Genomic DNA, 60948 nt, shown 5'->3' on the forward strand with positions numbered 1-60948 from the left:
ACGTGTAAAACAGTACCCCCTGTGTACAGGTTTTATGGTGTTTTGGGAAGTTACAGGGTCAAATATAGCACATTACATTTGAAATTGAAATTCGCCAGATTGGTTACGTTGCCTTTGAGACTGTATAGTAGCCCAGGAAATAAATTTACACCCATAATAGCATGCCATTTGCAATAGTAGACGACCCAAGGTATTGCAAATGGGGTATGTCCAGTCTTTTTTAGTAGCCATTTGGTCACAAACACTGGCCAAAGTTAGCGTTAGTATTTGTTTGTGTGTGAAAAATTAAAAAACGCCAATTTTGGCCAGTGTTTGTGACTAAGTGGCTACTAAAAAAGACTGGACATACCCCATTTGCAATACCTTGGGTTGTCTACTATTGCAAATAGTATGCCATCATAGGGGTAATTTTCATTCTTGTGCTACCATGGGGTCAAAAAGGCAACGTAAGCAATCTGGCGAATTTTAATGTGAAAAAAATGAAACACAAGCCTTATATTTGACGCTGTCATTTTTGAAAACATCATAAAACCTGTACATGAGGGGTACTGTTGTACTCGGGAGACTTCGCTGAACACAAATATTTGTGTTTCAAAACAGTAAAAAGTATTGCAGCAATAATATCGTCCGTGTAAGTGCTGTTTGTGCGTGAAAAATGCAAAAAATGTCACTTTTACTGGCGATATCATCATTGTAATACATTTTACTGTTTTGAAACACTAATATTTGTGTTCAGCGAAGTCTCCCGAGTAAAACAGTACCCCCCATGTACAGGTTTTATGGTGTCTTGGAAAGTTATAGAGTTAAATATAGTGCTAGCAGATTAAATTCCCTATACTTTCGGCATGGGTTGTCAGGCAGGTCCGGCTAATTGTAATTAATTAGGATACCTAATTATGTAAAATTATTACATAAATATATGTGTAGAATTAATATATGTATATATATATGTACATATGTGTATATATACGTATATATATATATAATTTTTTTTAAATATTTTTATTTATATATAGGTATATATATAGTGATATATACGTATATATTATTGCTTTCTACGTGTATTTTGATATAAAAATATATATATTAATATCACAATACAGTTAGAACGAAATAAAACACATCTATATATTTTTTAATATTTTATTTTTAATTATTTTTTTAATTTTATTTTTTTACGTATTTACATATTTTTTTTTATATTATAAATAAATATATATATAACAATAATTATATATATATTTAATCAGTATCAGTCTACGTGTAATTTGATATTAATATATATATATAATTATATATATATTAATAGTAAAATACACCTAGACAGTGTATGTGTGTGTGTGTGTATATGTGTATATATATACTTAGATCATATATATATAATATATAATCCAAAAATAAGAAACATTTATATACAAGTGGTATATATAAAAACTGTATAAATATATATAAAGGATAAGAATTCTTTATAAAAAATTTGTATAGATATGTATATAGAATAAAAAGTTTAAAAAAAAAATTTTATATTAAAAATTATAAAAAAATGGCACAATTCGAAGTCGGCATTTAAACCAAATGGGGCCAGAGTGTTTAGATTAAAAATCCATTTAGTCTCAATTTTTCCCAATTTTTTGATTTCATCCTCCTCTCGCCAGTTTAACTCTATCTGCTGGATTGCAAAAAATTCTAGAAATTGGGGGTTACTCTCATGCTTTTCTTTAAAATCTGCCAAGACACTATGCTTATCAAATCCCTTTTTAATGTTTCGTACATGTTCGTTTTCTCTGACCTGTAAAGGTCTTTTAGTTCTCCCATCATACATGAGATTGCAGGGACATTTTAGTATATAAATAACTCGTTTTGAAAAGCATGTTAGCATATCCTTTATTTTATATTCCTTTTTATTCTTTGGGTCTTGAAATTTTATCAAGTGTCTCCTACATTTGGTACTTCTATGGTGAATAGTAGAAAGAAAAAAAAAATTTTTTTTTACTTTTACTTGACTTTTATCTTTTACTTATCTACAAAAGCTAATGAAAAAAACTGCTAAATAGATTCAAAATTGTGTCCTGAGTTTAAAAACACCCAGAGTTTACGTGCTTTTTTGCTTTTTTTTTTTTTTCAAGTTATAGGGCTATAAGTACAAATAGGAAATTGCTGTTTCAAAATATATATTTTAAAAATTTATCAATAGTGACATTGTAACACTGTTGTCTGTCATAAATCTCTGAATCACACCTCACATGTACATTTTTTTTAAAGTAGACAACCCAGGGTATTTAATATGGGTTATGCCCAGTCTTTTTTAGTAGCCACTTAGTCACAAACACTGGCCAAAGTTAGCATTTATATTTGTTTGTGTGTTAAAAATGTAAAAAACAATTATGAACGCTAACTTTGGCCAGTGTTTTTGACTAAGTGGCTGCTAAAATAGACTGAACATACCCCATTTGCAATACCTTGGGTTGTCTTCTTTTGCAAATGGTATGCCATCATGGGGGTAATTCTCATTCCTGGGCTACCATACGCTCTGAAAGGCAACATAACCAACCTGGCAATTTTCAATAAAAAATTTTTTTGACCCTTATCTTTGACCCTTTCAAAAATACTATAAAACCTGAACATGGGGCGTACTGTTATACTCAGGAGACTTTGCTGAACACAAATATTGGTGTTTCAAAACCGTAAAACGTATCACAACAATTATATCATCAGGGAAAGTGATGTTTGACAATATCATCGCTGTGATATGTTTTACTGTTTTGAAACACTAATATTTGTGTTCAGCGAAGTCTCCCTAGTAAAGCAGTCCCCCTCATGTACAGGTTTTAGAGTGTCATAGAAAGTTACAGGGTTAAACACAGTGCTAGCAAATTAAATTCTCTGGACTTTCGGCCTGGGTTGTCAGGCAGGTCCCACATATTGCAATCAATAAAACTACTTAATTATGTAAAATTATTACATAAATACGCACGTAGAATTTAAATATATATACATATTTATATATTTTAAGTCTACGTGTAAATTTATGAAATTATTTATGTAAGTTTGTATATGGATATATATATATATATTTCGTATTGTTTTGATTTATATATACATAGATGTATATATAATTTCATTCTAAGTGTATTTTAATATAAATATATATATATATATATATTAATATCAAAATACAGTTTGAATAAAATGTCATATATATATTTCTTTTTTTTACAATTTTTAATTATTTTTATGTTTTTTAATTAATTTTTATTTACTTATTATTCATATTTTATAATAATTTATATATATAATATATATAGGTATTATATATATATTTGTGTGTGATTTAATTTGGAGTGTAAAAATATGCTTAGTATGACATTATATATATATATATATATATATAAGATATATAGACATATATTATATGGATATAAATTATATTTTTATTCATTAACAATTTTTTTTTTTCATTTACACATGGTAGGGAGACTGCCTGCCAGCCTGTTCTTAGTGCCCTGAATTCACCTTCCACTAACTTTATCATTGGTAGCAATATGGGCCAGGACAGCTGGGTCATCCTCATCCCCTCCCAATAATCCATCCATTCAGTCAGCAATATGCCTCACCCGAGCACCCAGGAGACAGCAAACTGTCTGGTTATATCATTTGAATTTTTCTAATTACATTTAATGCCCCCTGACTGTGGTTACCTTGTGGCAGGGAGGGGAGACATCGTGACAATTCCTGTTAGTCTATTGAATGTAGTGCCTCAAGACTCAAGCCCCCTTCCCCCCCGTCTAAACCCTGGTTTCTCCCCTCCCCTTATTTTTCCCCTGATTACTTTTTTTGTCAATCTCTTTTTTATTGAGGCATAAAGTTATATAGGGTACAGAATAGAAAAAAGGGAGACGATAAAGTGTTGTACATCACAGGTATAATACAGTGCAATTCCCATCATCCCTGAGTATCACATAACCTCATTTTATATTATGGTTGTATAATCATGAAAATAACAGGCTGTTAAACATTATAGTTAGATCATAACTTGCTAGCGTGAGTAGCCTATGAAAAGTAAAACTTGAATATGGTTTAACATGCTATCCTAACCACAGGTTGAGTTATGTTATGCTGCGTGTGCCGTAGTGTGGGTTGGCCAGTTCAGACTATTATAAACACACTCATGAGAAATAGTTACGGGCGTGAGATAGTAGAGTTGCTAGACCAACATGGGCAATATAGAAATGAAGACTAAAGTAAAGATAAGAAACAAATAGTAAACTAACATGGGAGGTAGACAGCATGAAATCACGGTCATATAACTGGTTGGTACCCTGGATACACTGGGTCTGGAGAGAGTTCGTGTGTGGTGTTTAGCCTATGCCACTTAGAGTCCAATTATAGTGAGGGCGCCTGAGAGCAGTCTCGGTTTCCCTCATCTGCTCACTCCGTGCGCGTTTCTGCGGCATGTGTGTCTCTGCTCCCCGGGTTGCAGCGTTCCCTCTGGGCTTCCTGGGTGTCCGTCGCTCAGGCGCCATGTTTCTTCGGCCCGAGGCCTTAGCAGGGGCTCGTGCCACATGTCCATTGACCCCATCAACAGGGTTTCCCCTGATTACTTGACCACTGTGGGAAAACACCATACCCAAAGTTTTTAACCAAGGTTCATAATATTAAATAATATGCATAGATCTGGGGTAATTATAATCTAGTTCTTGAGCTGTTGTGTTGATTATTATTTGTGATATAATTTGCTGAAAATGTTATTTATCTACAACATTTACTGCAATTTTTTGTTTTCTTAATTCACTCATGTACAAAAGATTTGATATGCTTCTTTTTTAATGTTTGCATTTTAAAAACAAGAAAAATAACTACTGTATGGAGAAATAATAACCAACCAAGATGGAATAGGGGAACCGGGACTTACCATCACTGCAGGTAAGTCCTTATCTCAGTAGTAGCAATGAGAATTTAAAGACTGTCTGCACTGAATCTCTCGGGGACTATATCTTCCTCCTACATAAGTGCTTCTAACTAATAAAATCGTAACCTGACCGCAGGAAGAACTGTGTATACAAATAACACATAATTAAATGTATTATAACATTCCAGAATAACATTTTTGGAAAGCATGTAATAATAGCTAACAAAATAGTGTATTTAACTTACAAATAGGAAAAATAGAAAATGATGATTCCACTAAATTGTACGCAATAAAAATTTCCAATAGCCATCTGCAATATCTCTGTGAAGTTTGGAAAACGTAAGACTCCGATGGTAGTAATAATCTGACGGTAGTATTTTTGTGTGATATCATCCTGTGCTTACGACTCTTCTTCATATCCTTCCTTATGGACCCACAAGCAGTAACCAATTGAAGAATAGTGTTAGTTTACAGTTTAGTTTTACAGTTGGTATGATTGGACAGTGCCTCTCTCGTGCAGGGCTTAGCACAGGAGAGCTAAGAGAAGTTGCTGAAAAAGGGCAATTGGGAACCATAACCACTGCAGAGATATGTAGTGGTTATGGTGTTCAGATTTTGGATCCATATGTTTAGTCACCTCTCATATCCTTGCTTCCATTTTTGTGTCCAGCTTAGCTACATAGCCAAAATATTGGCAGAGTCTCATTGTTGACTTGGTTCTGACAAGTAATGCTGTTATGGTAGGGGCATACTTTACATTCAGCACTCCACTGCATGATTCTCACGCCATTCTCATGAATTTTCACAGCATTTTTTTCCTAACATTTCTTCACAAGCCGTTTTTTTCTTTTCTTGCTGTGCATGTGTAGCAGGTCCCCTATGCTCCTCTATGAACAGTATTGGATCGGACCATTGCTAAAAGTTTCTATTCCTAATGCTATAGTGTTCTTTTACATTTTTTTCGGTTCTTTTTCCACTCCTTCCTTAATCCTTTATAAACCTCATTTTTTAACCCTCCTTTCTTCCTTCCATCTATACTTCCCATTTCTTATTTGATTTGTAGAATCATTATTATACCCCCTTAATTCCTAATTTGCATTCCAAAACGTCAACCTTATTTCCATTTTCCATTTATATTCTTTCCCAAACTGCAGATGTGACCTGCCAGTCCAAGTCTATTATCTCTTCCTCCTTCTCATGCTAGTAACTTTATCTTTCCCAAACCCAACCTTACTTCATCCCAATCATTGCATAACTTGGTACCTCCTCTAGGTAAAGTGTTGTGTAGTCATATATTCCACATTCATGAATATTCTGAAATATGTCCCTCTGGAATTTATTCAAACACCAAGTTGTAGTGAATTAATAAGCAAATTTCAAAATTTTAGCTAAAGCAGCCAAGTTATTACTATAGTAACAATGGGTATTTTCTGCAGATCAACACTTTTTGCAGTTCCGTTTACAATTCACTACAATTCCATATTTAGTGAATGCATCCACTGTTAAAAAAAACAAAAAAAAAAACCTGCGATAATTCACTGTTAAATCATTTGATGATAGCATGAGTGATGTGATGCAAACATGCCTACTTTGCCTATTTACAAATCTGGCCCTACTGACCTACCTACAACATTTAACATTAAAGTGGCACAGTCACCGCCCGAAAGCACTATTGTTTGCTTTCTTATTTTTATTTTTATTTTTAAATTCTTTATTTTTGAAGTGCATGAAGGTATAACAAGAGGGCTCGTCACGCCCCAACAGCAGTGACAAGTATATAATCAGACATTCGTTAACAGTTGGTCAGCATGAGAAAAGATCAGCACAAAATTTTTTTTTGGAACATGAACAGATTTAGCGGTCCTGTCTAAGCGATCTATGTATAACATGTTTGTAGGCAGGAATTTTACCAAAAAGGCTTGAAAATTACTGAATTAAAAGGTTAGTAGAGTAATAGAATAATAACAATTCAAACAGGCGTATAGTTAAGCAGGTTAGGTTCACAGAGTGCTATGATGCTCAGTAAGTTATTTGGAGGCTATTGGAGCTGCACTATGCGCGCATGTTGTATCATGTTTTGTTTTTTAAGCTACCCAGATTTGAGACTAGTCGGTTAAGAGGTATAGGTGAAGCTTGTGTCTAAAGACAACATCGCTGTTCTATCTATTTAGCCCACTTTTGGCGTCCGAAAATAATCAATCTGTGTGGTGTAGGCTGAGATTAGTCGTTATAAATAAGTATGTTATGTATGTGCGGTATAGGCTAGGTTAACATTTTTAAAACAAAAGTTACAGTTACAGTTACAGGCGAGAGCAAAGCAAAACAATGCGTGGTAAAGGGAAGCATCCCAAATATATGGTGTGGCACAGGACCATGCTATGACACAATAATAGTATTTGAGGAAAACATTGTACCATCCATATTTGGTGTAGTGGTTGTTTGTCGGGCTAAGTATGTGTGTCAGTGTGTGGATGTAATGATGTATGTTTGTATTCGTTATACGTTTGGCAGGGTTAGTATGGAAAGTATGTGTGTGGTGCCTGTGTGCAGCGAGCTATGTAGGGTGAGTATGCTCCCCGAGTAGGGGTCGACTATGAACTAAACATTGCTCACGGTTGGTACTGGAAAACATGGTGTGTGGCTTGCATTATAGTCCGTGATTCTTCGGGCCTCCGACTTGTGGGGCGTGACAGTCTCTACGGCCCAAACAGGGTAGTTTGCCGCAGGCCTTAGTGCGTATGTGTCCGGGTTGCTTCACCCGATGCCCGTTCTGGTGGTTCTGTCCCTGCGGTTGAGTGGGTGTCCCATCCCGGATCTCTCCCTGGTGGGCCTTGAGGTCTCTCTTCGCTGGTGTCTTCTGTCCGCTTTCAGCCTCTGTGTGTCTCGATCCGCTTCCCAGCTAGCTTGGTGCTTATATGCGTGCCAGGTACTGCTTTGCTGGTTGATGGTCTCTGGGACCGGTGAGTGTGAGGTGGGTCGGGTCCCGCTTAGCGGTTTGAAGTCGTGAGTGTCGTCGTGTGGGGACCCCGGCGCTGTTTCCCGCCTTTGTGAGCCGCGACTCCGTTTTGATCTGGAGGGTGCTCTGAAGGTGCTAGGGGGATTCCAGTGCGTTCCGCGCCGGATAGTCAGGCGGATCCACGCCACCACCTCCCTCATTGCCTGCTTGTAGGGTTGTTTCCGTCGTTTGAGCTTCACCCATAGGTACATACGCATCCTGTTGATAAAGTCCAGCGTAAGCTTGGGCGGTTTAATAAATGTATGCTTGGTCATCGGCTTTGTCCGTGCCGCCATTTTAGTTGGGCCTTGTAGGTCCTGTGTGCTTGGGGGTTTTGCCGCTTGGTCAGGAAAGTAGGTGGGGGTAATCGTCCCCAGCGAGGACCGGGATGACCCCCGCCGGTCCGGGGGGGGGGGGGCAGCAGGGCTGAAGTGGGCTTCTGCTTATGCCTGTGAGTGTGTTGGCCTTTTCTCTCTGGCCTCAAGTCCCGCTCGGGAGTAGGCCGCGAGTTCAGTTTGGGTGTGTCTGCGGCGCTCCGGTGCCGGACTGGTACCGTTGTGTTCACAGTGATGTTCTGCCTCCGTTCCCTGGTACCGCTTGCCGCTTGCATCGTTAGTTTCCTCGATAGTTTCACACTTTTGCCCCTCGTAGCAGGAGCTCTCAAAATGTGCCTCCGGCCATCTTGGCTGTCAGGCCCCGCCCCCCTGCTTTCTTATTTTATATATTCATCTGTATGTTGTGAGACTGACCCATAGAGCTACATATCCATCAGTGGGGATTGTACCGCTGTATGCTGTTTACCAAGAGCTGGTCTATAGCTCTATTAAAGGGACACTATAGGCACCCAGACAACTTCAGCTCATTGAAGTGGTGTGAGTGCAGTGTGCCAGGTCCCTTAATCCTGCAGAGGTAATTATTGCAGTTTTTAATAAACTGCAATAATTGCCTTTCAGGGTTAACTCCACCTCTAGTGGCTGTCTATCAGACAGCAACTAAAGGGACTTCTGGGCTGTTAGGCGACTTAAAAGCGTGTTTTACGCACTATATTATGCACAGACAGCAAGACGGACAGACATACAGCCAAATAAACTCCTTGAAGCCGGTGGTACTTTGGAGGGCAGGCAGAACTGCATTGACTGCTGATTTTTTTTTCCCATTTATTTATTTGTAAAACATTTAGCGCCTTTTAGTCTTGTAGTCTGACGATTTGCTGTCATAAAAACCTGCTCAGTATTGGACATATCCAATCAGATGTGCCACCCCTAAAAGAGATTGTTTAGCCAACATCCTGTCTGAAAAGCCCATAAGTTTTATTGAGCTACATCGTTATTTTATGAAACATCCAGACTGCTTAAAGAGACCGTCTGTATTACCATGTGACGGGAGATGAAAGGACTCAAATTCTTTTAAAAGTTCTAAAGAATTTTACGGATAGACATGACATAATGCTCCAAATGGAAAGGGAGCCCCTAGGCACAGGTCAAAGCCTGAATGGCCCTACACAAGCATTTTAACTGTAAAAAAAAAAAAAAAAACCTCTGATGAAACAAATGAAAATTATGTAATAAGCACCATTATGTTTTCTAGGACAGAAATAGTGCATATATTGATGAGCACCAAGCAAAAAGGGTGCAGTAAATCCGTTGATTAATCAGAGGAATCCTGCAGCATATGAATTCTGTATACTGTAAATTGGTATGAATAAGTAAAATGTGTCTAGGAACACTTACAGGGTTATTCACTAAAACGAGAATTCAAAGTGAATTCAACGTGAATTTAAAATTTAAGGCAAAATTGGCTGAAGCGACAGGATAACTGATTTAGAGATTTTTTTCCAATTCGGCTTAAATTTGAAATTCACTTTGAATTTACTTCAGTGAATAACCGTTAATGGGTCTTGCAACTAGATGAAAACTGTTGAAAAAAATATTTTGTTTTTTTTTCGGAAAAAACACTATCGTAGATTATAGAGTACTGGGTGAAACTGTTATCAGAAAAACTGCTTAGAAATCTAATGCAAAAAAAAAAGATCAACCACAGCTTTTAGGAAAGTTAACATCTCATATATTTTATTTATCGTCACGATAACGGCAGCCAATGAGCCTTTAACAATGTTAAAGCATTTTACCATAACTGGAAGGATTAAAAAGGGCCCTGTACCTTGTGTTTAACACTCGAGTTTCGACACTCGCAGTCCTACTGAGAAGGTGTTATTGACACTTTAACGGCACCATCAAAAATGTAGCAAATTAGTAAAACATCTCAAAGCACTCGAAAAGACTTTTCAAACAAGTAACAATACTTAAATATATTTCTAAGTGTTACCGCACAAGCAGAACAAACAGCACACCTCTCCTGACGTGTTGACATGTACAAGCAACGTTAACTAACAATTTCTCATTAATCTATTACACCGGTTAAAGAACTGCAAATAAAATATAACATGGCAAAATCGATAGCATAGTAGATATGCATGTTTAAAAATACACGAAAAGACTGTTTGAACATCTTAAAGAAACACACACTGCAACACAACATCAAAGCACTTGGTAGTTTAAAATGTACAATCTTTGGTGTTTTTAAAAGCCAACAAAAGTGCCATTTATTTTAGTCGTTAACTTCGCCAAAACAGTCAGTCAATTTTACACGTGAAGTTTGGTAAAAAAAAAAAAGGCACTGGAGAGTGTTATTGATGGAAGTGTAGTAGATTGGATTGAAAAGAAAGGGTAGTATTATAGGACAATAACTGATTCACGCTGTGAGGTTGTGGGAGTTGAAAAGAGAAAACGTTTGAAATTGGTACAAGGCAAAAAAAAAATTAAATATGAGCGAAATTAGTGAGAATGAAAAAAGGGAGGGAGCGAAGGAGGGAGGAAATGAGACATGTAGGGGTTTAGAGACAGAAGAACCTATGACATTGTGAGCAGGAAATTGAATAAATTGAGACAGAACAGGGAGGCATATTCAGTCATAAAAGGAGGCAGCCCAAAATGATGAAAGAGGCAGGCTGACAGCATGAGAAGGACGGGGCCAGGCATCACTTATAGAAACAAAATGAATGAACGGGAGAGAATTTGTACAATTTAATAGGAAGAGACAGCAGACAAGAGGAGGGTGAAGCGACAAAGGTTATTAACCCCTTGAGGCAATATCTCCTTTTTATTACACGTCATCTTTCATGAAGGGGTTATAAAATGAGTAGAAATGAGACAGTGTCAGAAAGACCAGGTTTATTTCATAAAAAGTAATATAATATCTGAATTATTTTTCTAATTTTACTTTTTGGCCTCAGTAGTGGCAAATCACTAGCTATTTTTCCAAGAATTACTAGTTTACTGAATAACCCTGCAAATTAGTTATAGTGGTGCAATTTAGGTCTAAACGTCAACAATGCAGTTTTGTCTGTAAAATAAATAAATTCTACTACTACTAAACAATAGAGAGAGGTGATGATCCACTGAAAATAGAAATGCATCTTTGGAAAGGAGTGAGCCATGTGTTAGGCAAGTTTTACAGTCCAGCTGTTTTGAAATACTTTCTCAATGAGGCTCAGCCACTAGAACAGATGGATAAGCATAATAGGAAGTGCAGTCCATATCAGATATAGCCAAAGGTTATCCATCTCTGGCTTAGAGGGATACAAAATGCAATGGTAGAAGGATACTCCTATAAAAAGACAGCTGTAACATGGTAATGGGAGTGTGAGTTAGAAGAGACAGCTGCAAGAAACAATATCTGTGCCAGGAAGAGAGGGGCAGAGACAGCCCAGGAGGGGGAGCTGTCTTTTTAAGAGGCGGAGAGAGGGAGGATCTGGGAGAGACGGACAGAGACAAAGGAGAGAGAGACGGGCAGGAAGGGAAAGAGACAGTACCTTGTTGGAGAGAGTTTTCCACGTGGGAAGAGAGTCAGCACGACAAGTCAAGTTATGAAAGAGACATTGGTCTGAACAAGAGTGCTCCATGACAAAAGGACAACTGAAGAGACAGCAAGAAAGGGACTGCTTACACAGCCTAATTACTACTAATAATTAGACAGTCGTGTAGAAGAAGAGACAGTCGCCCCTCTCCGCGTTATGGACTGGTCAGGGAGTCACACTAAATAGAGAACTGTCTCTTTTTCCAGCCCCACGTGGCTGTTTTTTTTTTTTTGGTTTTTTTTTTTTTACTTCTTTTCTGTCTCTGTCTCCATCCCATTGTAGTGTTTGTGACTGGCAGTTTCTTGGCAATTCAGGTCATCTCCCCCTTTTCACTTCATCCCTGCCCCTGGCTGTCTCTTGACCTTTTAAGAGACACTCTCTGGCTGTCTCTTGCTTGAAAATTAGCAGTCTCTTTGTAGACTTCCCTTGTTGCCTCATGGCAGCTCTCAGTAGCCCAGGCTCCAGCCCCCACACCACTTCCCCCAAGGTGTACTTTCAGTCTCCCAGCGAGAGTGCTGAACAGCCAGAGAGACGGCATCAGGGCAAAGTGACTGTCAAGTATGACCGCAAAGAGCTCAGGAAGAGACTGCGCCTGGAGGAGTGGATCCTGGACCAGCTGGTGGCCTTGTATGACTGCCAGGTGAGAGCAATTACTGACCATGTCTGCCTGGCTAGGGCAATTTGCTGCTCTCTGACTGTCCTTGGGCTGACCTGAGAGTAGTGGGAGTTGTAGTCCAAGGACAAGTTTCTATTCCATTGCTAACTAGGCTGGCTCAGTTTCATGGGAATATGATCCAAGACAGCTGGGGGTATTAAAGGTTAACTAGCAATCTATCCCTTTTTTCAGTGTTCCATTCCCAGTTCTGTGATCAGAACAAAGAATAAATTAGCCAGAGGCAATTAGTAGCTTCCATTTAATAGCATTATGAACAATGCCACATTATCCCTTTTAACAATGGATGGAATTAGCAGGATCCCTGCCAGAACGCTGTGTTAGATACACACATGGGATCATTCCTGCTGTGTTCTACCCCTGCTTGGGGCAACTAGATAGCGACTTTTCATGCCAGGGCACTGCCATGTGGCAGATAGGCTGCCTTCCTGCCCCCAACCCTCCACTGCTGGGCTGATGGCAGGAGGGATGGGCAGGGTCACAATGTGCTGATGCCATCCTGAGTCACGGGAACAGCTGAGGACACCTGTCATCACCATGTGTTAGAACAACTTCACAGGGGGGATGGGTGGGACAGATCTATATAATTATTTTAATACTTTTCATACATTTGTTGTTTTGATTGTGTGCCCATATCTGGATATATGTTTGTGCATTTCATTTTTAGTATGTCATAACATAACAAACAAAAGGAATAGATTTAGGTTAAGACACACTATATGTGTACAAATTTATAATCGACGTATCAAAGGAAAAATTTGTTTTTGTCATCCCTGGTTTAGATTTTCTTTCGGATCTAATGATTTATATCAGAAAGTGTTTTCCAAAAAAGAACGTGTGTGTGTGCGCAATGTTTTAGTGGAAATTACACAATCCTTCAAAATTATGTTAAATGTTTTGAGATTTTTGTGTTTTCATTTCAGTTCAATTTAACCTTGTATTTATGTATTGGCAAAAGTTTCGGACCCCCCAGGACAGAAAATAAATATGGAAGGCAATCTGTTTACAGTCAAATAACAAATAGTTTTTTGCCATTTATTCAGTGACTGGTTAGAGCAATCCAACACATTTTATGCAATCCCATGGACCGCACAGAATAAAGTGTGTTGCAATATATAAAAAACACATCTGTTGAAATCACTATGAATGCCTCTGCTACTAAATTTGTTTAAACTGTGGGGTATTTTCCCTAGTCACGGAGTTGTGGAGATCTCACAAGGAAATGGCTAATTTTAGGCCGGAATTGTCAAAGTTGGAAACATATTTTTTTCCAAATGTATTTGTTTTCAAGCCCCGCTATTTCTGTCTGAAATTTGCAATCCTTTGTCAATTCTTTACAGGTTCTGGTTTAGTGAATAAACCACTTTGTGTTTATACATCGCATGCATTGATTGTGGTCACTTATTCTGTTTCACATCCGTCTTCTCATGTAGTTGGTCAAATATCCCTCTCTCACATCCTCTTTTCGAGAAGGACATCCCTCAAACTTCCTTTAAAACACATTGATCCGGCGTTTCCACATTGGGCATATTTGGTTAATGTGTGAAGTGTGGCTCAAGGTACCAAGAATTCACACTTGACTCCTTGGAAGTGAGACTGGCCCTCTCTCTCGCTGATAAATAAAACATGGTGTTTTAAAAAAAAAGCCCACAGATAACCTCAGACTTGGCCTTAACCTGGAGACTACTGTGGTTATGTATTACGAATTTACCTTCCCTTGTTTAGTTTCTTTTTTACTTGTGGTATATATAATCATGTGTTTGTTAATATGTGCATAAATGGTATTTTTTACAGCACAGATAATGCCTTTTACTGGACGGCAGATAATTGTTGTTTAACCCTTTAAATACTGGAAAAGTTTTGCAATTTTCCTTCATTGGAGGGCAGACCAGTTCTTTGCGTTTTTTTTTGTTTGTTTGTTTGTTTGTTTGTTTTTTACGTTAAACTGTCACTAATGAGCTTTATTTATTGGCCAACTAAAAAATGTAAGTATGAGTTGAGCTATTTATTTCAAATTGCTCTGTTTAATTTTACAAGACAAGCCTAACTGTCATTTCCATTGAGTCTTTTGAGCTACACCCGATCGCGCAGAGCTGGCACCTTGACTTGAGCATCAGCTGATGTCTCTAAGCCAGTGAGCGCTTCACATGGCAGGAGGTATGGAAAGGCCCCTGGGAGACCCCAAGTGAGAAGCCAAACCATTCCTAAATGGTTTGACTACTTATATTAAAGTGGGTTCCAAGACACTCTGGGCACCTTAACTACTGCATTAATGACTCCAGTAAACGCTTCAAACAATGTTGTTTGCTCAGCTGCATGTCAGAGATCCGGTATCTCTCAGGAAGCTTCAGATATTGGTTCCCACATCGTTCTAGTGAGCCATAATCTGCAACATGTGTATTGGAGAGCGGCTATAAGGAGTTACCGGAATACAGTGGTTATCTGCCTGCACGATCGCTTATCAACCAATCAGATTATGGAGAAGAGGGCTGCCACAGGACTATCGTGCTGCGTTTGTGGATTCTTTACCCCTAGCGTCAGGGCAAGTCACGCCCAGGCAAACCTTGAAAGTGACCTCAACGTCAGAGTTATGTGGTTGGCCTTAAGTTATAATTTGCAAACCATGTAACTCTCATGTTCTTTACCAGCTCCATCTAAAATAAATGACACCCTTTATGGCTCAAATTCCACATCATCTCTGCCAAGAGTCTTGTATAAAAATTGTTTTATTTTTTTTAAACTCTGTTGCAAAGCTGTTTCATAATACATATGTACCACCACCACCACTTGTGAAAACTCTTTTGTGTATCTTCTCGAATGATTATTTCCTAGTTTAGTAGATCATCGTCAGCTTGAAGGCCAGATTTAGAAAAAACGTATCCATGCCCACTGTATTGATAGATATGTGGAATACAGTGGCGTCTAATATACACCCGAAGAATCTGTGATCGTATAGAAGGAGTTTTAACCATCAAAAACATTATGTGCAAAATTTTAAAACCTGCCATTGGTTTCCATTACAATGTATTACTTGTCTAGAATATAGCCACCAGTAATCCTTATTCTGTTTAATTGGTTATGTCAAAATAGTGGCTTAATCTGATGGGTTTTGTGATCTCTAGTGTAGTCGTAATTCCCTTCAGAACCGTTATGTGAGTTTGTATCAGGGTCTGTTTTGCGTTGATTAGTGTACGTACACGCCATTGTATACTGACACTGCATACTTATTGTACATATTTTTTATACATTTTTTTTGTCTACACTATATTACTATTTTATTTTATTTATTTTTTTTTCTCATCTTCATATTTCACTTTGCATTTTGTTTTGTATATTCAGGCTTGGGTAGTGTGTGTATGAATGTGTATAGATCTATATATGTTTTTTCTTTTTGTATGACCGTATGATAGCTTAATAATGTTATGGAAAATATGTGAACTAATGTGTCACATGACACAAGTGCATCTAAAATGCTTGACACTCTTATGACCTTGCGGTTGCTTTGACAAGCCAAGGCATTTGGTAGTGTTGTATATACACCAGTGTTAATTGGCTAATAGCCTTGAAGATCAGTTAAATACGTATACTGCCTGGAGAATAGAGCTAGGCAAATATGTTCTAATATGTCACAGGATACACGCCTCATTGCCTCATTCGTTTTTTTAACTTTTATTATGACAAATTGCACTTTTTCAAAACAAACAAAAACTTTTTTTTTTTTTAAATCCATGTCCGTTGAATTAAGCATGGTCCTTCTTGATGACTTCCTGTCAGCTGATATATATATATATATATATATATATATATATATATATATATATATATATATATATATATATATATATATATATATATATATATATATATATATATATAAAAATTATGGTAGAATTTTCAGTTCAAACTTTGAGTCCTGTTCAAGTAACTAATTATCAATTAGTTACTTGAACTAAGTATCAAGTAACTAATTATCTCGCAATTCAACAGTGATTGTTCATTGGTAGCCATAAACCTCTCGGGATCTAGTTTTTTGGAAAGGCCACTTCTATAAACATAGACCTCAGGTGTACTTTTTAATGTATACATGTAAAGGTGGTAAATGTGATCACTGTATGTAACAAGTATATCTGTTTGTACAGGAGGAGGAAATTCCTGAACTGGAAATAGATGTGGATGAATTACTGGACATGGAGACTGATCAGGAGAGAGGAGAGCGGGTTAAGGTGAGTACAAGTCCGGGACCTATCCTGAGAAGGAGGGTGATGGACTATTGTTTTGGAGAAGTTGGGTGTAGTCTAAACCTTTGTTGTTGACTTATTTATTTTAATTTTCTTTTCTAGGAACTGCTGACTGACTGTTACAAACCAACAGAGGTGAGTGTCTGTCTTGACTTTTTGCAGAGCGCTCACAGTAGGAACATGGTCTATAACGGGACCAATAGATTTGGCCAAATAATTGCTACTCCAAGCTCGGCAAATCTAGACATACACGGATTATACAAGCTGTGTTCCTCCAGGATTTGGGGATGGCTCTGGTGTCTGACTATAGATGGTCAATGGGGATATGCAGAACATGTATTTAAATACTTTGCTGGAATTGCCCTACCATAATGCTTTATACAGACCAAAAAGCTAATTTAATTTTTTTATGTGCAAATTTTGTGATCGATAACAAGTTAAAGGTTCCTGTTGCTTCTGCTATCTATAGAAACAGACAAAACACCTAAACTGCCATGCAGGGGCTTTGTGGTAAGCTTTGCAGGTATTGGAGCATCCTGACTGTCTGTCTGTCTGTATCACTTCCGGTGAGCTCATTGCAGAGGATGCAAAGCTGGGGAATCTACAGCAAGTGCACAGACATTTACTATATGAATGTGTGTAATATATATATTATACTCTGTATATAGAGTTTAGATACTTTATGGTTGGATGATTAATAATGCACCATTGTGACAAGTGAGCCAGAGGACTGTGTGGTAGGATGTGGTGAAATGCTGCAGTTGTATCAATGATAGATTGTGGTGTGCTGATCAGCACGCAGGTCTGTTAGGATGGTTCTAATAGTATGTAGACTGTCTGTAGTACATGAGGCTGTGGTAGGATGCGGTGTAATAACCAGGCACTATATAGAATCTGCACAGGGTACTTTGGGTAGATTAGGTATGATTTAGGATAACGGAGCTATGTACTGGATCCTTATATGTGACTATGGAGGGCTAGCATGTGATATAACACTGCTGTATACCTTTTGTGTAGTAGGATGGAGATTAATGACTGGGCAATATATAGATTTGGTACAGGGCACTGTGGTAGAATGGCGTATAATGACATGGCTGTGTATAGAATTGGTACAGGACACTGGCAGGATGCGGTATGACTGGGCAATATATATAGAATTGGTATAGTACACTTGCAAGATGCGGTATAATGACTGGGCAATATATAGATTTTGTACAGGACACTGGTATAATGGGGTATAATGACTGGACTATATATAGAATTGGTACATAGGTAATGTGGTGGGGTATAATGACAGCAAAATATAGAATTGGTACAGGACACTGGCAGGATGGGGTTTGACAGGGCAGTATATAGAAGTGATGAAGGTCTCTGTGGTAGGATGGGGTGTAGTGACCGGACAGTAAAAATAATTGGTACAGGACACACTGACAGGATGGGATGTAATATATTGGCTGTATATAGAATTAAAGAAAAAATATATATTCCTGCTTTTTTAAATAGATCCAGCAGTCATTGAATGTTGTATTCTATATCTGCTCACTTGTTATACATAAACATTAAATGGACACTATAGTCACCAGAACAGCTACAGCTTATTGCTTTTGTTCTGGTGAGTAGAATCATTACCTTCAGGCTTTTTGCAGTAAACACTGTTTGTTTTTGTTTTTTTTAGAGAAAAGGCAGTGTTTACATTACCACCTAGTGATAACTTTACTGGCCATTCCTCAGATGACTACTAGAGGTGCTTCCTGGGGCAATCCTGAGTAGTGTGCATCACAACATTCACTGTCTCCACCGTCTGCATGCAGACATTGAACTTTCCTCATAGAGATGCATTGCTTCAATTAATCTCTGAGGAGATGCTGACTGGCCAGGGCTGTGTTTTACTTGTGCTGGCTCTGCCCCTGATCAGCCTCCTTGACAGTCTCAGCCAATTCTATGAGGAAGCATTGTGATTGGCTCAGACGACCACTTCTGATGATGTCAGAGGCAGACAGGGGCTGATCCAGCAGCTGCAGACTTGAATACAGTAAGATGTTGCTATATTTAGGGAGGTCTTAACACTATAGGGTCAGGAATACATGTATGTGTTCCTTAAAGGGTTACTCCAAGCATCATAATCAGTACAGTGGTTCTGAATCAAGGAGTACTTTAACCTTTTTTCCCGGTAATGGGTCAAAAATTTTGCAGTGCTGTGCACACACTGTTCTCCTGTTGCCAGGGTTGACATCTAGGTTCTGCAAGGCAGCTGTCTCCGCTTCCATCAGCAGATTACATAGGATAGATGTAGTATGCTCTGCTCAGAGGTGCCTTAACCCCTTAAGGACACATGACATGTGTGACATGTCATGATTCCCTTTTATTCCAGAAGTTTGGTCCTTAAGGGGTTAATCTGGGTTCCTGGTGTACAAAGCACCCGGCTCCTTAGTATCCCATAGCGGCCACCAAGGCCACAATTTTACCAGAATCTGTAAATTTGGATCTGTGTCTCTCTGTATCTGTAATTTTGAGTCTGTATGCTTCTATATCTGTAATTTTGATCTAAATATGGCGTGTGTGTGTGTGTGTGTGTGTGTGTGTTTTTATTTAGTTGTTTTAGGGTGGACTCCTTTTATTTATTTTTTGGTCCAGTTAACATCGCAAATTTAATTGGTACTGTGACAGAGCCCAGTATTCATGCAGGAGAAAGTTGCTCTTCAGTGATTTATAACCCTCCCCAAACACTAGACGACACATAGTGCTTGATACAAGAACAACATTTAATAATAGAACATAATTTTTTTTTTTTTAAATTCCGCATTTTTAAATTCTGCCTGAAGGTAACTCGGGACAAAGTAATAAAAATATATTCTTTATATAAATGTATAGATTATTATAACTTTTATAATAAAAAGTAAAAATGCTCCTACAAATTTACGCCCTGCCTCACCCTTTTACACACAGCGTATCCTTGCGCACACACAAGGCATCCACTCTCCAATTATAATAATATTAATAATCGATGATACAATATTACCTAGACACACACTCTACAGCCCTAGACACACAGATTGCACCACAAACACAACACAGACTTACTTGTAAATCCACACTACACCATAAACAGCTCCCCACAATCCCACAAGTCTCTTCCAAACGCATTCACAATACCCTTACATGCCCTGTCCCTGCTTTGTCATGTGGTATCCCACTTATGGAGTCACAAGAGAAGTCACCAACAATCATCAGGTTAATTACAGGGGAATGCTATGATCGTGACATACAACATGCTTGTTTTATAGCTGTGGAGCTCTGTGTTACACTGCTATGCACATTACTGTGAGTTTTTGTTTTTTGCTGTGGAGCTCTGTAATACACTCATACACCCCACAAATTACTGTGTGGTTTATTTTTTTAAAAAATTTTTTTACTGCTTTAACTTGTTTAATACAATTGTATTTTTATCAAGCTATCTAATCTCTTTGTTGGTTAGGTGAGATTGGAAGGTTTTAAATAGTGGGTGCTTTTGAATGAAGGAGTGTGGCCCATGAGGGGAGCTGTACAGAATTTTCGCACAGGAAGCTAAAATGACTAAGACTGAAGTAGATCTTGACAGCTCTCAGCAAAATAATTAAATTCTGTGCATAGGAATGGGCACAGAATTAACATAAACCACTACTGTAATGGCTGACGGGCTGTTGGTGGAGTCGCACCTCTAGCAGAAAATGGGGTGGCACTCAGTATGTGTGGTGTTTTCATTGTCTTTGTTTGTAATGGATGCATTGTGTGTTTCTCTGTGTATAAGGGAAGCGTGGTGTGTTTCGGGGTGTGTGTGTGTGTGTGTGTAGGGATGCATTGTTTGTGTGTGTATTGTGAAAGAGAGAGTTTGTGGGGTAGGATAGGGGCTGAGAGGAGAGCAGCTTTTTATTTTTATTATATTTATTTTGTTAATATAATTTTATTTTTATGTTTTGCATCTTACATTCCCCCCCCCACCCCCCCTGTCCCTTGGTGGTCTCCTCTCCTCCCCCTGTCCCTTACTCCTTACTGCTCTCCTGTCCTGTCCCTTGGAGCTCTCCCCTCCTGTCCCTTAGTGCACTCTCCTACCCCCTGCCCCTTAGTAGTCTCTCCTCTGACCCCCTTGGTGGTCTCTCCTGTCGTCCCGCTCGCCTAATGGTGTCTCCTCCCTTCCCCTAGTGGTCCCCCACCCCATTAGTGGTCTCTCCTCTTCCCCCTCCCCCCCCACCTCCCCTTGTGGTCTCTCCTCTATTCCCCCCCCCCCCCAGGTGGTCTCCACCCTCCTTCCCCACTCCCTTAGTGGCCCCTTTCCCTCGTGCTCTCTCCTCTCCCTCCCCCCCCCAACTCCCCCCGACTTTCCCTCGTGCTCTCTCCTCTCCCCCTCCTCCCCTCATGGTCTTCCTCTCCCCCCTTCCCCTAGGGGACTCTCCTCTTCCCCTAGGGGTCTCTCCCCCCTCTCACCTAGTGGTCTCTTCTCCTCCTCCCCCCCACTCCCAGTGGTCTCTCCTCCCTCACCCCAGTGGTCTCTCTCCTCCCCTACTCCCCCCCCCCCCCCCCCCAGGTGGTCTCTCCTTCTTCCCATGTGTCCTCCTACCGCTAGTGTAGCGTGGCCGGCCGAGCCGAGTGAGCACTTCCTGTCAGTCCGGCCTAGCTACACTGATGGACTTACAGGAGGGAGCGCTGTGGGCTTCCCTCCTGCCGATCCCTCATATCTTGCGCCCTAATGGACGTGCTGACCCAGGCAGTGCTGCACCCGCCTGAGGTCGCCTTTAGGAAGCGCCGGCCCTGGCTACAGGCGCCATGACCAGTTCAAATCACTGAAGTGGTCATGGTGCTTGGAGAAACACTTTAAGGAAACATTGGTAGATTTGAGCAACATCCCCATGGGAGAGGGTGGAAATGCTAAGGGAAAACACAGCTAAAAAATAATTTAATATACATTTTGATTATTTAGCAGTTGTGAGCATTAGCTAGAATGTGCAGAACTATGGTTTTTTTTTTATTTATTTATTTTTTTTTTATTACTGTCACAGCATTTGTTTCTATGTAAACAAACCATCGTCTCATGACAAAGAATACTCCTTTCCTCTAATTTTACACTGTTTCCTGTTTGCTTCCTCTATGAAATTAGTAATTTTGCCAACAAGACGTCTCTATTTTGACCTTTGATATTTCTGTATGTCTTAATGAGATTAAAACGACCTCTTTATTTTTTTTTCTTTACATCCTAATATAGATATTTTATTTTATTTGTTTTTATTTTGTATTTTTGCAGTGCATAGTAAAGTTACAGACAGGCCTGAGTTACTCCAATGGCAATCCTCTGTCATTCTCTCACGCGATGCTTGTGGGGCATATGAGAAAACATGCACGATTTTATGATCTAGGCAGGAAATCTAAACGTGAAGGTATCAGGCGAAGTGATTAGGAGCTATACTATAGGCAGGAAAGTAACATCGGCTTAAGTGTGTGTCTTTACGATTAGGTAAGTGAGTTCTTGTTGTTGCTTTGTAGACTCAGGTTGCTGGCTACCATGTAGGCCCCTTGGGTTGGTGGGTTAAGCAGTCATCTGACACCGCTACGGGGGTTGCTTCTCACACTTGGACTCAGTCCGGTTAGTATAGCCTCGCAGAGGTGGGACACCCCTCCTGCCCTGGTGCCTATGGAGAGCCGGTACCCTCTGGCAACGAACCTGGGATCCGTTGTGGTCCAGGGTCTTCCCTGTTGGGATGGTGCTGTGGGTTCTGCGGTCGTTCATGGTGTGTTGTCGCTTGTGGCCCTCCGCGTATGTGGCCGGTACCTGCAAGTCATGACCCTGTTTGCTCTCAGCCCAGGTGGGCATCTTATGTGGATGTCTGAGGTGTGGGACAGCGTTGCACCCTTGAGAGGTTTCCCAGGCCTCCGCCCTCTGTGGACTTGGTTCTTTTAGTCGGTTCAGGAGTAGTCAGAGCCTGCCCAGCTTAGCCAAGAAGGGTTCAAAAATATCGTCAAGAGTGTCTCTTACTTTGTTGCTGGGGCTTGACGGGTAAAACTGTTGCATCTGCGTGCCACATGTGTCTGGGTCTGATGTGTCCGCCATTTTGGCTGCTCTGTATGGTGGGGACCGGGATATCGTCCATGGGGAGGGGGGGTTCTTGTGCTCGCGTGTGGCTTGGAGCGGCGGTAGGAATGTGTCCGCCTTTCCCCTTCACCATCCCCCGGTAGGCCTCAACCTGCTGCTGCGGTTCCCGGTCGATCCGGGTGTCAAGTGTGGTATCTTTAGGTTCTTGCGGGCTTCCCCTATCCGTACAGCTTTGTGTGGAGAGGTCTGCAGCCTGCGATATCGTTGCGGATAGAGCCTGTACAGCAGAAAATCATGCGAGACGCGTCTTGTTTCTTTTGCTGGTCAGGCTCCCCCCCCTCCCCAATATAGATATTTTATGTCTATATATTTTACAATTCCATAATTTATTTTGCTGCAAACTCTTATTGGCCATTCACTGCACTGATCGCTATTGAGAATTGACAAGTAAATTGCATTTTATTTTTATTTTTTTTGCTGCTTTGGCCTAAATACTGTAATCCAGGGATGCCCAAAAAGTAGATCCCAAGATGTTGTAGCACTTCCAACTCCAATGGTGCTGTGCATGCCTTTAGCAAGGCCGTAGTTTTAAAACATCTGGGGATCTTCCTTTTGGGCAACCTGCTTTAATCAGTTGTCCATAATTATTGGTTTAGGGACTTACTCTTGTAGGTGAAGCAAAGCTAGCATTTGACTTGATGCTAAATTGTAGGCCTTTCAATTTCTACTTGATATTGAACACTATTCTAAAGTCTGAACTCCTTAAGTATTTTAAATAGTAATGTACTGCTACGTTTAACGTTCATTAGCCACCTTTGCTGAAATGCTTCTGTGCATTTTCCATATTAGAAGCTGTATGGACTAATGAGGAACCGCACAGTCTATTTTCTCTTAAAAGGACACTATAGTCAACAAAACAACTTTAGCTTAATGAAGCAGTTTTGGAATATAGATCATGCCCCTGCGGTCTCAATGCTCAGTTCTCTGCCATTTAGGAGTTAATCACTTTGTTTATACAGCCCTAATCACACTCCCTGCATGTGACTTCCTAAATACTTCCTGTAAAGAGTCATCTAATGTTTACACTTCCTGTTAATTGCCTTCTAGACCTTGCAAGAGCCCCCTGTATGTAGTTAAAGGGACACTATAGTCACCTGAACAACTACAGCTTACTGTATTTGTTCAGGTGAGATCTATAGCTCCCTGCAGGCAATCTAATGTAAACACTGTAATTTCAAAGAAAATACAGTGTTTACATTGATAGGAATACCTCCAGTGGCCGTCACTCAGACTGCCACCAGAGGGACTTCCTATCATGTAGGGCCCTAAAAAGGCCTTGTACACGTCAGACGTATTAAAATAGAGAGAGAAGGCATTGTGTGCGTGCCTTCTCTCTCCAGCCTTTCAGCAGAGGAGAGGGGGCAAGCAAAGACCACGAGATGAGCTGTCATTCAGCTCAGCACACGGCCACGCACATGCGAGGTAGTGCGCTCAGGACTTCAGAGGGCGGCCAAATGGAAGCGTCTGATTGCTCCCTGCTCGCACCCGCCTATTTCGTCATTTTGACGAAATAGGGGGTGCGGCTTCACAAGGCTCCCGGCGCTGGAACCTGGTGAGTAAAATACTCTGCCTGGAGAGTCCCTTTAACCCCTTCAGGACCGGCCTGTTTTTGCGATGTTTGTACGTTAAGGACCAGAGCAGTTTTAACACTTTTGTGGTGTTTGTGTTTAGCTGTAATTTTCCTCTCTCTCATTTACGGTACCCATACAAGTTATATATTGTTTTTTTCAGGACAAAAGGGGCTTTCTTTACATACCATTATTTGTATTATGTCCAATATTGTATTTAAAAAAAATAATAAAATATGGTGAAAAATTTAAAAAAAAAACATGTTTTTGGACTTTTACTTGAAAAATCTTTTACTTATCTACAAAAGCTAATGAAAAAAACAGCTAAATAGATTCAAAATTTTGTCCCGAGTTTAAAAACACCCAGTGTTTACATGCTTTATTGCTTTTTTTTTGCAAGTTATAGGCCTATAAATACAAGTAGGAAATTGCTGTTTCAATATATATATATTTTAAATGTATCAATAGTGACCTTGTAACACCGTTATCTGTCATAAATCCCCGAAACACACCTAACATGTACATATTTTTTTTAAAGTAGACAACCCAGGGTATTCAAAATTGGGTATGTCCAGTTTTTTTTAGTAGCCACTTAGTCACAAACACTGGCCAAAGTTAGCATTTATATTTGTTTGTGTGTTAAAAATGCAAGAAACGCTAACTTTGGCCGGTGTTTGTGACTAAGTGGCTACTAAAAAAGGTTGAACATACCCCATTTGCAATACCTTGGGTTGTCTTCTTTTGCAAATGGTATGCCATCATGGGGCTAATTCTCATTCCTTGGCTACCATACGCTCTCAAAGGCAACCTAACCAATCCGACAAATTTCAATAAAAAAAAAAAGTAAAATCAAGCCTTATATTTGACCCTGTAACTTTCACAAACACTATAAAACCTCTACATGTGGGGTACTGTTATACTCAGGAGACTTCGCTGAACACAAATATTAGTGTATCAGAACAGTAAAATGTATCACAGCAATAATATCCTCAGTGAAAGTGCTGTTTGTGTGTGAAAAATGCAAAAAAATTCACTTTCACTGACAATATCATCGCTGTGATATGTTTTACTGTTTTGAAACACTAATATTTGTGTTCAGCGAAGTCTCCCGAGTAAAACAGTACCCCCATGTACAGGTTTTAGGGTGTCATAGAAAGTTACAGGGTTAAACACAGTGCTAGCAAATTAAATTATCTGGACTTTCGGCCTGGGTTGGCAGGCAGGTCCCTCAAATTGCAATCATTAAAATTACTTAATTAGGTAAAAATATTACATAAATACACATGTAGAATTTTAATATATATACATATTTATATATTTGACGTCTACGTGTATATTTATGAAATTATTTATGTAATTATGTATATGGACATATGTATATTTCGTATTGTTTTTATTTATTTATTTATACATAGATATATATATCATTACATTCTAAGTATATTTTGATATAAATATATATATATATATATATATCAAAATACTGTTAGAATAAAATTGCATATATAAATATTTTTTTATAATTATTAAAAATTATTTTTATTTTTTGTTATTTATTTTTATTAACATATTATTTGTATTTTATAATAATATATATATACCATATATATAGCAATTATATATATTGTATATATTCGTGTGTAATTTAAATATAAGTGTATTTTTATATTAATATACGTATATATAAATATAAAAATACACTTAATATGACATTATATATATATATGATACATATACATATATTATATATAGATATAATACATGTATATATATCATATATATATACACATATTATTTATTTATTTTTACACTGATTTTACACTGGTTTTTTTTTAACTTTATTTTTTGGATTTTTTACTTGCAGGGAGACTGCCTGTCAGCACAGACAGTCCCCCTGCAGGCAGATACAAAGACCCCTATTGCGGTCATGTGATCGAGTGATCACATGGCCGTGGGGTCCTGATCTGTCGAGGGGGGACTGCCCGGGCAGACAGGCAGTCCCCCTGGACCGGGTGGAGCACTGATCGCCGCCGTGGGACCGACGGCGATCAGGTAAGTAGCCCCAGACCGTTATGACGGTTCAGGACCGTCAGCGGTCCAAACGCACGTTTTACCGCTGACGGTCCTGAACCGTCAGCGGTCCTGAAGGGGTTAAAGTTCAATTTACAGAGCAGGAGATAAGGAAAAACAACAAAACAAACAAAAACAACTTTTGAAGTAAGTTACATCTGATTAAAAGTGAAATAATGTATTTTCATGCAAAGCGGTTTGTCACAGCCAGAGGAGGTGTGGCTAGGGCTGCATAAACAGAAACCAAAATGATTTAACTCCTAAATGGCAGAGAATTGAACAGTGAGGCTGCAGGAGCATGATCTGAACACCAAAACTGCTTCATTAAGCTAAAGTTGTTTTGGTGACTATAATATTATGTCCATAGTCCTATTAATTAATTCACAGGGTAAACCTCTGAGTGAAACGTTCCCATATGCAAAAATGTGTCCTTATTTGATTTCCTATTTTTCCCTATGTTTGACATGACTAGCTTGTGGCATATCTGAAGTTTCTCTATCTGTGCCAATATGCTGACCACTTTGACATCGGGTCATTGGCACCCAACGCTATCAGATTTCAAGATAAAAAAATGTTGTAGTAGGGAGAAAACATCTGCTTTGCAAACACAGAATTACCCAACTTATATTTAAATTAATATTGACTTATTGGGGGGGGGAGACGTGGCATATAAGGATAAAAAAAGGGGGGAGGAGAATCACTTTATTTTTTTCTTGCGAGATTGGCATGTATCTGGTAAGAACCATCTCATCTCGAACCAAAAATCTGGGACAATGTTTCTTCTCATACCACTATATATTATAGTCATTATTCCGGTTTGCTAACCTTCTGATGCACTCATAAAATATGCTTGTATCAGCAGGGTCTGTACAAATACATACATCACTACCTTGTTCATAATTTTACACCATTTCCTCTGTGCTTCCTCTGAGAGGAATAGGTATGGGTGAATTCCGACTTACTCCAGCACCTTTATATGTTGGGTCCATGAGACCTAGGGAAGCATTGCATAGACATGCAAAGTGGCTTGGCCACCCCACAGCCAAGCTTCAGTGGAGAAGCAATCAACACCTTATTCATATCACTTCTAGATTAATGGAAGTGTCATGTGTGGACTCCCACTCCTGAGGGTTGGGATGGGGTGCTTGGTACAGTATTGAAATGCCTTTTTTTTTAAATTTATTTTTTTAAGAATGAGAGTTTGCCTGCCCTGATCAGTTAAGACCCCAGACAAAGTATTAACCTTATTGGAGGGAGTTGTTTTGTTGGTGGTGCGGAGTGGGGAGACTTACCTTGCAATCTACCTTGTATGGTTTTAATCGATTAAGGCTCTTAAATTAGAGGATGCCTTAACATAATTTCTCCATTACTGCCACCTATTCTACTAGCAGGGGTAACCAGTGTGGAAGGATGGTTGCACGTCTATTATGGGACGTGTGTGTGTGTGTGTGTGTGTAAATAGTGCACCCAGATCAGTTTAGAATTTGTCTTTGGCAGTGGTGCCCACTGTGCCCCATGTTGCTTGCACTCACTCTGAAACCCTTGCTGAACAACATAAGGGCTAACATTGACATCCAGGGGTTTAGGTCTGAAACAGAACACCACAAGGTCATGACCTCCTCCTTGTGGTCTCCAAAATTGAGAATAGACTCCCAGCTATTTTATCCAAATTCAGAGCATATGAACAACTCTCCAATTTGCTATATATTACGCAAAATTAGAGCTACTCAATATCCCCCTCACCAAAGCAAAAATTAAAAGGGTCTTTTTACACACTTTGCTCAAATTTAAAGATTGAATCCAAGAACACTTTATCTATTGAAGACATAAGTATGAGCATGTTAAAATAGGCTCTGCTACATGTGAGTTGAATAAGAAAAATATACATGTGTGTTGCTGATATTTAAAGGTACACTATAGGCACCCAGGCCACTTTAGCTCATTGAAGTGGTCTGGTTGCAGTGCCCCTGTCCCCTTAGTCCTGCAATGTAAATCATTGCAGTTTTTGAATAACTTCAATAACTACATTGCTGTCAGACAGCCAGTAGAGGCTTCCTGGTGGCTAACCAACTTATGGTTGCCTAACTGATGCTGGATGTCCTCATGCTCATACCTTTAAACATAGGCATATGCTACCTATTTACTTACATTCTCTGTGATTTGTTTTGTCTAATTGTCTATTCTATATGAATTTCAATAAACCTTTTATTGTATAAAAAAGGAATACAACACTTTTTACACAGACCTACCTACCATTACTTTGTTAGTGTTGTTCATAAGATGGGAAAAGTAAATATTAAACTATAATATGGTTATCTGACTTGTTTGCTTCAGAGCTTCCCATGCAATACCCAGAATGAAGAATTGCATTTTCTATTTTAAACTTTAATATTGCCTGGAAATGTTTCATTTGTAACCCATCTCTGTGCCGTATTGGAGTACCAATTACAACCCCATGACATATTTCTCTTAATGGCTAAGCCATCCTTCTGCGTGGCACAGTATCAAAAAATTTAGCAAGATCTGCATAGACTGAATCTCCTGCCTGGATCTGAATTCCTATTAATATCTACTTAAAGCCCAGCAGGTTAGCTAGACCGAGAAATAACTGTCATTCCTCCATTAAACCATGATGATCTATTCTATAGCAATATCTCATTCCGCATTGCATGTCTGCACATTATTACAAGTATATTGAAATGTACACGTCTGCAGTTCTCGTGTTTCATGCTTAAAAGAAAATTTGCACCTCAATGCTATTATATTATAGGCTTGACTGATCCTTTGTTTATAGAAATGAATACAAAATCTGAAAGCATTTTTTTTGGCATGGATATTATTCTTTTTTTTTTTTTTTTTCTTATGTGAATTGTTAGAGGATCTCTATCTATGGAGTATGGGGTAATATATATACTTGATATCCCTCGATGAGGAATGGTTCCTGGCCACCCCTATGATTGTAAACTGTCTGTGCCAATGGAAAGGACTCCTCTGTAATGACACAAATGAGCTAAAATGTGTTTGTAACTCCGTGTAAAATATGTCAAAGGGACAAAACGTGAGAGGGGCACCATAACCACTGCAGTCCTAATTAGAATCAAATCACCATTGCTAATGTGTAAGTTCGGCAATAACCGTATACCTAGCTAGAGACTGGGACACTGGCGCCTGGGGGACCCTCCTTTTTGTGCCTTAAAGCTTGAAAAGATTTGAAAAGAGGAACAGTGTTTGGTACAGACTAGCATAATAATCATTACAGAGATCTGCGGTGTTTGTGGGGCATAGAGTGCCATTTTAAGCTTTTTGGTGTACTTCTAGAGAGCGAGAACACCGATGTAAGGAAAGTGATGCATATCTGATGGGGGTGGAAATAGGCTCTTAAAACATTGGACTGTATCTGAACGTAAATAACTAAATAACCGGTGAGAGTAACAACATCCAAGCTTGTTACTTTGTATTTATGAACGCACTTTTTTAAAATTTCATTTATTTATTTTATTATGAAAAACTCTGAACTGTGTCTTTCCATCCTTTATCCACAGGCCTTTGTTTCTGGATTGCTGGAGAAGATTCAGGGAATGCAAAAACTGAGCACCCCTCAGAAAAAATAAAGGGGAGGGAGCAGCACCCCCTAACCCTTCTGGCAGAAGTGCCATTTCAGAGGCTGTCAGGGTCATAGGATCCCACTATGGATGGGTGGCTGCCGAAGGTTGGTGTGGAGTTGCAGCACAGGCGATCCTCCATTTAGTTTTTGTTTTTTCTATGAAGTTTTTGTGTCTGGCTTTTTTTTTTTTTTTTTTTTTTTTTAAATGGTCTTTTTTTAATTAAATGAAGAAAACAAAAATGAACATGTTTGTAGTGTTTTTGTACCCAGCAAATTAAAGGTGAAGTCCCATGCTGATTTCTTCCTACTAAATCTCCAACCTAATATATTCAGTCTTTGTTACTTTGTCTAAATTCAATCCATTTAGGTGTCTGCCTCAAGCCTTTCCAGAGCAGTGTCTCATAATAATTTCCAACAAGGCTTTTCTATTCCCTGCGGATGGCTTTGTCACATTTACCAGTTGCTACCTAGTGACTGCTCCCAGGAGAGCAACATAAAGAACTGGCATAGTGATCCGTAACACAAGATGGAAACAAATCCAACTTACCACCTCTCTAAGCAAAACCTGGTGCAGTAAAGCAGGGCTGTCCAAAAGGTAGATCCCCAGATGTCTTAAAACGACAGTTTCCATTATGCTTTGTCATTCTAAAGACATCTGGGGATGTACATATTGGACACCCCTGCCGTAAAGCATTTTCTACTGGAGCCTCTCTTTGCCTCAAGGGTTAAAGGATAAATCTTGCTCCTCCATGCACTGATTCCCAACCTCCAACCTCCCCATCAGACACAGTGGTAGACATAGCAAAATCAATTGCTATCACCATTGTTAAAATGTCATCATATTAAAGGAACACTCAGGATGCTATAGTGGCAGGAGTTCCCACAGAGTTCATTGACTGATGGGGATCTGCTGACTTTTTCAACCAATGAGCTAGCTCTACACTGCACGGCTTAGCTGAGGTTAGCCACCAGGAGCCATATTTAGAGGTTTCAGGCTCTCCAACCAGGTAGGAATTCAAATTGTTCTAAAACGTTAAGTGTTCCTATAAACTCTTTAACAATATCAAGTAACGGCAACATAAACAAAACGCCCACATAAATGGCTATAATGAAAACTACTCCTGTATCTGTAAACATACACTTAGGACAATGTGCCTTCTGATTTAACGTGCTCTTTAATCAAATAGTAGGAAGAAAGATTACACGCAAACAAAGGCCTTCTCTCTCGGCTGTGTACACATTCATGAAAATGTTTAGTTTCAAGCAAACATCTGGGAATTGTTTAGCATTCTGACCATATCTCGCGTAACATCACCTTTCCGATCTACATACTAATGCGTTGTTGGTATCGGAGCATGGCTAGTTGATGAGGGTGAACTCTTGCTTAAAGAACCTTAATCTGTCTATACACATTCCTTATGTTGCTATCTCTGTACAGTTACATGCTGTAGCTTTTTGGGAGAGTCTGTTCTGCCTGTATGTTACAGCCACCAGCTGTCGAGCTAGTGCCATGAGCTCTTACGATTGCGGGCTTGGCTTAAACAATTCATAAAATGTGGGTTAAATTGTTTTTGTAACCTTAAAGGTATACTGCATGTATTTTTTTTTTTACCACCCCTTAAGGACCAAAGTTCTGGAATAAAAGGGAATCATGACATGTCACGTGTCCATAAGGGGTTAAAGGGACACTTTAGTCACCAAAACAACTTTAGCTTATTGAAGAGGTATAGATCATACCTCCTGAAGTTTTACTGCTCAATTATCTGCCATTTAGGAGTCAAATCACTTTTGTTTCTGTGTATGCAGTAATTAGCCACATCTTCCCTGGCTTTGACAGAGAACCTGCATAAAACTAAAATGGTTTCATTTTCAATCAGATGTATCTTCTCCATAAATTGACTTTTAATAGCATACAGGAGGCTCCTGCAGGGTATAGCAAGCTATTAACAGAGCAAGAGATAAGCAAGTCTAAATTGAACAGACTTTGCAATAAAAGTGTAAACATTAGATGACTCTTTACAGGAAGTGTTTAGGAAGGCTGTATAAGTCACATACAAGGAGGTGTGACTAGAGCTACATAAACAAAGTGATTTAACTCCTAAATTGCATTGAATGGAGCAGTGAGACTGCAGGGGCATGTTCTATACACCAAAACTGCTTCATTAAGCTAAAGTTGTTTTGGTGATTGTGTGTTCCTAAAGCTATAGTATCTTAGTCAATAGTTACCTTTTCTCCAATACTGCACTATTCTTGCTAGGGCTGGGCCAACCTCATTGGCTGAGATAATTAATCTCTCTGCGACCATCTGCTTGATATAGCAGTTTTACTAGGCTATTTCTGCAAAAGGTTCTAACTTGCAGGGTTAGAGACTATAGGCACCCAGACCGCCACATCTCTATGAAGTGGTGTGGGTGCCATGTCCCTCTAGTTATCAGTTAGTAGTTACACTGGATTTTTCCCCATATTGAGAATTCCGAGTGGATTTTAAATTTCATGCCAAATTAGCTGAACTAGCATATCTAAATTAGAGAATATTTCCAGTTATATATTTTGGCTCTAAATTTATATTGTTTGAATTCTCACATTAGTAAATAACCCTAACAGTCCTCCCAACTTGCTATGTCCCCCCTTTTTCTTCAATAATACAGCTGTACGTGATAGAATCAGGCTGCACATCAGAATGCTCTGAAAGTTCTAATTCAGCTGTTGGCATTCTATACTAAAAACCAAGCATACTACCCAGAAACCTCTACTGTGCCCGTAAGAAAAGCTCAGCACTGCCCAAGAACATTAAATCCTGTAGCTTATGGAGGAGGAGGCTACACTGCCTCTACAGGGGTGTCCAAAAGGTAGATCCCCCAGGTGTTTTAAAACTACAGCTTCCATGATGCTTTGTCATTCTAACGGCATGCAAAGCATCATGGGCACTGTAGTTCTACAACATCTTGGGATCTACATTTTGGGCACCCCTACGCGATAAACATGACGGCATACACACAGAAACATGTAGTGTCCTAGGTTGTATGGATGTGAAAATATAACTGGGGTTTAGGGCCTGTAGGGAAGGTATTTATAAAAAGGTTTAATTATTTCCTGTCCAATGGGAGTGGTAACTTAAATAATAACTGGCCATGGACGCACTACTTTAACTCCAAGTAGCCCCTGTGTACCATTGCAAGACAAATGCCTACATACATAATGTGTCTGCAAAACTAGTGAATACAGAGTATTGCTGGTGATTTTGTAACAGTTAATTTCTGCAACAGAAGTAATAGCGCAGTTGCTGTAGTGTTCAGGTGAGCTTGGGCAGCTGACATTAGCATTAAAAAAAAAGAAAAAAGTCAGTGACCTTACAATGGAGTACTCCGTATAGAATTAATGCTTATTTGAACTGTTCAGCTTTAATGCCCACAGAGCAATAGATTCAACGTTCCTCTAGAAGGTGTTTAGGAAACCTCTCCATGCAAATCACGAGGCCTTTAAATCTCCTCAGGACTCCATTCACTTTGTGTAAACAGAGGGATGGCTGATTTCTATTTACAGATCATTAGGACATGGGTAGCTATGGGGTTGCCATAAATTATAGGCACCATCCCACTTTTGCACAATTTTCATCAAAGGATGGCCAGATTTCCAGGGAGCCTCTTGCCCCCTCTTTTCCTATGGTGCAGACACGTTGATGGATTGTGTTAAACCACTGATCAAGGACGGTTTTGACATCTTTTCTGTTACAGCTAGCATAGAAAGCAGGCCTCTATAGTTCCAGCAATCATGGTTTGTGAACATCTGGCTCATCACTATTCTACTTTACATTTAAACCATGAAATCTGCACACTGTTTTTAGTACATAGAAACAGCAGCCTCGCTTCATTACATTTTATTCACAGACCAGCAATATCTTCTTTTGGTACAACAACCAACTGCTAAGATGGTATGCAACTTAAAAAATATGAAACTATTGCCTGATCTCTTCTTCTACATCCTAAACACTATGGTGTGTTTGTCTTAAATAAAAATCAAAATGCAACCTTGTCTTATATGGTAGAAGTGATCACTTGGCCTCCTGTAGAAGAATACAATCCAGCCAAATTCAGGATGCCAGTCAGTTTGTGTTTTTATTTTCTCCTTTTCATGTCCGTGAACAGACGCAGGAGCAGTTCTGATAGGGACACTATAGTCACCAAAATAACTTTAGCTTACTGAAGCACTTCTTGTGAATATATCATGGCCCTGCAGGTTTACTGCTCAGTTCTCTCCCATATTGGCGTTAAGTCACTTGTTTCTGTCCATGCAGCCCTAGCCACACCTCCCCTGGCTGTGTAAGTCACATACAAGGTGGTAGGACTAGGGCTCAAATAACTGAGCATTGAGACTGCAGGGTCGTGATATATACACACCAAAAATGCTTCTGTACACTAAAGTGGTTTTGGTACTTATAGAGCAGGGGTGCCCAAAAGCTAGGTCCCCGATATTGTAGAAGGAAGCTTTTATAAAGTCATTACAAGGACAATGCATCATGAAACATCTGGGGATCTACCTATTGGACACCACAACTATAAAAGGAACACACCAGGCACCATAAATCACTACAGCAGGCAGTAGTAGTCATTATGCCAGGAGTGCCCTAAAACACACACACACACACACACCCCAATCACCCCTTTCGAAATACTATACCACACATAGGCAACCTTCTGCACTCCAGCTGTTTTGGACTACACCTCCCATGATGCTTTGCTAGCATTATGGGTGTAAGAGCATTATGGGGGATGTAGTCCACAACACCTGGAGTGCCAAGGGTTGCCTACCCCTGTACTATACAGATTAGAGTCAATGACCTCTTATTGGTTAAACTAAATGGTTTATCTTCCAATCAAGAATTAAGTTTGTGAAACACTTTAATTAGCAAAACTAAAGATATTTGAATGGGAAAAAAACAACAAAACAGGATATCCACAGTGCCTTGCGTCAGCATGCAGAAGGACACACTACAATTAGTGGAACAATTGTTAAAAGGAACACTACCAAGCACCATAACCACTTCAGCAACTTATGGTGTATGGAGCATTCAGTTAAGGCATACATTAGATTTGTGAAAAAAGGAAAAAATTAAAATCTGACTAGAGAGGAAGGGTGACAACTGGTTCAAGATGTGTACACACACACACACACACACAATACTGAGAATCCCTATTTTCAGTTGATAGGCCACCTTTGTTCAAAAAAAGGTTTCCCACAAATTCCTATTCAAGAGAGATCTGAAACACGTGATTGGTATAGATTATATTTACTATAAAGCTGCCAGCCAGTGCCTAAAAAGTGTACATAGTCAATTGCTGCAGGGCCATTATTGGTTACTCCTTTAAATCCATGTGTATCTAATTATTTCAGGGGCAATGTATTCTAAAATGTTTTCAAGTATGCAAAACACACCGACCATAAACAGTAATGTTCTACTCAAGGATGTTGCATAAACAAGGGAGGAGCACCTTAAAACCTTCATCACAATGCACCATGCTATCAGAGTTATTACAACTCTTAAGGAATATATTCCTGGCATGAATCAGCCATATCTGCCAATAAGGTTAGAGCTCCATCTGCAGTACTCATCAGGGTTAGTGCAGGTCATTAAAATGAGTTAATCTGCATATTAAAAACATTTAAATGCCATAACTTACCTAGCATCTACTACTCCCTTTTTAAATAGCTTAGGGACATGACAAAAACCATCACCACAACAGTGCCCTCTTATGGTGCCAGGAGTGCCCTCCCAATGTAAGTAGTCAAAACATTTTAGAATGGTTTGACTTCTTCCCTAGTGTCAGTCAGGCACCTGGACGGTCACCTTAACCCCTTAAGGACCAAACTTCTGGAATAAAAGGGAATAATGACGTGTCAAGCACGTCATGTGTCCTTAAGGGGTTAAATGTCTGTTTTATGCTGGTTAACCTTTACTTAAAGGGCTAGCCAAACCACAGTGATTTTAAGTGGTCATGGTGTTAGGAGAATTGATGTGCAGTGTTTGTTTGAAATGCTGCACAACCAGGAGATATTTAAACTTGTGACCCGGGAGCTAGTTACACCCCTGGCTTTGGCAGCCCGGTTAGGCCAGCCTTCCTCTTTATACGCTCAGAGCACATGCATGCACTGTGAGCCAGCGAAAGAGTCCAATCTCATGCTCCTCTACAAGAAGCTGATGATTGGACCATGCGAGGAAGGAGGACATTGGAAGGAGGAGTGGAGCTCTGTTTAAAGGGACACTATAGGTCACCTGAACAACTTTAGCTTAATGAAGCAGTTTTGGTGTATAGAACATGCCCTTGCAGCCTCACTGCGCAATCCTCTGCCATTTAGGAGTTAAATCCTTTTGTTTATGAACCCTAGTCACACCTCCCTGCATGTGACTTGCACAGCCTTCCATAAACACTTCCTGTAAAGAGAGCCCTATTTAGGCTTTTATTGCAAGTTCTGTTTAATTAAGATTTTCTTATCCCCTGCTATGTTAATAGCTTGCTAGACCCTGCAAGAGCCTCCTGTATGTGATTAAAGTTCAATTTAGAGATTGAGATACAATTATTTAAGGTAAATTACATCTGTTTGAAAGTGAAACCAGTTTTTTTTTCATGCAGGCTCTGTCAATCATAGCCAGGGGAGGTGTGGCTAGGGCTGCATAAACAGAAACAAAGTGATTTAACTCCTAAATGACAGTGCATTGAGCAGTGAAATTGCAGGGGAATGATCTATACACTAAAACTGCTTTATTTAGCTAAAGTAATTTAGGTGACTATAGTGTTCCCTTAATAGGGCATTATATGTGAAAAGGATTGGAGTAACCCTTTAATACACCATGTACAGTTACAGTGTAATCAAGTGTATACAACAAATGTTATTTCAAATAACATTGTTTTCACCTTTATACTCTACTAGTGTGGAGTGTGTGGCTTGCAATCCTGGAATGCATGGTGTGGGCTGCAAAAACCAAACTCTCTGAGTTCAAAGGCTGGTGATGGTATGGACACACAGGGCAGGGGTTTTTAAACAAATAAAAAAGGACTAAAAAGGGTTCAGTAACTCCACATAAAGAGAATTGCATAGGCCCTGGGTGGTCACAGCCACAAGAATTTTCAGCATGATTTTATTTACAGAAGTCAATGGTATTTTTTTTTCTGTAAATGGATACTAAAAATTCCCTTTGGTACATTGAGTACTTTTGCTTTGCATAATCACAGAACTTTGTTAGAAAGTGGTATACAGCCTATATACAACCTTCACATACTACTTCTTGAAAGCATTACTGGTTAAAAAAGCAATATGGCCTTCCATTACACCAGCTTTACTGATCGCCTATAAATCCCAATAAGTGGGTTACTCGGACCCCCAAAGGTGGTCTCCAACGCATATTCTGCAGAAATGACCACACTAAACGTTTAGTGTCTGTTTATTCAGTACAGTGACAGGCTGTCCCCAACACAAATACTGTGCCCCAGACAAAGGAATGAGACGGCCCTCCACCCATCTTTATAAATCCGATCGTCTGTCGATCTCCAATAATTCCACTTCAAAGATCAGTGTAGCTCCACCTGAAATAAAGAAGGATTTAGACACAATGGAAAGATGGAGATATGGAATGATGAAGGAGTTAAGCAAAGAATGCACAGTACCTGGTATTTTGGGAGGCGCTCCTCTGTCTCCATATCCTAAAAGGGGAAAGGAAGTACAGTAGTGAGATTTCATGTATTTAAAATACTTTTTTTATATAAACATTTCAAAAGTAAGCATTTTTTTGTTTTTATTTAAAAATTCCTTACCAAGTTCAGAAGGAATTACCAGCTTCCTCTTCTCTCCTTCACACATTCTGAAAGAGATATTGTGTGTTATACATCTGTTTGTAGAATTACATAAACGGTCTCAGATACAATGAACATGTCGAAAGACTAATGGAGACTTAAATGTTTTTGCAAAGGTTTTTTTTTTTTTTTTTAATCTTACATAAGAGTAGAAAGAAGTTTGTTGACTGTGGGCTTAAAGGAACGTTCCGAGCCCCATAACCACTGTGCTGTAGTGGTCATGGTGCCAATTTAGATTGGTTTAACTGCTTACCTGAGGTCCACCAGGTGTTGCCAGCAGTGCACGGCTTAGCTCGTGAGAAATAAAGGAAGCTCCTAGCAGGAGCTTCTGGTTCACAAAGTAGAAGAAAGACTTTAAAAAAAGTGAGTGGAGGTGAAAAGATGGTCTGGAAAAACTGAAGAAGGTGGTTACATGGGGGAAGGAATGTGGGATAGAGAGAATGTTATCATGAAGATGGAAATTGTAAAAGTGAGTACATACACCACTAGTCTATAAATGCCTTGTGGAAATAATGAACGTAGGACACCCAAAGTTTACATAACAAAACCAATTGGCAAATGCAGCCAAATGTGTGATTTCTAATACAGAGCTCTGGCTGCAGCAAGAAGAATGCATGCTTAATTACACACACATACGCAATGTTTGTGCATTTCTTTATTGACCAAACCACAAGGAAGTTAAAGAGCACCTTAGTATTCATATTATTACCTACTGCAGCGGTAGGCAACCCTCGGCACTCCACATGTTGTGGACTACATCTTCCATGATGCTGTTAGAGCCACAATGCTGGCAAAGAATCGAGGGAGATGCAGTCCACAAAATCTGAAGTGCCGAAATCTGGAGTACTACTGAATAGTGCTTATTTTATCGACCTAAGTTGTCAAGAGACCATTGGCTCTGCAGGGAATCAAACCTACTATGATGTAGCCCTAGTCTCTGAGCTCTCACATACATCCCTTAATTCCCATAATGTGTGGTTTGAAATCTGGGCAGAGGTCTTCATACCAATTCCCACATGCAAGGCATAAATCAGACAGCTAACAAAAAAAACAAAAACAAACATTCGGCAAGTTAAACCCCTTAGGATGGAATCGCTTAGTGTGAAATCCTCATAATCAAGTGACATCCATGCTTTGGCATAAAATAAATTCCATTTAAGAGCCATCGAAATTAAAGTTTAGCCAAAAAGAGAATTCTAGGAAATGGGATTTACAGATTAACAGTTGATTAGCCTAAGGGATGCAAGGCCATGAAATAAGGATTTGAGACAGACACCAGAAACATATTTTACTTGTGCAAATAGAGTGTAGAAACTTTCAGTGAGAGCAGAAAAAGTCAATTTATTTCAGGCTTAGAGTGACCAATGAAGACAGATCCCCAGGCTGGCAACGCTTTGTGGAACCTCTTCACCAGTACAAAGTAAACTGCGCCCTCTAGTGGGCTACAGAGAAAATTCGGTTTTGAAAACTAGTCACAGCATCAGGCTATTTTAGATCTCTAAACTTTTTTTTTTATTATTATTTTTTAAACCAGGAAGGATACATTTAGATTTCTCTCGTTTTCAATAAAGTATATAGTGTGTAAGGACAACTTAAATCATACCAAATCTGGGGTCCTGATTCCCTATTTTCCCACTAACACCAAAAAGCTTAATTGTGATAAACCACCAAGATGGAAGAAAGGTTGCCACGGTAACTTGTTAGCATCAATTTCTATTACTTTTTATAGCGCTTCTTTGCATTTCATGGGGAATTCCATAAGCACAATGTTTTACAACTGGTGTGAGTTTTTTTTTTGTTTTAACACTTGCTTATGGCATAGAGCAGGCTTCCTCAAACTCCGGCCCTCCAGGTGTTGCTGAACTACAACTTGATTCTATGAATGAAATAGATAGGCTGAGAATCATTGGAGTTGTAGTTCATTAACATCTGGAGGGCCAGAGTTTGGGAAGCCTGGCATAGAGGGTATATACACTGATGGTACACCTGAGGACATTTTATGACATTAGGGTGAATATATTGTGCCTTACAGTTTTTTGTACTCTGTCACCTGAAATGTCAATCAGCAGCAATACACTTAGGCCTGCATTTAATATTCTTAGATAAGCAGTCCAAATGTAATATTTTTTTAAGGAGAGAATAAAAAAAAAAAAAAAAAAAAAAAAAACAATCTTTAACAAGTAATTTGCATTTACATAACAATACAACATTTTCAATATATATATTTTTTTTAACTTCATTTCATTGAAACAGTGCACTTTTAAGACAAAACCTCAGTGTTCACATTGCGGTGTTCAGACTGCCTCTAGTGGCCATCTACCAGACAGCCACTAGAGGCCCTTCCTGCACCTTTACAGTTTAACTCTGAAGCGGCGTTGGATGCCCTCACACTTTGCATGAGGACATCCAGCGTCTTCTAAATCCCTCATAGAAAAGCATTGATTTTGACAGGGGCCCCAGTGAAGGATTGCTGTCGGGTGACTAGTATAAATTAATTCTTGTGGTAATATACTCATATATTATACTTACATAAAAATGTAAAAGGCAAGAAAATGAATTAAAAATAGTGAACTTCTATAGGGTCAACTGGATTAGGACTAAGTATTAGGACTATTTTTAATTAATTTTCATGTAAGTATAATATAGAATATATGTGAGTATATTACCACTATTCATTGTTACTACAGCGCGACCTATTTCCAATCTTTTGTCTTGCCATTTTCTTTGAGGGTATGTGAGGGAACCTCATCAATAGGTTGCAGCTTTATATCCATTTTAGCTTCTATTTGATCATATAGCGCTGATCCAACATCTATTTGTATGAATTCATTCTTAATCGTCACCCAAGGACAGCAACCTTTCACTGCTTGTCCCAGGTCCACAAAAGCCTGACCCTACCTCTGGGGCGCCCCATAGTGTCAGGGGTTGATAACCTGACCTAAAATGGGAGTATTTAGATCGACCAGATTTTGAGATCCTTCGTTGAAGGACTACCGTCCTATATCAAGGACACTAAGCAAACCCTTGCCCTCATCTCAAACCTAAAGGTGCCAGCATCGGATGGCTTTTGTAGCCTTGATGTGGAAGCACTCTACTCTTCCATCCCGCACACAAGGGGCATTCAGCAGAGGTGAGGTGATTACGACAAGTATCTAAGGCAACGTGAAGGTTTTTGGATATATAGACTCAAAACATTGTACCCAAACAGACTCAACAAAATATTCTCATTTTCTCCCTTTCTTTAACCAATCTACAACCTTTTTTGATTAATATCCCTTAAAATGACGACTTTTTAAACTATACTAATGATAGTCTATTTAACCGATTTGAAATGGTAACTAGGAAACATTCTTCTAGGACTTCATAAATGATCTGGCAGTATATATACACACACACCTTTTCGGAGTGTTCTGTATTTTTAACCTGATTTCCCTTATATTGAAGCACACTAATGGCCATAGACTGTTAAATCTAATTTAACTATCCATAACAATTTGTTTGAACATTACATATGGGTTTCGGTACTTTTTTGGGATAATTTTTATATTTTCAGTTTTTTATTAATGGCCATTCTTAGTCTCTTTAATGGTTTGACATTATGGCAATGTTTTCAAAAAGTATATAGATAACCATCTATTGAGATGCTCCAATTTATACTTCTGCCCATTTATCTTCACTTTAACCCCTTAAGGACACATGACGTGTGACATGTCATGATTCCCTTTTATTCCAGAAGTTTGGTCCTTAAGGGGTTAAACACTTTTACACTCAGATTCTGCCATTTTCGAACAGCTGTTTAACTTAACTAAAATGCTGAGTTTACATATGGACTTCAACTGACTTTAACAGCCTCCTATAATCTGTCTCTACCCCCCCCCCTCCCCCCTCCTAGCTTAGCTTCTTACTTTAGAGCTGCCTCAAAGCAGCTAGAGAGATTTGGGGGTGTAAGGATACTGATTTTTATATGATAGGGATTTACCTTTACCTCCAAGTACTTGTACCACCCAGAGTATGAGATTAAGGTTTATGGATTAGGACCTTTAGAAAGGGATCTTAAAGGGAAACTCCAGTGCCAGGAAAACAATCCGTTTTCCTGGCACTGCAGGTCTCCTCTCCCTCCCACCCCCCATCCCCGGTAGCTGAAGGGGTGAAAACCCCTTCAGGTCACTTACCTGAGACCCCGCCGATGTCCCTTGGCGGTGGTTTCTGCTCGCCACCGATCCTCCTAGTGATTACGTCAGCCGGTGGGCGAGACTAATCCCACCTGCCGGCTGAGGAAACCTAATGCAATGCCGCGCACGCGCATTAGAGCACTCCATAGGAAAGCATTGAAAATGCTTTTCAATGCTTTCCTATGGGGAATTGAGCGACGCTGGAAGTCCTCACAGGGACGCTCTAGCACAGGTTTTCTGTGCTATAATCCAGGAAGTGCCCTCTAGTGGCTGTCTAGTAGCCACTAGAGGTGGAGTTAACCCTGCAAGGTAATTATTGCAGTTTATGAAAACTGCAATAATTACACTTGCAGGGTTAAGAGTAGTGGGAGTTGGCACCCAGACCACTCCAATGGGCAGAAGTGGTCTGGGTGCCTACAGTGTCCCTTTAATAGGGAGTCTATGGGATATGCTTTAACCGTGGTTTATGTGCCTTCAGATGCAGTATTTACCTAGGTTAGCTACCCTGACTAATCCCAGATAATAAATACATACATACATACGTATTTATTTTGATCCAGCTCTTTTGGATGACTGCTGTGTTTTTTGTAACTAATCAGGGTTGTGGTTTGTAGGTGATTATTGTTATGAACTCCATCCTTCCTGTTTTCCCCTTTAAATCCCATATTCACTCTTTTTAAGTAGAGTTTGGTCTAATTATTAAGGTGGGGGTGGTGAATTAACACTATACACCTACCCTCCTGTTCCTTACAATCAGACTCTACTAATATACCAGTTTACTTCCATTACTTTCATCATTGTAGAGAGAGATTATTATGACACTTTCACAAGTCACTTGTGTTTTTCACTATTATATAGATATGCCCTTTAAATACTAATAAAGTTTATATTAACATTTTTTGTTTCTTACCAATTATATTGGGTTATACATGTTATCTGTGGGCAATTGAACAATTAATTGGTTTTTTTAAAAAAAAAAAAAACACGTTACCCATAGTCTTGACTTGGGCCCCCCTTTTTCAAAGAAAGATTTTTTATTATTATTTTTTTTTGGGTGTGGTTTTTCTGGGTATAGCCCATTTTACCCATTTAGTCCATTCTTGACTCTTGGGTCAGGTTTTTCCTGCCCCTCTAGTCGTGTAATTTTGTCTCGACTTTGCACATCACGTTCTCCCATCAGCGTGACGAAGGGAGGTGGCACTAAAGCAGAGGGACACCATAGAGTTATACATGTTGGTATTCCTAACGCGACAGTAAGAGTTTCTACAAATGGAAAGTCACGCATCTGTCGAACATCATATACATTATCCAGGCATGTCACATGGAATTGTGACTTAATGTTTCAATTAAGCTTGGCCATCAATTATAGCAGAATATCTAGAAATTTAATCTTGGATATAAACATTTCAAAGTCTGGTTTACCATCACTCCATTTCTTAGCAATGAATAGCACTCCACTGCCCAAATACAAAATAAAATATAAACTACAATTTATTAGTTCTACCCAAATTAAAAACATGAACGTTTACTTCTAATATCCCCCCCCCCCCTTCCCTCCCCATTTGTTGTATATATAAAAACAGGGGTACATCGAAAAAAAAAGTATCAAGTAGAAGTTTTTGAGAAGGAGGAGTACTGTGAATTAGTAAAAGCACCCCCCCCCCCCTCAAAAAATAAAATAAATAAACAGGAGTTTGTTCACTGTAATTATTAAATTACAAAATGTAGGCATAAATGGCATAGTTGAATACATTTGTGAATTTATCTGTCATCACACCTTCACACCACCGCCACCTCCAAAGTGATCTAAATGAGCAAACTATCACAAAAGTGAACTGACATGGCGTGTTTAAAATTAAGACGTTTTCCAGGACTTTTGGACTTATAATTTACCAAGTTAAAGAGACACTATAGTCACCAAAACAACTTAAGCTTAACAAAGCAGTCTCACTGCTCAATTATCTGCCATTTAGGAGTTAAATCACTTTGTTTAACTTCAACTAAGCACCTTTCCTGCACACAGATTGCCTGTACCATACCGTACCACTACCTAAACATGTCAAACTGCAGAATCTGACAACGGACAGCAATTCCCTCTTATTATATAGCGCCAGCAAATTCCATAGCGCTGTACAATTGGTGGAGTAACAGACACGTAATTGTAACCTTTGGCTTATTACTGCAAGAAATTAAATGGAATTCTAGGCCCATTAGGTTTTCCAAAAACAGGATAAATTATTTTTGAGGTAATTCTTTAGATCATTTCAATGTGACTGGGGCGGAGACAGCGGCCATAGTTACAGGACGCATCTCTGTTGAAATTCGAGCAAACTAGAGCTTTAACTTAATAATTTTATAAAATTATTATTATTATTATTTTTTTTTTTTTTTTTTTTTTTTTTTTTAAGACTGTCTTACCCAGCTTTTGCTGCTCCCTTCCTTAATCTATGGGGCGCAGAAGCATGATGTAAAAGGCTAACAAACCTCTGATCACTGTCCATTTTGGCGATCTGCTGTGGAGGCCGCAAAATTCTCAAAGGCCTGTAGTGGTGTGGCCGTCAGATGGGTTTTCACGGTCATCTAGTTAGGAGTCCTTTGTGGAGGAGGCAGACATAGCCACATGGGCAGAGGGAAAGTACAATAACTCACCTCCCAAGCCTGCCAGGAAGTCACCATCACAGAAGAGACACTGAGTGGCCTCCTGGATGAGCTCCACCACAATATTGCAGTTGATATAGGCCAACTACAAGATGAGATCAGCAGGGTATCTGCACGCCTGCACAACGGGGAATTAAATACAGTTACCCATGAGAACCACATCTCAAGATTGGAACAGAAGCCACAGACTTTGCAACATGCTCAAGCCCAAATCCAGTAACGTATGGTGGCTATGGAAGACAGATGCAGAAAGAACATAAGTATGCGCAACCGGACAGAAACTTTAGAGGCTACGGAGTTTCCTCATCTTTTTCGCAGACTTCTTACCAACCTCTTCTCACTTAAACAGACCAAAGCCATGCTACTAGATGGATGGTATCGGATTCCAAAACCAGTCACTGGCAATCATGGGGCAAGCAGGGACATCATTGTCCGAACTAAAGACAGATTGTCTTTAATGGCAGCGGTCCTCAATAAATGACCATTCTGCTTTGAGGGACACTCCCCTGCTTTCCGGACTTGTCTAAAGCCATGTACTGGCAGAGGTCCCTGCGGCCCTTAAACATGGAATATACCCTTCACAAGGTGCAGTACAGATGGGGCACACCACACTGCTTGTTAATTACCCGGGGCACTGGCACAGTAAAAGTTGTTGAGGGTTCAGAGGTGACAGCCATGCTACAGAAGCTAGGGCTCTCTGCCAGCATCACAGAGCCGCCTAATCCATGCGAGACTGAGCGCATGGGACCCGGAGAGTGTTCGCCCATTTGTTTATTATCTGGCAGAACTGAACTGGCTGGAAGGGAGACTGCAAATGTGGCCAGAATATGGCAGCTGAGGCGTTTTCAGAAGGACTGGAAATGACGTTGAGCAATCACAGAAGGACCAATATGGCTCCCGAAAAGGACATGACAATTAAAGGGCTGGGACAGTATTGAATTAAGGACGAAACGGTTGGGTTGGTCTGATGGACTGCCTTCTGCGGCACTTTACTATGATGTAAGCATTTTATAATGTTTTTATTGTAATAGATTTTGTCTGTTTTACGCTAGTTTGGTGCTTTCTTTTCCACTATATCCTGGGAGGATCTATTCATAAAGGCTTCATTCCAAGACAATTACTATCACACCCATGCAGACATACTTGAGCCAGTGATGCACAAGCTCAAGAAAATGTGAGTGTGATACTATAACCACATACAGTCTCTAGAACCCCAAGACTATTATTTTTCCCCGTATGCATGCTTCTTTTTTATGGTCCTCAAGAGCTGGGTTATGCCAGATACAATTCCCTGAAATGCTGCAGAAAAAAATGTGCAGGTCGGTAAAAATCTCAAACAGTCTGAATGATACTATTAAATGTAATATAATGCACAACCTCGGTTTAAAAATATTAACATAAAATGTAAAACCAAATACAAAAAACAAAACAAAAAACACAGTAAATGGTTACAGTGATAAAGTACACTTACCCAAGAAGCCCCTGGTCCCATCCCTTGATAACCTGCCCAGTGCCCAGTGTAAAGGTGAACGGCTGATTCCTGGGGATGCTGCTATCAAACTCTGTGCCATCTTCAAGCTTCCCCTAGGGATGAAATTAAAACGTTAATCCATAATCTTTGGAAAAATTACAAAATATCCTTTCCCCATACAGTACTTCAGCCCTACCACTTCCAACATTATGTGTCAATTTACTAGCAGGATGGTCTAGAAAGCCACTCTCCACATAGAACAAACAAAAAGGAATAGAATATTAAAAGAACTGAAATAAAACATTGCTAAGAACAAGACAGTTTTATTAAGTTTTTCCATACATTGATACAGTCGCATTGTTTACATATAGTTGTTACATCGGTATAGTTTGTAGTACACCCATAGGAAAGCATTGCATTGGCTGAGATGGTCAATTCAGATGATCTCAGCCAAGGAGGCGGGCTAGACAGGCAGAGCCAAACGCCACCCTGGCCAGTGAGTATCTCCTCATAGAAATGTATTGAATCAATGCATCCCTATGAGGAATGTTCAGTGTCTCCATGCAGAGGGTGGAGCCACTGAATGGCAGTGCTAGCCCCAGGAAGCACCACTAGTAGCCATCTGGGGAGTGGCCACTGCAGGTGTCCCTAGGCTGCAATGTAAACACCGTCTTTTTTGTTTATGCAGCCCTAGAAACACCACATTGCATGTGACTTGCACAGCCACCTTAAACACTTCCTGTAAAGAGTCATCTAATGTTTAATACTTCCTTTATTGCAAATGCCCTTTAATTTATAATTTTGTATCTCCTGCTCTGTTAATAGCTTGCTAGACCTTACATGAGCCTACTGTACAATTAAAGTTCAATTTACAGAGCAGGAAATTAAAAAAAAAAAAAGTTAAGCTGCAATTGAAATTAAACATTTTCTTTCATGCAAGCTGTGTCAGTCACATCCAGGGAGGGTCTGGCTAGGGCTGCATAGACAGAAACAAAAGTGATTTAAAGCATTCTTCTTCTGCAGTTTACACATGGCCCAGCGAGCATATCTGTCAGATCAGCAGGGGCTACCCAGCTTGTAAACAAAGAAAGTATTTTATGAGCATGAGACAAAATAACTGCTGATGCTAGCACACTTTGACCAGAATACAGTCATAAGTAATGGTGGAGTTCCACTCTGGACATGTATCACAGGAAAATGTAGCCTCACAATCTTGCTTTCCCAGAAATCAGTACCTACATTTCAACTTGACTACACAGCAAGATAAAAATGTCCTTCAAGACAAATCTCATTAGTCTTACTACAAATAGGAAACAGTTCCTCATACTGTTTTCCTATAGCATCCTTTTAAGTTTGGAGCTTTGAATTATAAGTATATTATTTGGTGTGTAGCAAATTTGACTCTGCCTTTAGCAGAATTAAATTCATACACCCCATATATGCAAGTGCTGTGTTCCTTCTAAATCACCAGAATATATTCAAATAAGCCTTTCTGAGTGAATTGACTCCTGGACCCACTGCACTTGACTGCATTTGATTTCAGTTGCGACTCAATATCTTGGATAGGTCGGATTAATTCGGTGAAAATGAATATTCTTCCACGTATACTGTTCTTGTTTCAGGCACTACCAATACGCGTCACTAAATCTCAACTGGTCCCGTTACAAAAATCGATAGGGGACTTTATATGGCACAATAAGAGACATAGAATATCCAGACAGGTGTTATATCGACGCAAGGACAGGGGCGGATTGGGATTGACGAGCTTGTATTTTTACTATCTGGCGGCCCAACTGACGCAGATAGCAATATGGCATTCCCCGCCTGATGAAAGGAGGTGGGTAGAAATTGAGTCTATGATGGTAGGCTCAGACGTTCCTCAGTTCACAATGTGGGTCCCGAAGGATAGCAGACCGATAATACGAGCGACATGTCCAGCCATACTTAATTCAATGCAAATATGGGATAGATGTAGTACCAGGTATGGACTCGCTTCGTCCCCCTCCCCCCCCTCACTCCAATATTGCAAAACCGTGACTTCCCCCTCCAGGAATAGTGCCTAGAGAATTTCAACACATCGAGAGGACCGGACTACAACGGATCCATCAGTTATTCCCAAATGGAAGAATAATCCAATTTGCGGAACTCCAACAGGGCAATCACTTAAAGCGGCACTGTCATGCCGAACTTACCTTTCCTCAATCTCTTCCTCTTCTCCCCCTCTCTCGGGATCTGTTATTTTTTTCTTCCAGTCTTCTTTAGTTTTCTTTAAAATCATAAGACAAAGTAGGGACTCTGTCTTATGGAGGATTCCTCCGCTTGACCAGCTCTGACCAGCGGAGGAGCAAAGTGTGCTTCATTTCCGCTGGTCAGAGCAATTTTCCCATGATCCCTAGCTTTCCTCCCAGTTCCCACAATGCTTCCTGTCAGTATTGCCGAACGTCCTGTCACTTAGACAGAACGCCGGCAAAACTGCCGAATTGCATCCTAACAGAATGAGCACTGTTTCTACATTGGTGTTAGGATGCAATTCGGTACTTTGTTCGGATCGGAATTTCATTCAAATGAATGAAACTCCGATCCTATTCATTGCTGTGGCTGCATCTTGCAGCCGCTTAGTAGATAACTCCCTAATTCCCACGGTATCAGGGAGCTATCTACTAAAAGGCTGAAAGCCAAATTTACTAACACCAAGTAAAAATGACTTGGTATTAGTAAATAATATGCCCCTACTCGCTATACCGCGAGTAGGGGCATGTCTAGTAAGCAGTGAGCAGCCTGTGGCTGCTCACTGTAAAAAAAAAAAAAAAAAAAAAATATTGCCCCCCACCCCCTAAACGACGGGTGGGGGCCGTAAAGTAAAATAAGGGAGGGAGACCTATTGTCTCCCCCCCCCGGCCCCCACCCCTGGGCGGCGGGTGGGGGCCATAATGGTAATAAGAGGGGGGGGTGGGGACCTACTGTCCTCCCCCCCCCCGGCCCCCACCCCTGGCAGGCGGGTGGGGGCCATAATAGTAGTAGGGGGGGGGGACCTACTGTCCTCCCCCCCGGCCGGCGGGTGGGGGCCATAATGGTAATAAGAGGGGGGGGGTGGGGACCTACTGTCCTCCCCCCCCCCCGGCCCCCACCCCTGGGCGGCGGGTGGGGGCCATAATAGTAGTAGGGGGGGACCTACTGTCCTCCCCCCCGGCCCGGCGGGTGGGGGCCATAATGGTAATAAGAGGGGGGGGGGACCTACTGTCCTTCCCCCCCGGCCCCCACCCCTGGGCGGCGGGTGGGGGCCATAATAGTAGTAGGGGGGGGGGGGGAGACCTACTGTCCTCCCCCCCGGCCCCCACCCCTGGCCGGCGGGTGGGGGCCATAATGGTAATAAGAGGGGGGGGGACCTACTGTCCTTCCCCCCCCCCCGGCCCCCACCCCTGGGCGGCGGGTGGGGGCCATAATAGTAGTAGGGGGGGGGGGGGGGGACCTACTGTCCTCCCCCCCGGCCAGGGGACCATAATGGTAATAAGAGGGGGGGGGGGGGGACCTACTGTCCTCCCCCCCCGGCCCCCACCCCTGGGCGGCGGGTGGGGGCCATAATAGTAGTAGGGGGGGGACCTACTGTCCTCCCCCCCGGCCCCCACCCCTGGCCGGCGGGTGGGGGCCATAATAGTAGTAGGGGGGGGGGGACCTACTGTCCTCCCCCCGGCCCCCACCCCTGGCCGGCGGGTGGGGGCCATAATGGTAATAAGAGGGGGGGGGGGACCTACTGTCCTCCCCCCCCCGGCCCCCACCCCTGGGCGGCGGCCATAATAGTAGTGGGGGGGGGGGGGACACCTACTGTCCTCCCCCCCGGCCCCCACCCCTGGCCGGCGGGTGGGGACCATAATAGTAGTGGGGGGGGGGGGGGGGGGGACACCTACTGTCCTCCCCCCCCGGCCCCCACCCCTGGCGGGTGGGGGCCATCATAGTAATAAGGAGGGGGGGGGGGGGAGAGAGACCTACTGCCCCCCCCGGCCCCCACCCCTGGGCGGCGGGTGGGGGCACTAAGTAAATTTCCCCCCCCCATCAAGGTGACTAGGGGTGCCCAAGCCCCTAGTCACCCACCCCCCACCCAAATAAAAAATGCCCCTACCTACCCCCCTCACCCTAAAAAATAGTGAGGGGGGGAATAAAATTGCTAACCTGTAAAGTAAAATTAAACTTACCATTCGACGTCTTTTTTCTAAAATATTCATTTTTCAGCCCCAAAAAAGGCCAAATAAAAAACCATCATAGCCGTCGAGCTAAAAATAAAATAAAAAACCCGAGCGCAAAAAAAAAAAAACCCGACGAAAAAGAAAAAACCCGAGCGCACAAAAAAATAATCCATCTTCACCCATGGAGGGCTCTGCGCAGACGGAGCTCCGCAGGGCGGGGCAAGGCTTATAAAGCCTTGCCCCGCCCTGCAATTAGCCTAAGAACACTCTGATTGGTGGGTTTAAGCCAATCAGAGTGCTCTTTGTCATTTTACAAGCGTGGGAAAGTTCTTTGGAATTTTCCCACGCTTGTAAAATGACAGAGCACTGTGATTGGATGGCTTGAAATCCATCCAATCACAGTGCTCTGTGTCATTTTACAAGCGTGGGAAAGTTCTTTGGAATTTTCCCACGCTTGTAAAATGACAAAGAGCACTCTGATTGGCTTAAACCCACCAATCAGAGTGTTCTTAGGCTAATTGCAGGGCGGGGCAAGGCTTTATAAGCCTTGCCCCGCCCTGCGGAGCTCAGTCTGCGCGGAGCCCTCCATGGGTGAAGATGGATTATTTTTTTGTGCGCTCGGGTTTTTTCTTTTTCGTCGGGTTTTTTTTTTGCGCTCGGGTTTTTTATTTTATTTTTAGTTCGACGGCTATGATGGTTTTTTTATTTGCCCTTTTTTGGGGCTGAAAAATGAAGATTTTAGAAAAAAGACGTTGAATGGTAAGTTTAATTTTACTTTACAGGTTAGCAATTTTATTCCCCCCTCACTATTTTTTAGGGTGAGGGGGGTAGGTAGGGGCATTTTTTATTTGGGTGGGGGGTGGGTGACTAGGGGCTTGGGCACCCCTAGTCACCTTGATGGGGGGGAATTTACTTAGTGCCCCCACCCGCCGCCCAGGGGTGGGGGCGGGGGGAGGACAGTAGGTCCCCCCCCCCATTATCATTATGGCCCCCACCCGCCGCCCAGGGGTGGGGGCCGGGGGGGGGGGGGAGAGGACAGTAGATCCCCCCCCCCCCCTTATTACTATTATGGCCCCCACCCGCCGCCCAGGGGTGGGGGCCGGGGGGGGGAGGACAGTAGGTCCCCCCCCCCCTTTTCCATTAGGGCCCCCACCCGCCGCCCAGGGGTGGGGGCCGGGGGCTGGAGGACAGTAGGTCCCCCCCCCATTATCGTTATGGCCCATACGCGCCACCCAGGGGTGGGGGCCGGGGGGGGGGGGGAAGAGGACAGTAGATCCCCCCCCCTTATTACTATTATGGCCCCCACCCGCCGCCCAGGGGTGGGGGCCGGGGGGAGGACAGTAGGTCACCCCCTATTACTATTATGGCCCCCACCCGCCGCCCAGGGGTGGGGTCCGGGGGGTGGAGGACAGTAGGTCCCCCCCCCCCTTATTACTATTATGGCCCCCACCCGCCGCCCAGGGGTGGGGGCCGGGGGGGGGGGAGGGAGGACAGTAGGTCCCCCCCCCTTATTACTATTATGGCCCCCACCCGCCGCCCAGGGGTGGGGGCCGGGGGGTGGAGGACAGTAGGTGTCGTCCCCCCCCTTATTACTATTATGGCCCCCACCCGCCGCCCAGGGGTGGGGGCCTGAGGGGAGGACAGTAGGTCCCCCCTCATTCCCATTATGGCCCCAACCCGCCGTCCAGGGGTGGGGGCCGGCGGGGGAGGACAGTAGGTCCCCCGTCCCCCCCTTATTACCCTTTTTTTTTTCTCTTACAGTGAGCAGCCACAGGCTGCTCACTGTTTAGTGGACATGCCCCTACTCACGATATAGCGAGTAGGGGCATTGGGGAGATTTTAATCTCCCTTGTGCTATTATGGGGGTCATATTGACCCCCATAGAGTGAGGAGGGGACCTGGGGGGCTTATGAAGTGGTGGGGAGCACTGCTCCCTGCCGCTTCTGTCTTTACATATTACAAGGAGGGAGCTGCACGCCGGTAGCTCCCTCCTTGTAATAAACCGAACAAACAAACGAACACTGATACACAGTGTTAGTTTGTTCGTCTGATTTTTTCTATTCATTCATTCGTCTGTCTGATGAATGAATGGGTGAAATTCCCGTTCGCATGTCCAGATGTTTCACTGGGCATGTGCGGGAATCTCAGGGCTATCTAGTGTGGGTAGATGACGTGTCCCACAGGGACTTCACCTACCCACACAAAGATGGCGGCGCCCTGAATATAGATCGGGGCAGAAAATAAAGAATAAAAAATAGGTAATGTGGGGGGTATAGGGGCATTTGGGGATGACTAGGGGGTCGATTGGATGTAGTTGAGGCGGGAGGGGGGTTAAAAAAAAAAAAAACGGAATTCGGCATGACAGTGCCGCTTTAACCCCAACGGATTTCTTCCGATACCTTCAAATCCGGGACTTCACCAGACAACCACACATCAAAGAAGCAGCCCAGAGGAAGATTACTTTTTATGAGACCATGTGCTTACACGGAGTAGCCCCCAAGGGACTGATTACGCTCCTATATGCCCACCTCAGCACAGAGAATAAAGAATGGGGAAGCCTGACTTACACCGACAAATGGGAATCGGACTTAGGGGAGGTGCCAGAAGGCACAGAGTGGCAAGAGATATGGGAAGCCAACACTAAAGCCTCCATATGTGTCACGTTTCAAAAACAATCGTGGAAAACCATGCTACGCTGGTATACCACACCCATACAACTCTATCATATGCACAAAACAGACACTGACGTCTGCTGGAGAGGTTGCGGTGCGCGTGGCACTTACCTACACATGTGGTGGGAGTGCCCGAAAATCCAGGAATTCTGGAAATCTGTTGAAGATATACTGAAACAGACTTTCGACAGGCCCCTGCCTATGGACCTTTGGGTATATTTACTTAATAGGTCTGTGGACGGATGGACCAGGAGAGAGCAGAAATTAATACATAAGGTGACTATGTGCACGCCGAGCAAATGCAACCGCATGGCTTTCGCCAGAGGGCCCAGATCATCAGGGGGTTGTGCCCAGAATAAGGGACTGTAGAATAATGGACGACCTGACAGCAAGGATAAAGGGTTCGGTGGAGAAGTTCCAGAAACTGTGGGAGCCATGGGACAACAGCGCCCTGGGCTCGAATAGAGATGAAGGGGGCTAGGATAGCGAATAAGGATCCGACGCGACAGTAACGGAACCAGAGGTCCCATGCGGAGGGTTGTGGTGTCACCCTCGGAAGGCCCCCTCCTCCCCCACCCTCTACTCTCTCTTTTTCTCTCTCTTCTCCCATCGCTACTCCTCACTTCTACGTCTTTCTTATTCTCCTTAGAGCCGCCCCCCTGAGTTCGGGGGGGCAGCCTTCTATTTGTATTTTCAGATATGATTGAAAGGTTTGAAAGAACAGAGAAGCCCTTGGGCTGATCAAGAAGGATTGTATGGATCATTGACAAACCTGATACTTGTCTCATTAAAATAAAAATACCCTTGATAGGAGGCAAGCCACATAAGGCCCAGGAATGGGCGTGAGTTATAACTTCTGATTTGTATTGTTCAAAAGGTTGTTTTCTCACGAATTGTAACTTAGTTGACTTCTGCGTAAGCCCAACAGTTAATGTATACTTGCTTAGCCTGTCGAGTACAAATAAAGATTTAAAAAAAAAAATGTTTAATGGTGAATAAAAAGGACAGCGCCAAGGGACTCCAGGATCTATAACAACTTTAATGAGATAAAGCAGTTATGGTGTCTGCAGTAGAAGACAGCATTTGGAAATCCATATTTCTTTTGACAGAGTTTCCAAATATGGATTTATTTATTTCTCAAAAGAAATTGTACTGTGGCAATGTTTCCAAGTGCTGGGTGTTGGATCACCATTTTACTGAGAAGAGGGGAAAATGGCCAGGTTATAGGTAAATAGTGTGACAGTGAGGAGTTGCATTAAAGCAGAACATAAAAAAGGTATTAAATTTTTTTTTTTTTTAACAAATTTATAAAAATTAAAATACAAAATTCGGCATTTTTATAAATAACGAAACCTGAGCCAACTGAAGTGGCAGGCACGCTCTATTTGAGCACTCGTCCTCCCACCGCATACATCGGACCAGAGTCCAAACCTCAAATCAGTATGCTGCTCATGCTTTTGCAAATGGTTTAAGATATAAAATGACTACAAGTATAAATAAAGGCATGCTTTTATTGGGGTGTTTCTCCCCCCCCCTCTACCCTTCTTATATGGGCAATTAAAAAGGTAACTCCAGGTATTATGACTTCAGTGATTTGAAGTGGTCATGGTGCCGACTCTGCATGCATACATACATACATACATACATAGCGTTTCACTATGAAATGCTGCATATACACAGATAAATCACTTTGCTGCCAGAGGTGTAACTCCACTCCCAGCAGTGTCATAAGGGGGACAATAGTGAGTACCCTGGATGCGTTTCGCAGCCCCCAGGTGCTCTCAACATGTTGAGAAAGCACCAGAGGGTGCGAAAAGCGTCCAGGGTTCTTCTCCCTTATCTTTTTGTGGGTAGCGGTGTAGGTGGTCTCCCTCACGTCTGGCAGTAGCAGGTATCGCAACTATTTGATATTTTGTTCACCAAGTGTTCCAATTTTTTTGCAAGCTTGTTGCTTTTGCCTGGATATCTGTGTCATTGTTTTGTGATAACGTTATGCCATTTGCATTGCTCAATATACCTGCTCTAATATTCAGCTTTTTTGAGTGCTATCATGACTACTTCATGCCATACATCGCTGCAATTTTTATATCAATATACGTGCACTTCTATATTATTTTTTACCTGCATATTTTTCTGTGGATCACATTTACTTTTAGTGCGGACTGCATTATTTGTTTTGCATTTATGCTTCCAGTTTGGCTATTTTGGTGTGAAATTCTTTTTGAATTCTTGATACTGCTCACTTGAGTAAATAACACTGTGTTAACTGAATTAATGTCTGCAACCACACATTGCTACCACTAATTTTGGGCAGGCTGGGATCTGTATGTTGCAGTTCTACCATGAAATTTGGGCTCAGGTGCTGCACAGTGTCAAGACACAGAATGTATTAGGGATGTGCATGGGCAAAAAGATTCGGCTCAGTTTAGCACTTCAGGTAAGTGTAGGGTTAGGAGTAGAGGTAACCCTAACCTTACCCGTTTTGCCACTTTTCAGAAGTCCAAAGCACTTTGGCACTTCCGAAATTCGGCACTTTGGAAGCATCTGAATTTCCATTCGGACCGAACTGCACATGTCTACAATGCATTACTTTCATTTAACGCACAGTGTGATGTCACCCACCATGTAGTAAAGGATTTGAAAACAGGATCTGCAGTAGGCAGATCATGTAATATTATAACCATCAAATTACAGCTCTAATTAGCCTTGAAGGAGAAGAAAAAACAAACGAACATAATGTGTGATGATCCCGTATGAGAATAGCAAATAGAAATAATTACAAACATATAATAAAAATGTACTTGGCCTATGATGGTAAATAGATTGACAGAAATTGTTGATTTAGTTTACGTGTTCTGTACATACTCACTGTATAATGCATATGCAAAGTGTCTCCTTTCCGAGATTTAATAGGGCAGTTTTCCACTCTTTTTTTCACACCAATCTGCAATTTTTTCCTGCCCTCGCTTGCTTGGGCTGGGGGTAGCAGGGAGAAGAAAAGCAGACACCACAAAGGTGCAAGTGACAGAGCATTCATAGTGACGACAGGAGAAGCTCAATTACAATACACGATGAAACTCAGATCTGCAAACAAAACAAAAACCCCACAAACATATAAAATACAGGTGGGCAACAATGGTAAAGGATTACATACAAAATCATTGGGTACCAGTCTATTAAAAGTCTTCTAACCAGAACACTATGATGAGTATATAACAGAGGGCTGTGTTTTGTTTTAGAATTTCATACATTATCTCTACAACTAGTACTGTACCAGAGCACAGGTTCAACTAAACACAATATAACACAGGAGTCTGATAAATACCAATCAGTCTGTCCAGGTTAGGACACAGCACAGTGACAAGGTTTTAACAGATCAGTACCAAATTACAGCTACTAAAATGGTTTAAGAACAGATATTGTATGGATGGAAGGGCAAAACAGCAACAAGGTTGGTGAGAATACTTTTTTACGTGAATAAGGGCACAAAACACACAGAAATGCTACAAGAGCAAGGGTGATGCGTTATCCCCCAATGAAAGGGAAATATATATGGAAAATACCACATACTCTGTATCACAGGGGTAGTCAGCCGGGATAACACCTGTAATTTATCCATAGCTACCGCATGTATGAGAGTTCTATGTATCACCTGGCTTCCTACCCCTCCATAAACCAACTCAGCGGATCATCTTAAAAACGCAGTATGTGATCATCTAAATTGGCACATGGCTCACTCCCCCCTCTCACAGAACCTTTTTATTAAAGTTCTCACACTCATTTGTATTAGATACAAATCGGCAGCACTTACCTTAATTGCTGGCTCTTCTCACAGAATTTTAACAGGTAGATTTCATTTTTTTTAATGTTTTAATAATTTGCCCCAAAAGGACAAGAGCACCATTTTTAGATTATCAAAACTACTCCCTCCCCACAAGATTACCAGTATATTTCCTCACTTCCCCGACGTACCCCTGTCTACGGAGGGGACCCTTAATAATAAGAGCTTGTTCACATAGCCCTGAACATGTAATAAAAACGATCAGCATGCAATATACAGCACCTCTGTATAGCACCTGTTTATAAGCACCTTAAATATAAAACAGGAACGCAGCACCATAATTCAACAGTTTAGTGCAGTGAGTCAGTGTGCACCCCAAGTGCATTATTTCACACCCTCCCCCCCCCACAAGGTGACTAACAAAAATAATAGTTAACCCAAACTCCCTCCCCCTCCCTTTAAACAGACACACAATACAGGTACACACATACACACAACGATTTAGTGTCTCCCCAATTATGAATATCAAATCACCTCCCAATAATATTAAGGTTCCCCTTTATCTAAAAATCCAGGCTTGGAACTCTGTGGAGTCCATTTAATGTTCCCTGCTATTAGTGGAGACCCCCTGAGTTTTCTGGTGTCCCTAGGAACCCAGACATCTTGTTCCCCCAATGGCCAACTAGCACCTCTCCTGTCTGCCTCTTGCTCACGTAGAACCCATACATCTCCACCAGAAATTCCTTGCTCTCTCCCATTCCTTCTCCCACTTTCTCTGCTTGTCCATTCCCTCATTACCCATACATCTTGTGGTTTCTGTCCTTCCCCCCTTGCCTCTTCCCTACAACCCCAAACTGCGGTCCCTTTACCCCTGCGATGCCCAGGTCCACTTCTACAGGAGCCAGCCCATCCTTGCCACCAGTTTACCCATTCCTGCAACTCAGGAGTTTCTGCTATTCTGCTCGTCTTCTTAATGGGAAGAACATGGACTCTGCTCAGATTGTCTGCTCCCTCCTCTTCACTGCAACTCCCTGGACCTTCACCTACCCTAAGTGTACTGTTTAAAGAATAACCACTCTCTGGAGACTTCATACCTGCAACTAAATTGCTTTCACAGTGTTCTGAAGCCCCTGCCTCTCCTAAATATAGCTGAAGGCACCAACACCAAGTACCCCCTTCCTCTAACTTTCCTTGGTTTCCATCATCTAAAGCACCCTCCATACAGCTCTGATTTTGATCTAACTTAGAGGATACACCGTAATCTGCATGTTCATGATTCAGATTGTTTGAACGCTTATTTTCCATCTCCTCACCCCAGCTTCCATCCCATTCGTCCACACCCCCAGAATCTGTTCTAAATGGTTTTCCCATGGCTCCATGTAAATTATGGCTTTTTTCCAGGTCAATCCATTCTGCAGAACCACTGGACCCATTCCCAGGACTCCTTTCTCCATAGCACCCAACTACTTCTGATCTTTCCTTTGAATCCCTCTCTGCCAGAACCTCGTGAGTTGAACCCTTAATTGCCTCCTGAATATCAGATTTTTCTTTAAGAAAGAACATCCTCTCTGATTCTTTGTCACAAACTTCCAGGGTTCCTATGTGCTCATCAACTAAACCACTCTTCCCTAGCCCACTAAATCCTTGCATCAAGCCCTTTGCATTTACCAACTCAATGTCATGACTTCCCAAATTATCTGGTGACCTGCCTTCAAGTCGCAAGCCTTTTTCATCAGTAGTCTGAACTGTATCCTCATCTCCTCCTCTGTACAAATCAAGTAGACCATTTTCCTCATCCTGCTGGGATATATCAGTACTAGAGACACTAGAAGATTCCTGTGGACCACAATTCAAGTCTCCCTGAACTTCACCATCACTATACTCCCTATACATGTCTTGGCTCCCAGACATTTTCTGAATATTCTGTTGACTCCTCAATGAAAAGAGTTTCTCACACTTTACACTGCATAAAGCTTTGTGGCAACTTTCTCCAGTTTCCTCCACAATCTCTTCCACCTGATCCCCTCTTTTCATCTCATGGTAGCACCTGTTTGGATCTCTGCAAGATGTGCCCTTTGCTTTGGGGCTGCAACCCACATGCCTCTGGCTACCTTCTATCTTTTCCATATGCCTAATTTTCCCTTTCTGAGGATCCCGTCCCAAATTTTCTAGCTCCACTTCACTAAATTCCTTCTGCTGACCCCCTTGGCACACGTATTCTTCACTATCCCCTGGATCCCCGTGCCCCCTGGGTGCTGTACCCTCCATATGGTCTCTGACTTGATCCTTGGACCCTTGTTCCCCATTTTTCAGGCTCTTATCCTCCCCCATAACCATGTCCTGCGGGGCCATATTAAAGCTGCCTTGGGCATCCTCCTCTCCCTCTTCCCTATGTCCCATAAACACATCCTGGGACCCACTGATGTCCCCATTGCTCCCAGGCAGCTCCTGTGGGCCCCTGTCCACCCTGCGCCCCATGATCAGTTCCTGGGGCCCCCTGATAACGTCCCATGTCACCCTGGGCCCACTCCTATATCTCCTCCTCTCCCTCCCCCGGCTCCCAGTACCCCTTTCATCCCCAGGCCTCCTCATCCCCCTCCCGGGGACTCCTCTACTTCCCTCACCTCTCCCTGATCTGTCTGCACGCCGCAGCTTCACACCGACTCAACCCCTCTTCCGCATCCGTGTACGTCACTCAACCCGCCGACCAATAAAAGTCCAAAGTACAGTTACCATCCTCTCCGCATTGGTCGAAAACCGCGTTAAGCCCGCCCCCACCTCCCCACCTTTCCCCGCCACGTGACCAGAGCGCTACCTTGGGCATAGTGACAGGACGAAACCATCGCAGAAAGCTAGGGGGGGTCACTGTGAAGATTTTTTTTAAATCTAAAACGAAGGCGGACTGGGTATAGAGTGATGGAAGGATTGTGTATTAATATGAACGCGTGGGAAATGAGAAGTGACTAGAGGTTATAGTGAATAAATGCAATTGCTGGGTGATAAAATAAGGAATAAGGGCACCCCTCCAAGTTTGGCGAGGTGATATCAACCTGTGTCTAGACTTTAAAACCAAGTAAAACATAAGGAAACCAATAGAGAGCAATACATTGCATGGAGATAGCTGCTATAAATATGTAAATAAATAAATATATGGAACACAGTGTACTGCCTTCTTCTATAGCTCAATACATGTGCACACACATAATAGATGGCATATAAATAATACATGACTGTGAGCAGTGTATTATGGGAAAATAATGCCATGGGGCTGTGGAGAAAGCATAACTGAGTGGTTCATAAATATTTTCAGAACCCCAAGGCGGCATTATGTTCCCCTGGGGAAACCAAAGGAATGCTTCGCTATTATGTATATTCCATTTTATATGATAGAGGATCAGAGCCGGACTAAAGGGAGACTATCTCATTGAAGTAGTGCGGGCGCAGTGTCCCGGTTTTAGATAAACTGCAATGTTTGCTCTGGATCGGCGTATATATGACAGCGTGTTCCAGGTCCTGCCAATATCCAGCAACTTCGCACAGCCATTGAAGAGGAGTGGACCAACATTCCACAGGCCACAATCAACAACCCGATCAACTCTATGCGAAGTATTTCCGTCCAGTGTTGCATTAATTTTTCACCAAGATCTTGTATGAGAAAGTCTGCCCCCTGCGCAAAGCCTTTTCCAGCACATCCCAAAGATTCTCAATGAGGTTAGGGTCTGGACTCTGTGGTGGCAAATCCATGTGTGAAAATTATGTCTCATGCTCCCTGAACCACTCTTTCACAATTTGAGCCCGATGAAGCTTGGCATGTTTATCTTGGAATATGCCCGTTCCATCAGGAAAGAAAAAATCCATTGATGGAATAAACTGGTCATTCAGTATATTCAGGTAGTCAGCTGACCTCATTCTTTGGGCACATGATGTTGCTGAACCTAGACCTGACCAACTGCAGCAAGCCCAGCTCATAGCACTGCCCCCACAGGCTTGTACAGTAGGCACTAGGCCTGATGGGTGCATCACTTAATCTGTCTCTCTTCTTACCCTGATGCGCCCATCACTCTGGAACAGG

At 41.4% G+C, this 60948-nt stretch overlaps 2 protein-coding genes across 2 annotated transcripts; one reads left to right on the forward strand and one right to left on the reverse strand.

The window, feature by feature from the left end:
- Positions 1-11701: 11701 nt before the first annotated feature.
- Positions 11702-30314, forward strand: PPP1R14B (protein phosphatase 1 regulatory inhibitor subunit 14B). Its single transcript, XM_063438575.1, has 4 exons — positions 11702-12460; positions 16633-16716; positions 16834-16866; positions 30033-30314. The coding sequence occupies exons 1-4, from the start codon at positions 12257-12259 to the stop codon at positions 30099-30101; spliced, it is 390 nt and encodes a 129-aa protein (XP_063294645.1). The 5' UTR covers positions 11702-12256; the 3' UTR covers positions 30102-30314.
- A 7200-nt stretch (positions 30315-37514) lies between these two features.
- FKBP2 (FKBP prolyl isomerase 2) lies at positions 37515-56576 on the reverse strand. The gene is made up of 5 exons (XM_063438858.1): positions 55965-56576; positions 46243-46355; positions 37903-37949; positions 37756-37791; positions 37515-37674 (listed from the first exon to the last, which is right to left on the reverse strand). Exons 1-5 carry the CDS (start codon positions 56130-56132, stop codon positions 37613-37615), a joined length of 426 nt encoding a protein of 141 aa, XP_063294928.1. The 5' UTR covers positions 56133-56576; the 3' UTR covers positions 37515-37612.
- Positions 56577-60948: the final 4372 nt, after the last annotated feature.

The sequence above is a fragment of the Pelobates fuscus genome, chromosome 12 (assembly GCF_036172605.1).
Source record: "Pelobates fuscus isolate aPelFus1 chromosome 12, aPelFus1.pri, whole genome shotgun sequence".
NCBI lineage: Eukaryota > Metazoa > Chordata > Amphibia > Anura > Pelobatidae > Pelobates > Pelobates fuscus.

Bases quoted from the DNA above. Each gene is read 5' to 3' on its own strand.
- FKBP2 (XM_063438858.1), bottom strand. From the start codon at position 56,132: ATGAATGCTCTGTCACTTGCACCTTTGTGGTGTCTGCTTTTCTTCTCC. The intron at 37,792-37,902 runs GTAAGGAATTTT...TTCCCCTTTTAG, and splicing joins GGTAATTCCTTCTGAACTTG to GATATGGAGACAGAGGAGCG. The intron at 37,675-37,755 runs GTACTGTGCATT...TCTTTATTTCAG, and splicing joins AGCGCCTCCCAAAATACCAG to GTGGAGCTACACTGATCTTT.
- PPP1R14B (XM_063438575.1), top strand. From the start codon at position 12,257: ATGGCAGCTCTCAGTAGCCCAGGCTCCAGCCCCCACACCACTTCCCCC. The intron at 16,717-16,833 runs GTGAGTACAAGT...TTTCTTTTCTAG, and splicing joins AGAGAGGAGAGCGGGTTAAG to GAACTGCTGACTGACTGTTA. The intron at 16,867-30,032 runs GTGAGTGTCTGT...CTTTATCCACAG, and splicing joins ACTGTTACAAACCAACAGAG to GCCTTTGTTTCTGGATTGCT.